We start from the raw sequence: 69,558 nt of genomic DNA, 5'->3' as shown, positions 1-69,558 counted from the left end.
GTATGCAGTAATCAAGGGGAGATTCCGGTAATTACCGAAAACTCCACAAACAACAAATAATCGTCGGTAGAAAACACAAAAACAGAACAAAGGAGGCAGAAAAAACATGAGTTACACACGAAGAAAATCATAAAACTCAAAAACACCGAAACGCAAAGGTAAACACTGGCGAAACACTGACTACACGCAGCAACGGTGACACGTCCGTACGCGTCGGCAGCTAGAGCCAGAATACCGACTGAGCTAGCCCGCTACCTCGGTGAATACCTGCCGGATAGCACGTCACACAGTACTCGTTTGGGTTGGGTGGTCCCATACAGAATCTCTCCATGCTGCCTCATGTTTTCCTAACGTCACACTCGTCACGTACTTCACTTTTATGTCATAATCATTTCTGAGAGGTAAAGAAATTGCATGACAGCATGCAGAGCTAGTGGCGTCAAAATTAACACACATACTTTATGTGAGTCAAAAGCCGAACGAGTTACTTTCCGACGTTGTTTTAGATGTGCAAGTGCCAGTCAAAACTCGCGGTGTCGGCACTCTGCCGACCATTTCGCTAGTTAACACCGGTCTTGTTGTGTGTGTTTCAAGCTCAAGAGCATTTCGAAGCAAAAAATGGTCAACAGCAACATTCAGACGGTTTCGTACTGCTCAATTGCTACATTAAAACGGTATGTTTCTTTTTCAGAACTGGAAAAAAACGAGAGTGACAGCATTCGAACCTGTAATCTTCAGATCCGAAGTCCGACGCCTTATCCATTATGCAACATGGTCACTGACGACCCACTACATCATGTATACGACTCATCTCGAAACGCTCACAACCCTGAGGATTTGTGTTTTCGTTTTACACAGCCGCTGCCCCTTGCTCTTTCCCACCCATTCGTTACATTCAACCTCTTACGAGACCGACCAAATATAGACTGAGAAACAAGACCACACACTTTGTGCATTCGGAATCGAAGGCAGGGCGTCCCTCGCCGCATTTGCTACGATGGCCATTTGCTAGTTCTGCAGAAGCGGCGGCGGCGGCGACGACGACAACGACGACGACGACGACGACCGCGAGAGGCTCTGAGATATGTGAGAAATACATCTATAAAATGTAATTCAGACTGCCTCGTCCCACTTTATGCTGTACCGCTTTGGCAAAAGCTTTATCTGCGCCATTCGCCTTAATCACATCTGAGGGTAATTCTTAAAAAAAACGCCTGTCGCTAATTGTTCGTCATCACAGATACTGTTTGCTATACGGCCACGACGCGCAACTGATTTCCAAAATTCATCTTTCTCCTGTGTGGATGGAACGTCCGATGCCTGGTTTATTAGAGCAGTGCTCTACCACTGAGCTAAAGAGGCGCGGCCTAGCGGTACTCTTGGGTACTTCGTCCTTACGGTCGTCTGCATCATCAGACTTCAGCTGACAACACTTCATATTACCGGCTAATATTTGCAGCTATGGCGACCCATTACTGCTTGGCTACACATCTGACACGTAACCGATGTGCTCTCCAAACAACAACACTTGCATTTCAGAACATGTCTTCCACACATGTCTACAAAATCACCTTCACATTCAAATACAGTTTCCTTGTGACTGACAGAGACGCAGGCAAAGTTTAAAGTTGCTATTTCCATTACATCTCCTTAATCAGAAAAACGGTAATTTACATCTGCAGCGGAACAAAATTCCGTTCCGCCCAGCGTGTGGCTCGAACCCACGACCCTAGGATTAAGATTCTGACGCTCTACCGACTGAGCTAGCCGACTACCTCGGTGAATACCTGCCGGATAGCACGTCACACAGTACTCGTTTGGGTTGGGTGGTCCCATACAGAATCTCTCCATGCTGCCTAATGTTTTCCTAACGTCACACTCGTCACGTACTTCACTTTTATGTCATAATCATTTCTGAGAGGTAAAGAAATTGCATGACAGCATGCAGAGCTAGTGGCGTCAAAATTAACACACATACTTTATGTGACTCAAAAGCCGAACGAGTTACTTTCTGACGTTGTTTTAGATGTGCAAGTGCCAGTCAAAACTCGCGGTGTCGGCACTCTGCCGACCATTTCGCTAGTTAACACCGGTCTTGTTGTGTGTATTTCAAGCTCAAGAGCATTTCCAAGCAAAAAATGGTCAACAGCAACATTCAGACGGTTTCGTACTGCTCAATTGCTACATTAAAACGGTATGTTTCTTTTTCAGAACTGGAAAAAAACGAGCGTGACAACATTCGAACCTGTAATCATCAGATCCGAAGTCCGACGCCTTATCCATTAGGCCACGTGGTCACTGACGACCAACTATATCATGTATACGACACATCTCGAAACGCTCACACCCCTGAGGATTTGTGTTTTCGTTTTACACAGCCGCTGCCCCTTGCTCTTTCCCACCCATTCGTTACATTCAACCTCTTACGAGACCGACCAAATATAGACTGAGAAACAAGACCACACACTTTGTGCATTCCGAATCGAAGGCAGGGCGTCCCTCGCCGCATTTGCTACGATGGCCATTTGCTAGTTCTGCAGAAGCGGCGGCGGCGACGACGACGACGACGACGACGACGACGACGACGACGACGACGACGACCGCGAGAGGCTCTGAGATATGTGAGAAATACATCTATAAAATGTAATTCAGACTGCCTCGTCCCACTTTATGCTGTACCGTTTTTTTTTTTTTTTTCCTTTATTGTCATTTTATACCTACAAAGGTAGGCCGGCAGCGGCCTAATATGCCGCTCTTCGGCCACAAGAAACATACAAGAGATAAAAACAGGAAGACATAATCTCAAAACACAGACATGGAGGACAAAAATCAGAAGACAACAGAGAATAAAAAGAATTGAAGTCGTTCACCGACGCAGCACTGTTTCAGTTTTAAAAAAGACGGGCAGCACAGCACGGAACAGAGAACACTAGCACAGGTGAACGGTGGAGCAGAAAACGAAGAAACACTCGAGGCACAGACGGGACGAAAGACACGGACACTGTGGAGATGGGCTTCGGCGCTTGCAGGGGCACTGTCCACACCGAAAAGCTGGGGGCCTGCCAAGGGAAAAAACAGGGGGAGGGAAGGAGGGAGGGGGAGATAGGATGCCAGGGAGGAGGAGGGGAGAAAACGAAAAGAGGGGGGTGGAAGCCCTGGGAGAGGGGGAGGGGAGGTAAGGATGGAAGGAGGGAGAGAGGGAGGGAGAGAAGGGAGAGAGGTTGCCCACAGGAAAATGAGAGGAGAGGGGAAGGCAAGGCTCAAAGTTGGTAGGAGGGGTAGATGGAACGGAGGAGGGCATCATCCGGGAGGGGGAGTCGGCGGAAGCCACCTTGGGAGAGGGTATGGAGAGTGTGAAGATGGAGAGCAGGTGGGATACAGGAGTACTGGCGCGGCAGTGGGTTGGGGTGGGAGAGGATGGAAGAGACAAGCGGGTGGGGAGGATCAAGCTTGCGGGAGGTGTAGAGGATCCGTATCCGTTGGAGGAAGAGGAGGAGGTGTGGGAAGGGGATGAGGTCATAGAGGAGCCGCGTGGGGGAAGGGAGGCGGATGCGATAGGCGAGGCGGAGTGCATGCCGTTCAAGGATTTGAAGGGATTTGTAAAATGTAGGCGGGGCAGAGATCCAGGCGGGATGGGCATAACAGAGGATAGGGCGGATGAGAGATTTATAGGTGTGGAGGACGGTGGAGGGGTCCAGACCCCATGTGCGGCCAGAAAGGAGCTTCAGGAGGTGGAGTCGGGAGCGTGCCTTGGCTTGGATTGTCCGGAGATGAGGGGTCCAGGAGAGGCGACGGTCAAGGGTGACGCCAAGGTACTTGAGGGTGGGTGTGAGGTTAATAGGACGGCCATAAATGGTAAGATAGAAATCAAGGAGACGGAAGGAAGGGGTGGTTTTGCCTACGATGATTGCCTGGGTCTTGGAAGGATTGACCTTGAGCAACCACTGGTTACACCAAGAGGTGAACCGGTCATGATGGGATTGGAGAAGGTGTTGGGAGCGTTGCAGGGTGGGGGCAAGGGCAAGGAAGGCGGTGTCATCGGCGTATTGGAGAAGGTGAAGGGGGGTGCAGGTGGAGGCAAGTCCGCCGTATAAAGAAGGTAAAGAAGAGGGGAAAGGACGGAACCTTGGGGCACACCGGCAGAGGGGTAGAAGGTGTAGGAATCAGTGTTGTGGATAGTGACATAGGAAGGGCGGTGGGAAATGAAGGAGGCGATCAGACGGACGTAGTTAATAGGAAGAGCAAAGGTTTGGAGCTTGAAGAGGAGACCAGAATGCCACACACGGTCATAGGCGCGTTCAAGGTCAAGGGAGAGGAATATGGCGGAGCGACGGGAGTTGAGTTGTTCGGAGAGGGGGTGAGTGAGGTGAAGGAGAAGGTCATCGGCAGAGAAGGATGATCGAAAGCCACATTGGGTGGAGGGAAGGAAGCGGTGCCGGTGGAGATGCTGGTGGATGCGGCGGGTTAGAATGGATTCCAGGACCTTGCTGAAGACCGAGGTAAGACTTATAGGACGGTAGGAGGAGACAGCGGAAGGTGGTTTATCGGGTTTGAGGAACATCAGGATCCGGGAGGTTTTCCACAGGTCGGAGTAGAAGCCGGTGGACAAGACCACATTGTACAGCCTGGCCAGGGTGGAGAGGAAGGGGGCGGGAGCTTCACGGAGGTGACGGTAAGTAACACGGTCGTGACCAGGAGCAGTGTTGCGTTTGGTGCGGAGTATATCGATGATGTCTTGAGTAGCTATAGGGTTATTGAGTTCAGTGTGTGTAATGTTGTCCAAGTACTGGAAGCCAGGAGCTAGTGGAGGGATAGAGGTGTCAGTTCGATCGCGGACATCGGGGAAGAGGGAATAATCGAACTGGGGATCGTCAGGGATGGTAAAGACATCGGTGAGGTAGGAGGCAAAATGGTTGGCCTTACTAAGTTTGTATGCTGTACCGCTTTGGCAAATGCTTTCTCTGCGCCATTCGCCTTAATCACATCTGAGAGTAATTCTTAAAAAAAACGCCTGTCGCTAATTGTTCGTCATCACAGATACTGTTTGCTATACGGCCACGACGCGCAACTGATTTCCAAAATTCATCTTTCTCCTGTGTGGATGGAACGTCCGATGCCTGGTTTATTAGAGCAGTGCTCTACCACTGAGCTAAAGAGGCGCGGCCTAGCGGTACTCTTAGGTACTTCGTCCTTACGGTCGTCTGCATCATCAGACTTCAGCTGACAACACTTCATATTACCGGCTAATATTTGCAGCTATGGCGACCCATTACTGCTTGGCTACACATCTGACACGTAACCGATGTGCTCTCCAAACAACAACACTTGCATTTCAGAACATGTCTTCCACACATGTCTACAAAATCACCTTCACATTCAAATACAGTTTCCTTGTGACTGACAGAGACGCAGGCAAAATTTAAAGTTGCTATTTCCATTACATCTCCTTAATCAGAAAAACGGTAATTTACATCTGCAGCGGAACAAAATTCCGTTCCGCCCAGCGTGTGGCTCGAACACACGACCCTAGGATTAAGAGTCTGACGCTCTACCGACTGAGCTAGCCGGCTACCTCGGTGAATACCTGCGGATAGCACGTCACACAGTACTCGTTTGGGTTGGGTGGTCCCATACAGAATCTCTCCATGCTGCCTAATGTTTTCTAACGTCACACTCGTCACGTACTTCACTTTTATGTCATAATCATTTCTGAGAGGTAAAGAAATTGCATGACAGCATGCAGAGCTAGTGGCGTCAAAATTAACACACATACTTTATGTGACTCAAAAGCCGAACGAGTTACTTTCCGACGTTGTTTTAGATGTGCAAGTGCCAGTCAAAACTCGCGGTGTCGGCACTCTGCCGACCATTTCGCTAGTTAACACCGGTCTTGTTGTGTGTGTTTCAAGCTCAAGAGCATTTCGAAGCAAAAAATGGTCAACAGCAACATTCAGACGGTTTCGTACTGCTCAATTGCTACATTAAAACGGTATGTTTCTTTTTCAGAACTGGAAAAAAACGAGCGTGACAGCATTCGAACCTATAATCTTCAGATCCGAAGTCCGAGATTTATCCATTAGGCCACACGGTCACTGACGATCAACTATAACATGTATACGACTCATCTCGAAACGCTCACACCCCTGAGGATTTGTGTTTTCGTTCTACACAGCCGCTGCCCCTTGCTCTTTCCCACCCATTCGTTACATTCAACCTCTTTCGAGCCCGACCAAATATAGACTCAGAAACGAGACCACACACTTTGTGCATTCGGAATCGAAGGCAGGGCGTCCCTCGCCGCATTTGCTACGATGGCCATTTGCTACTTCTGCAGAAGCGGCGACGGCGACGACGACGGCGACGACCTCGAGAGGCGCTGAGATATGTGAGAAATACATCTATAAAATGTAATTCAGACTACCTCTTCCCACTTTATGCTGTACCGCTTTGGCAAATTCTTTATCAGCGCCATTCGCCTTAATCACATCTGAGAGTAATTCTTAAAAAAACGCCGGTCGCTAATTGTTCGTCATCACAGATACTGTTTGCTATACGGCCACGACGCGCAACTGATTTCCGAAATTCTTCACTCTCCTGTGAGGATGGAATTTACGACACCTGGTTTATTACAGCAGTAGTCTACCACTGAGCTACAGAGGCGCGGCCTAGCGGTACTCTTGGGTACCTCGTCCTTATGGTCGTCTGCATCATCAGACTTCAGCTGACAACACTTCATATTACAGGCTAATATTTGCAGCTATGGCGACCCATTGCTGCTTGGCTAACCATCTGGCACGTAACCGATGTGCTCTCCAAACAACAACACTTGCATTTCAGAACATGTCTTTCACACGTGTCTACAAAATCACCTTCACCTTCAAATACAGTTTCCTTGCGACTGACAGAGACGTAGGCAAAGTTTAAAGTTGCTGTTTCCATTACATCTCGTTAATCAGAAAAACGGTAATTTACATCTGCAGCGGAACAAAATTCCGTTCCGCCCAGCTTGTGGCTCGAACCCACGACCCTGGGATTAAAAGTCTGACGCTCTACCGACTGAGATAGCCGGCTACCTCGGTGAATACCTGCCGGATAGCACGTCACATTTTACTCGTTTGGGTTGGGTGGTCCCATACAGAATCTCTCCATGCTCCCTAATGTTTTTCTAACGTCACACTTGTCACGTACTTCTCTTTTATGTCATAATCATTTCTGAGAGGTAAAGAAATTGCATGACAACATGCAGAGCTAGTGGCGTCAAAGTTAGCACACATACTTCATGTGACTCAAAAGCCGAACGAGTTACTTTCCGACGTTGTTTTAGATGTGCAAGTGCCAGTCAAAACTCGCGGTGTCGGCACTCTGCCGACCATTTCGCTAGTTAACACCGGTCTTGTTGAGTGTGTTTCAAGCTCAAGAGCATCTCCAAGCAAAAAATGGTCAACAGCAACATTCAGACGGTTTCGTATTGCTTAATTGCTACATTAAAACGGTATGTTTCTTTTTCAGAACTGGAAAAACACGAGCGTCACAGCATTCGAACCTGTAATCTTCAGATCCAAAGTCCGAGGCTTATCCATTAGGCCACACGGTCACTGACGACCAACTATAACATGTATACGACTCATCTCGAAACGCTCACACCCCGGAGGATTTGTGTTTTCGTTCTACACAGCCGCTGCCCCTTGATCTTTCCCACCCATTCGTTACATTCAACTTCTTACGAGAGCGACCAAATATAGTCTGAGAAACAAGACCACACACTTTGTGCATTCGGAATCGAAGGCAGGACGTCCCTCGCCGCATTTGCTACGATGGCCATTTGCTACTTCTGCAGAAGCGGCTGCGGCGGCGACGACGACCGCGAGAGGCTCTGAGATATGTGAGAAATACATCTATAAAATGTAATTCAGACTGCCTCGTCCCAGTTTATGCTGTACCGCTTTGGCAAATTCTTTATCTGCGCCATTCGCCTTAATCACATCTGAGAGTAATTCTTAAAAAAACGCCGGTCGCTAATTGTTCGTCATCACAGATACTGTTTGCTATACGGCCACGACGCGCAACTGATTTCCAAAATTCATCATTCTCCTGTGAGGATGGAACTTACGACACCTGGTTTATTAGAGCAGTACTCTACCACTGAGCAAAAGAGGCGCGGCCTAGCGGTACTCTTGGGTACTTCGTCCTTATGGTCGTCTCTATCAACAGACTTCAGCTGACAACACTTCATATTACCGGCTAATATTTGCAGCTATGGCGACCCATTGCTGCTTGGCTACACATCTGACACGTAACCGATGTGCTCTCCAAACAACAACACTTGCATTTCAGAACATGTCTTTCACACATGTCTACAAAATCACCTTCACCTTCAATTACAGTTTCCTTGCGACTGACAGAGACGTAGGCAAAGTTTAAAGTTGCTATTTCCATTACATCTCGTTAATCAGAAAAACGGTAATTTACATGTGCAGTGGAACAAAATTCCGTTCCGCCCAGCGTGTGGCTCGAACCCACGACCCTGAGATTAAGAGTCTGACGCTCTACCGACTGAGATAGCCGGCTACGTCGGTGTATACATGCCGGGTAGCATGTCACACAGTACTCGTTTGGGTCGGGTGGTCCCATACAGAATCTCTCCATGCTCCCTAATGTTTTTCTAACGTCACACTCGTCACGTACTTCACTTTTATGTCATAATAATTTCTGAGAGGTAAAGAAATTGCATGACAACATGCAGAGCTAGTGGCGTCAAAGTTAACACACATACTTCATGTGACTCAAAAGCCGAACGAGTTACTTTCCGACGTTGTTTTAGATGTGCAAGTGCCAGTCAAAACTCGCGGTGTCGGCACTCTGCCGACCATTTCGCTAGTTACCACCGGTCTTGTTGTGTGTGTTTCAAGCTCAAGAGCATCTCCAAGCAAAAAATGGTCTACAGCAACATTCAGACGGTTTCGTACTGCTTAATTGCTACATTAAAACGGTATGTTTCTTTCTCAGAACTGGAAAAACACGACCGTGACAGCATTCGAACCTGCAATCTTCAGATCCGAAGTCCGAGGCTTATCCATTAGGCCACACGGTCACTGACGACCAACTATAACATGTATACGACTCATCTCGAAACGCTCACACCCCGGAGGATTTGTGTTTTCGTTCTACACAGCCGCTGCCCCTTGCTCTTTCCCACCCAATCGTTACATTCAACCTCTTACGAGACCGACCAAATATAGACTGAGAAACAAGACCACACACTTTGTGCATTCGGAATCGAAGGCAGGGCGTTCCTCGCCGCATTTGCTACGATGGCCATTTGCTACTTCTGCAGAAGCGGCGGCGGCGACGACGACGACGACGACGACGTCGACGACGACGACGACGACCGCGAGAGGCTCTGAGATATGTGAGAAATACATCTATAAAATGTAATTCAGACTGCCTCGTCCTACTTTATGCTGTACCGCTTTGGCAAATTCTTTATCTGCGCCATTCGCCTTAATCATATCTGAGAGTAATTCTTAAAAAAACGCCGGTCGCTAATTGTTCGTCATCACAGATACTGTTTGCTATACGGCCACGTCGCGCAACTGATTTCCAAAATTCATCATTCTTCTGTGAGGATGGAACTTACGACACCTGATTTATTAGAGCAGTACTCTACCACTGAGCTAAAGAGGCGCGGCCTAGCGGTACTCTTGGGTACTTCGTCCTTATGGTCGTCTGCATCATCAGACTTCAGCTGACAACACTTCATATTACTGGCTAATATTTGCAGCTATTGCGACCCATAGCTGCTTGGCTACACATCTGACACGTAACCGATGTGCTCTCCAAACAACAACACTTGCATTTCAGAACATGTCTTTCACACGTGTCTACAAAATCACCTTCACCTTCAAATACAGTTTCCTTGCGACTGACAGAGACGTAGGCAAAGTTTAAAGTTGCTATTTCCATTACATCTCGTTAATCAGAAAAACGGTAATTTACATCTGCAGCGGAACAAAATTCCGTTCCGCCCAGCGTGTGGCTCGAACCCACGACCCTGGGATTAAGAGTCTGACGCTCTACCGACTGAGCTAGCCAGCTTCCTCGTTGTATGCATGTCGGGTAGCACGTCACACAGTACTCGTTTGGGTTGGGTGGTCCCATACAGAATCTCTCAATGCTCCCTAATGTTTTTCTAACGTCACACTCGTCACGTACTTCTCTTTTATGTCATAATAATTTCTGAGAGGTAAAGAAATTGCATGACAACATGCGGAGCTAGTGGCATCAAAGTTAACACACATACTTCATGTGACTCAAAAGCCGAACGAGTTACTTTCCGACGTTGTTTTAGATGTGCAAGTGCCAGTCAAAACTCGCGGTGTCGGCACTCTGCCGACCATTTCGCTAGTTACCACCGGTCTTGTTGTGTGTGTTTCAAGCTCAAGAGCATTTCCAAGCAAAAAATGGTCAACAGCAACATTCAGACGGTTTCATACTTCTTAATTGCTACATTAAAACGGTATGTTTCTTTTTCAGAACTGGAAAAACACGAGCGTGACAGCACTCGAACCTGTAATCTTCAGATCCGAAGTCCGAGGCTTATCCATTAGGCCACACGGTCACTGACGACCAACTATAACATGTATACGACTTATCTCGAAACGCTCACACCCCGGAGGATTTGTGTTTTCGTTCTACACAGCCGCTGCCCCTTGCTCTTTCCCACCCATTCGTTACATTCAACTTCTTACGAGACCGACCAAATATAGACTGAGAAACAAGACCACACACTTTGTGCATTTGGAATCGAAGGCAGGGCGTCCCTCGCCGCATTTGCTACGATGGCCATTTGCTACTTCCGCAGAAGCGGCGGCGGCGACGACGACGACGTCGACGACGACGACGACGACCGCGAGAGGCTCTGAGATATGTGAGAAATACATCTATAAAATGTAATTCAGACTGCCTCGTCCCACTTTATGCTGTACCGCTTTGGGAAATTCTTTATCTGCGCCATTCGCCTTAATCACATCTGAGAGTAATTCTTAAAAAAACGCCGGTCGATAATTTTTCGTCATCACAGATACTGTTTGCTATACGGCCACGACGTGCAACTGATTTCCAAAATTCATCATTCTCCTGTGAGAATGGAACTTACGACACCTGGTTTATTAGAGCAGTACTCTACCACTGAGCTAAAGAGGCGCGGCCTAGTGGTAATCTTGGGTACTTCGTCCTTATGGTCGTCTGCATCATCAGACTTCAGCTGACAACACTTCATATTACCGGATAATATTTGCAGCTATGGCGACCCATTGCTGCTTGGCTACACATCTGACACGTAACCGATGTGCTCTCCAAACAACAACACTTGCATTTCAGAACATGTCTTTCACACGTGTCTACAAAATCACCTTCACCTTCAAATACAGTTTCCTTGCGACTGACAGAGTCGTAGGCAAAGTTTAAAGTTGCTATTTCCATTACATCTCGCTAATCAGAAAAACGGTAATTTACATCTGCAGCGGAACAAAATTCCGTTCCGCCCAGCGTGTGGCTCGAACCCACGACCCTGGGATTAAAAGTCTGACGCTCTACCGACTGAGATAGCCGGCTAAATCGGTGTATACATGCCGGGTAGCACGTCACACAGTACTCGTTTGGGTTGGGTGGTCCCATACAGAATCTCTCCATGCTGCCTAATGTTTTCCTAACGTCACACTCGTCACCTACTTCACTTTTATTTCATAATCATTTCTGAGAGGTAAAGGAATTGCATGACAACATGCAGAGCTAGTGGCGTCAAAATTAACACACATACTTGATGTGATTCAAAAGCCGAACGAGTTACTTTCCGACGTTGTTTTAGATGTGCAAGTGCCAGTCAAAACTCGCGGTGTCGGCACTCTGCCGACCATTTTGCTAGTTAACACCGGTCTTGTAGTGTTTGTTTCAAGCTCAAGAGCATCTCCAAGCAAAGAATGGTCAACAGCAACATTCAGGCGGTTTCGTACTGCTTAATTGCTACATTAAAACGGTATGTCTCCTTTTCAGAACTGGAAAAACAAGAGCGTGACGGCATTCGAAACTGTAATCTTCAGATCCGAAGTCCGAGGCTTATCCATTAGGCCACACGGTCACTGACGACCAACTATAACATGTATACGACTCATCTCGAAACGCTCACACCCCGGAGGATTTGTGTTTTCGTTCTACACAGCCGCTGCCCCTTGCTCTTTCCCACCCATTCGTTACATTCATCCTCTTACGAGACCGACCAAATATAGACTGAGAAACAAGACCACACACTTTGTGCATTCGGAATCGAAGGCAGGGCGTCCCTCGCCGCATTTGCTACGATGGCCATTTGCTACTTCTGCAGAAGCGGCGGCGGCGACGACGACGACGCCGACGACGACGACGACCGCGAGAGGCTCTGAGATATGTGAGAAATACATCTATAAAATGTAATTCAGACTGCCTCGTCCCACTTTATGCTGTACCGCTTTGGCAAATGCTTTATCTGCGCCATTCGCCTTAATCATATCTGAGAGTAATTCTTAAAAAAACGCCGGTCGCTAATTGTTCGTCATCACAGATACTGTTTGCTATACGGCCACGACGCGCAACTGATTTCCAAAATTCATCATTCTCCTGTGAGGATGGAACTTACGACACCTGGTTTATTAGAGCAGTACTCTACCACTGAGCTAAAGAGGCGCGGCCTAGCGGTACTCTTGGGTACTTCGTCCTTATGGTCGTCTGCATCATCAGACATCAGCTGACAACACTTCATATTACCGGCTAATATTTGCAGCTATGGCGACCCATTACTGCTTGGCTACACATCTGACACGTAACCGATGTGCTCTCCAAACAACAACACTTGCATTTCAGAACATGTCTTTCACACGTGTCTACAAAATCACCTTCACCTTTAAATACAGTTTCCTTGCGACTGACAGAGACGTAGGCAAAGTTTATAGTTGCTATTTCCATTACATCTCGTTAATCAGAAAAACGGTAATTTACAGCTGCAGCGGAACCAAATTCCGTTCCGCCCAGCATGTGGCTCGAACCCACGACCCTGGGATTAAGAGTCTGACGCTCTACCGACTGAGCTAGCCGGCTACCTCGTTGTACACATGCCGGGTAGCACGTCACACAGTACTCGTTTGGGTTGGGTGGTTCCATACAGAATCACTCCATGCTCCCTAATGTTTTTCTAACGTCACACTCGTCACATACTTCACTTTTATGTCATAATCATTTCTGAGAGGTTAAGAAATTGCATGACAACATGCAGAGCTAGTGGCGTCAAAGTTAACACACATACTTCATGTGACTCAAAATCCGAACGAGTTACTTTCCGACGTTGTTTTAGATGTGCAAGTGCCAGTCAAAACTCGCGGTGTCGGCACTCTGCCGACTATTTTGCTAGTTAACACCGGTCTTGTTGTGTGTGTTTCAAGCTCAAGAGCATCTCCAAGCAAAAAATGGTCAACAGCAACATTCAGACGGTTTCGTACTGCTTAATTGCTACATTAAAACGGTATGTTTCTTTTTCAGAACTGGAAAAACACGAGCGTGACAGCACTCGAACCTGTAATCTTCAGTTCCGAAGTCCGAGGCTTATCCATTAGGCCACACGGTCACTGACGACAAACTATAACATGTATACGACTCATCTCGAAACGCTCACACCCCGGAGGATTTGTGTTTTCGTTCTACACAGCCGCTGCCCCTTGCTCTTTCCCACCCATTCGTTACATTCAACCTCTTACGAGACCGACCAAATATAGACTGAGAAACAAGACCACACACTTTGTGCATTCGGAATCGAAGGCAGGGCGTCCCTCGCCGCATTTGCTACGATGGCCATTTGCTACTTCTGCAGAAGCGGCGGCGGCGACGACGACGACGACGTCGACGACGACGACGACCGCGAGAGGCTCTGAGATATGTGAGAAATACATCTATAAAATGTAATTCAGACTCCCTCGTCCCACTTTATGCTGTACCGCTTTGGCAAATGCTTTATCTGCGCCATTCGCCTTAATCACATCTGAGAGTAATTCTTAAAAAAACGCCGGTCGCTAATTGTTCGTCATCACAGATACTGTTTGCTTTACGGCCACGACGCGCAACTGATTTCCAAAATTCATCATTCTCCTGTGAGGATGGAACTTACGACACCTGGTTTATTAGAGCAGTACTCTACCACTGAGCTAAAGAGGCGCGGCATAGCGGTATTGTTGGGTACTTCATCCTTATGATCGTCTGCATCATCAGACTTCAGCTGACAACACTTCATATTACCGGCTAATATTTGCAGCTATGGCGACCCATTGCTGCTTGGCTACTCATATGACACGTAACCGATGTGCTCTCCAAACAACAATACTTACATTTCAGAACATGTCTTTCACACGTGTCTACAAAATCACCTTCACCTTCAAATACAGTTTCCTTGCGACTGACAGAGACGTAGGCAAAGTTTAAAGTTGCTATTTCTATTACATCTCGTTAATCAGAAAAACGGCAATTTACATCTGCAGTGGAACAAAATTCCGTTCCGCCCAGCGTGTGGCTCGAACCCACGACCCTGGGATTAAGAGTCTGACGCTCTACCGACTGAGGTAGCCGGCTACCTCGTTGGATACATGCCAGGTAGCACGTCACACAGTACTCGTTTGGGTTGGGTGGTCCCATACAGAATCTCTCCATGCTCCCTAATGTTTTTCTAACGTCACACTCGTCACGTACTTCACTTTTATGTCATAATCATTTCTGAGAGGTAAAGAAATTGCATGACAACATGCAGAGCTAGTGGCGTCAAAGTTAACACACATACTTCATGTGACTCAAAAGCCGAACGAGTTACTTTCCGACGTTGTTTTAGATGTGCAAGTGCCAGTCAAAACTCGCGGTGTCGGCACTCTGCCGACCATTTCGCTAGTTACTACCGGTCTTGTTGTGTGTGTTTCAAGCTCAAGAGCATCTCCAAGCAAAAAATGGTCAACAGCAACATTCAGACGGTTTGGTACTTCTTAATTGCTACATTTAAACGGTATGTTTCTTTTTCAGAACTGGAAAAACAGGAGCGTGAGAGCATTCGAACCTGTAATCTTCAGTTCCGAAGTCCGAGGCTTATCCAATAGGCCACACGGTCACTGGCGACCAACTATAACATGTATACGACTCATCTCGAAACGCTCACACCCCTGAGGATTTGTGTTTTCTTTCTACACAGCCGCTGCCCCTTGCTCTTTCCCACCCATTCGTTACATTCAACCTCTTACGAGACCGACCAAATATAGACTGAGAAACAAGACCACACACTTTGTGCATTCGGAATCGAAGGCAGGGCGTCCCTCGCCGCATTTGCTACGATGGCCATTTGCAACTTCTGCAGAAGCGGCGACGACGACGACGACGACGACGACGACGACGACGACGACGACGGCCGCGAGAGTCTCTGAGATATGTGAGAAATACATGTATAAAATGTAATTCAGACTGCCTCGTCCCACTTTATGCTGTACCGCTTTGGCAAATGTTTTATCTGCGCCATTCGCCTTAATCACATCTGAGAGTAATTCTTAAAAAAACGCCGGTCGCTAATTGTTCGTCATCACAGATACTGTTTGCTATACGGCCACGACGCGCAACTGATTTCCAAAATTCATCATTCTCCTGTGAGGATGGAACTTACGACACCTGGTTTATTACAGCAGTACTCTACCACTGAGCTAAAGAGGCGCAGCCTAGCGGTACCCTTGGGTACTTCGTCCTTATAATCGTCTGCATCATCAGACTTCAGCTGACAACACTTCATATTACCGGCTAATATTTGCAGCTATGGCGACCCGTTGCTGCTTGGCTACACATCTGACACGTAACCGATGTGCTCTCCAAACAACAACACTTGCATTTCAGAACATGTCTTTCACACGTGTCTACAAAATCACCTTCACCTTCAAATACAGTTTCCTTGCGACTGACAGTGACGTAGGCAAAGTTTAAAGTTGCTATTTCCATTACATCTCCTTAATCAGAAAAACGGTAATTTACATCAGCAGCGGAACAAAATTCCGTTCCGCCCAGCGTGTGGCTCGAACCCACGGCCCTGGGATTAAGAGTCTGACTCTCTACCGACGAAGCTAGCCGGCTACCTCGTTGTATACATGCCGGGAAGCACGTCACACAGTACTTGTTTGGGTTGGGTGGTCCCATACAGAATCTCTCCATGCTCCCTAATGTTTTTCTATCGTCACACTCGTCACGTACTTCACTTTTATGTCATAATCATTTCTGAGAGGTAAAGAAATTGCATGACAACATGCAGAGCTAGTGGCGTCAAAGTTAACACACATACTTCATGTGACTCAAAAGCCGAACGAGTTACTTTCCGACGTTGTTTTAGATGTGCAAGTGCCAGTCAAAACTCGCGCTGTCGGCACTCTGCCGACCATTTCGCTAGTTAACACCGGTCTTGTTGTGTGTGTTTCAAGCTCAAGAGCATCTCCAAGCAAAAAATGGTCAACAGCAACATTCAGACGGTTTCGTACTGCTTAATTGCTACATTAAAACGGTATGTTTCTTTTTCAGAACTGGAAAAACACGAGCGTGACAGCATTCGAACCTGTAATCTTCAGATCCGAAGTCCGAGGCTTATACATTAGGCCACATGGTCACTGACGACCAACTATAACATGTATACGACTCACATCGAAACGCTCACACCACTGAGGATTTGTGTTTTCGTTCTACACAGCCGCTGCCCCTTGCTCTTTCCCACCCATTCGTTACATTCAACCTCTTACGAGACCGACCAAATATAGACTGAGAAACAAGACCACACACTTTGTGCATTCGGAATCGAAGGCAGGGCGTCCCTCGCCGCATTTGCTACGATGGCCATTTGCTACTTCTGCAGAAGCGGCGGCGGCGACGACGACGACGACGACGACCGCGAGAGGCTCTGAGATATGTGAGAAATACATCTATAAAATGTAATTCAGACTGATTCGTCCCACTTTATGCTGTACCGCTTTGGCAAATGCTTTATCTGCGCCATTCGCCTTAATCACATCTGAGAGTAATTCTTAAAAAAAAAACGCCTGTCGCTAATTGTTCGTCATCACAGATACTGTTTGCTATACGGCCACGACGCGCAACTGATTTCCAAAATTCATCTTTCTCCTGTGAGGATTGAACTTACGACACCTGGTTTATTACAGCAGTACTCTACCACTGAGCTAAAGAGGCGCGGCCTAGCGGTACCCTTGGGTACTTCGTCCTTACGGTCGTCTGCATCATCAGACTTCAGCTGACAACACTTCATATTACAGGCTAATATTTGCAGCTATGGCGACCCATTGCTGCTTGGCTACACATCTGACACGTAACCGATGTGCTCTCCAAACAACAACTCTTACATTTCAGAACATGTCTTTCACACGTGTCTACAAAATCACCTTCACCTTCAAATACAGTTTCCTTGCGACTGACAGAGACGTAGGCAAAGTTTAAAGTTGCTATTTCCATTACATCTCGTTAATCAGAAAAACGGTAATTTACATCTGCAGCGGAACAAAATTCCGTTCCACCCAGCGTGTGGCTCGAACCCACGGCCCTGGGATTAAGAGTCTGACTCTCTACCGACTGAGCTAGTTTTTTTTTTTTTTTTTTTTCTCTAATTTTTTTTTTTTTTTTTTTTTTTTTCTTTTTTTTAGATACTGGCTTTCGGCTTCGGCTTCTTCTGTGCAATAAACAAAATAGCCTTCTTTGCCAGCAGAAGATAAGTGATTGTAATATGAAACTGTAAAGGTGTACTTCTCCCCAATTGTTTTTGTTTAAGCGTCGTTTCGCTTAAATAAATGATTTTTGTTTATCTCGTTGGCTTGTCAACCAATGCCCAGTCGCTCGAATACAATTTTAAGCATATTGCCGTAGTTTTTCTTGTGGTCTTTATATTTCAGGGCGTTATAAAAAGCACACTTCAAGTACATGTAAAAATCAGTGGAATTGTCATTTCCCAGGTGATTAATTACGTAATTCACATAGTGTCCCATTAACCAATGGACCGAGTTGTTTTTTGCTGCTGGAAAATAGCAAGTCTGAGGCCTGAGGAATGTAACAGGGGGAAAATTTTCCACCGAAGATCTCGTAAGAAAAGCCAGTTGTTCCCTAATCCAATTACAGAGTTGTAGATTGCCACCGCACGTGAATCTGTGCACTAACGTGTCGATCAATTTACATTTGAGACATAGGTTCGTGTCGCTAACGCCGATTGCATGTAACCTTTCATTGGTGCTTACGGTCTCATTCACTGTTTTATACCACGCTGACTTGACGTCCGATGGTAGACCACGCATATTAATATTTTTCCATATGGCGTCCCAATCAGTGTGTGGGTATTTACTTTCCAATTTGTTTCTCCCCTCCATTTTCTTTCGATGGGACAGAATATCGCGGGCCGTGATCCGTCGTGAGTTGATGATGACACCGCCGAGATAGCTGAATTCCACAAAATATACACGAACGTACTGGAGCCGGTTATTTATTTTTTGCACATTCACCGGCGCCTGTAAACTGGCAGGCCTGACAACTTCAAATAATTTAGTTGTAATGCTATCAGCGTGGTCGCTAAGGATAGTGGCGGTCCTTTTTATAAAAAGCGCAGACGCCTTATTTCTGATGTCAACTAACCCCAAACCTCCATTCCTGGGATCTAAGGTCGCAGTTTTTGCGTCGACTCTGAATATATCCCCTCTCCAAAGATAGCTGGCAATGGTAGACATTATCTTTTTTCCAATCATTTTCGGTAGTGGGAAGATCTGTGCTATAAAGTAACTCCTGGAGAGAATGCAGTGGTTAATGAAAATCACCCTCTGAACTTGGTTCAAGTTACGGTGGAGGTTTTCTCTTGTTGTTCCAAGAAGTTGTCCCGACGTATTCCTCCAATTGATAGCTGCCATTTTTAACGGACAAGGTGTCAGTGTTATTCCTAGTGCTTTGCATTGGGTGACCATTGTGGCCCAGGCTAAGGTGGTATGTTGAAAACCCCGCAGGTTTAGGAGTTTGCTTTTGTTTGCGTTGACACCTGCTCCGGAGACTCTACAGTACTTTTTAATTAGCGTTTCCAATTTCAAAATGTCGTCGGGATTTCGCAGGACGACTCCGACATCATCGGCATAGGCGTTTATGACTGTTCGGTGACCAGATAATGTGATGCCAGTTAGAGTGGCATGAACACTGCGGAGGAAAGGTTCTAATGAAAGCACGAATAGGAACATGGAGAGGGGGCTTCCTTGAGGAACGCCGCGCCTGATCTGAATCTGCTTTGTCCTCTGGCAGTTAACTGATATACAAGCGCTGATGCCTGTTGCAACATTGCTGATCACACTTACGACTCACTCATTAAAACCTATTTTGTTCAGTGTGGCACTAAGGAATCTATGATCCACACGATCAAATGCTTTCTGGAAGTCAATAAACATGATGGCACATTTTATGGTGGTCACAGCAGTGATGGCAATTATATCTCTATATTCAGCTATGCTTTTGAAAATGCTCTTGGTAGGCACACAGGACTGGTATGGACTTACTATCTTTTTGGCCAACTGAGAGAGTCTGTTGTTTAAAATTCTGCCGATGATTTTATAATCAGAGTTTAACAGGGAGATAGGACGAAAGTTGTTGAGGTTTCTTTTTGCAGCATTTTTTGGGATTAGTACTATTGTGCTCTCTTTAAAAACAGCAGGTAAATGCTTTCCCTGAAGCACCTCGTTCGTCATTCGGGTAAACATGTCACCAATCAGTGGCCAGTATCGTTTATAAAATTCAACAGGCAAACCATCCGGTCCCGGCGATTTCCTCAGAGGAGATTTGCAGATGATTCTGTGGATATCTTCGTTAGTACACTCAACGAGAAGGTCTTCGTTTTCCTCGTCCGAGACCTGTGGAGCTATGTAACTAAGGAACTCATCGAAGGACTCTTCACATACCGGGTTGGCAGTGTATAGGTCTTCGTAATATTTGTGCACTGCATTGACGATGTCTCTCTGAGTCGTGAGTGTCTCGCCAGTTTCAGACTGAAGTCCATCAATGAAGGTGCGTCTCCTGTTTCTTTCGTGCTTCAGTAGATGGTACAAGGAAGCATGTTCATCCTCCACGACTGTCTTAGCCTTGGATTTTAATTTCAGACCCTCCATCTGCTGTCTTTTAAGACTGAGCAATTTGGCCTTAGTTTGCTTGATATCTGCCAGACGGACGTTGGAAGTGTTTGCCTGCTCATATAAATTTCGCAGCATGGTATAATAAAATTCGATGGAATTTTTCAAGTCTTTCGATCGTTGTACACTATACTGGATGAGAACTTTTCTCAGTTTAGGCTTTGCCCTGTTGCACCACCAGTCTAGTACTGAGACGTGTCTATCTGCAGAGCGGAGGCACAATGCCCACGCTTCTGTCAAACTTTCTTCTAATCCGTCGTCCTGCATCAGTGACGTATTAAGGTGCCATGAACTTCTAAAACGGCGAGTGGGTTGCGCAGTAAGGTTGATGGAAGCTAGCACGGAGCTATGATCAGAAAAGTAAACTGGAATCGTCTCTGCTTTAATGAAGGAGCTAACTAGACTTTGCGATATGTAGAGTCTGTCGATCCTGCTACGTGAGTTAGGACCTAGGAATGTAAATGCCACAAAAGTGGGATACATTATTTCCCAAGCATCTTTAAGCTGTAAAACAGTGACGAAACGCTTCAGTTCACTGCAGTTATTAAAATTCGGAACCTGGTCTTTCTTATTTATCACACAATTAAAATCACCGCCTATTATAAGATCTTTTGGGTTTTTCCGTAATAAATAAATGATTTCTTCTTTATAGAACTGCGCTCTTTCCATTCTATTGGATGTGCCAGAAGGGGCATACAGATTGATAAGGGTAGAACCAAAGACTTTTATACCTATCGCTCTGCCGGAGTCCAACCTCTCGATATCCGAGACAGGAATCCCCTCCCTGACTAAAATTGCTGTACCGACGTTGGTGTCAAGTGAGACATTTAAAATCGCCAAATATCCAGGCACTGTAAGATTAGTCAGCACTACTTCCTGTAGGAAAGCAATGTCCGTCCCTGACTCATATAAATAATCCTTGAGCGCTGTAACTTTAGTCACGGATGTAATCCTGTTAATATTGATAGTCGTAATTGTATATGCCTGGGACATTTAGTTTGCATAAAAAGTAAATAAGTGATTAAAAAGATAACAAAATATTAATAAAAAAAAAAAAAAGAAAAGAGATGTGCAGCTTCTAGAAGAGAGAAACGACTCCGCTTAAACAAACATCTAAAAGAATAGTCAGTATTTGAAGCTCGGTAAACACTTCATCTGGTTCCTCTGAAATATGACTAAGACAGTAGTACAATTAGAAATGAAACTGGTTCAACAAAATCCCTTTTTTTTTCATCTTACAGCCTCATTTTGGTGCAGGATTCCGAACATCTCGGGTTTTAGTTTTACCGGGGGGCTTTGCATCACTAATGTCACTTGAAGGTACCTCCTTAGGTCTTTCCGTGATGATTTCATACAAGACGTTCTTGGCCGTCGCTTCCTCTTGTGCTGGTTGTTGTTTGCTTTGGTTACGGGAAGCTTTGAGAGTAGGTAGCGGTTTGAGTCGGCGTCTTCGGACATCTTGGTTCAACGCGCCGTCATTCGGATTGTCTATCTTTACCACCGTTGTGACCGAAGCTGCCTCAACAGCGTCCTTTTTACGAGTGCCATTTCCTTGTTCTTCCGTCACTAGCTCCAGAGCACTGACTGAGTCGGCGGTTTGTGGGTCTGTAAGTTCTTGAGTTGGGTTCCGCTCCGTCACCTCTTGTGCTTCGGAGTGCGCCTCTTCCGTCTCGGCGACAATCGTTACTGCGTCCCCTCCGTGGACCGTTTGTACCTGTTCAGCCGCCGACAGCGGCCGGGTTGCCTCAGCGGCTGTCGTCACGTCAATACGTGTACTGTTTGTTTCCTCGAGCACATCCGCATTACACTGCTTCTGCTTGCGGGTGGAAGGCGAATTACGGGCGGACTCGCCGTCCGAGCCGTCATCGGTCGTTTCCAACGGTCGCTTCTTATTCTGGAGATCGCAATCGGGAACAGAAGGGTGTGATGTAATGACGCTCAGGGGAGGGAACTCCGTAGTAGTTATGGCGGGCACTGCAGAAGTACATGCACCACTGTCGTTAACCGAAAGAAGGGAAGTGCTATTTGGTAAGACATCGCTGAGGGTCAGTTTTTGACGCTGTGTTAGATTGTTCCTAAGAACAAAAACACGGCGCGGACAATCTTGTCGGAAATGACCTGTCTCATTGCAAATATTGCACGTGCGCTCCTGACCAGAATACACAACATGTGCTTTATGGCCTGCAACGGATATATGGGACGGAATGTTGGCTTTCACCTCCATTTCAACGGATCTAATGCCATTAAAACACTGTATCTTGTATAGCTTCGACCATCTTTCGTTATAGATAGATTTAACTTCGCCATATTTAGATAGAGCGTCCTTGATCAACTGATTATCAATTTCAATTGGAACATTCAAAATCCTGACATTGGTGTACATGATATCAGCTTTTCGTACAGAGACATTACTTTTTGAACCGTCTCGATGAACAAATTCGACGGAATTACCCCATTTTGCAAGCAACTTATCGACTGTCACTGAGTTCAGAAATTTAACAAAAACACAGTATTTTTCAGCATCTAATTGCGTGGTATGAACAGAGTCAGAATTAATACCGATTACCTCAGTCAGCCAATCGTGGATTTCCAGCGCAGTGGGTTGGACCGGCCGTGTTCCTTTCTCGAACGAGAAGACTAAAGTATTCTTCCTGACGGTGTCAGACATGGTCGTCGGTTCCGACGAAATTCCGGCAACAACCGAAATTGCGGCGAAGCACGAAACGTGGAACGGACGAAAGCACTATAAAAACACTTATCATTGACACCACTCAAAAAATAACAGCGAAAATGTACAGCTAACTTCACGTAAACACCAAACACCGGCGATAGCGCTAACGTACGCGGAGTAAACAACAAGCACGTCCGACCGCGGCGACGGCTAAAGCCAGAATGATGGCTACCTCGTTGTATACATGCCGTGTAGCACGTCACACAGTACTCGTTTGGGTTGGGTGGTCCCATACAGAATCTCTCCATGCTCCATAATGTTTTTCTAACGTCACACTCGTCACGTACTTCACTTTTATGTCATAATCATTTCTGAGAGGTAAAGAAAATTGCATGACAACATGCAGAGCTAGTGGCGTCAAAGTTAACACACATACTTCATGTGACTCAAAAGCCGAACGAGTTACTTTCCGACGTTGTTTTAGATGTGCAAGTGCCAGTCAAAACTCGCGGTGTCGGCACTCTGCCGACCATTTCGCTAGTTACTACCGGTCTTGTTGTGTGTGTTTCAAGCTCAAGAGCATCTCCAAGCAAAAAATGGTCAACAGCAACATTCAGACGGTTTGGTACTGCTTAATTGCTACATTAAAACGGTATGTTTCTTTTTCAGAACTGGAAAAACACGAGCGTCACAGCATTCGAACCTGTAACCTTCAGATCCGATGTCCGAGGCTTATCCATTAGACCACACGGTCACTGACGACCAACTATAACATGTATACGACTCACCTCGAAACGCTCACACCAATGAGGATTTGTGTTTTCGTTCCACACAGTCGCTGCCCCTTGCTCTTTCCCACCCATTCGTTACATTCAACCTCTTACGAGACCGACCAAATATAGACTGAGAAACAAGACCACACACTTTTTGCATTCGGAATCGAAGGCAGGGCGTCCCTCGCCGCATTTGCTACGATGGCCATTTGCTACTTCTGCAGAAGCGGCGGCGGCGACGACGACGACGTCGACGACGACGACGACCGCGAGAGGCTCTGAGATATGTGAGAAATACATCTATAAAATGTAATTCAGACTGCCTCGTCCCACTTCATGCTGTACCGCTTTGGCAAATTCTTTATCTGCGCCATTCGCCTTAATCACATCTGAGAGTAATTCTTAAAAAAACGCCGGTCGCTAATTGTTCGTCATCACAGATACTGTTTTCTATACGGCCACGACGCGCAACAGATTTCCAAAATTCATCATTCTCTTGTGAGGATGGAACTTACGACACCTGTATTATTAGAGCAGTACTCTACCACTGAGCTAAAGAGGCGCGGCCTAGCGGTACGCTTGGGTACTTCGTCCTTATAATCGTCTGCATCATCAGACTTCAGCTGACAACACTTCATATTACCGGCTAATATTTGCAGCTATGGCGACCCATTGCTGCTTGGCTACACATCTGACACGTAACCGATGTGCTCTCCAAACAACAACACTTACATTTCAGAACATGTCTTTCACACGTGTCTACAAAGTAACCTTCACCTTCAAATACAGTTTCCTTGCGACTGACAGAGACGTAGGCAAAGTTTAAAGTTGCTATTTCCATTACATCTCGTTAATCAGAAAAACGGTAATTTACATCTGCAGCGGAACAAAATTCCGTTCGGCCAAGCGTGTGGCTCGAACCCACGGCCCTGGGATTAAGAGTCTGGCTCTCTACCGACTAAGCTAGCCGGCTACCTCGTTGTATACATGCCGGGTAGCACGTCACACAGTACTCGTTTGGGTTGGGTGGTCCCATACAGAATCTCTCCATGCTCCCTAATGTTTTTCTAACGTCACACTCGTCACGTACTTCACTTTTATGTCATAATCATTTCTGAGAGGTAAAGAAATTGCATGACAACATGCAGAACTAGTGGCGTCAAAGTTAACACACATACTTCATGTGACTCAAAAGCTGAACGAGTTACTTTCCAACGTTGTTTTAGATGTGCAAGTGCCAGTCAAAACTCGCGGTGTCGGCACTCTGCCGACCATTTCGCTAGTTACTACCGGTCTTGTTGTGTGTGTTGCAAGCTCAAGAGCATCTCCAAGCAAAAAATGGTCAACAGCAACATTCAGACGGTTTGGTACTGCTTAATTGCTACATTAAAACGGTATGTTTCTTTTTCAGAACTGGAAAAACACGAGCGACACAGCATTCGAACCTGTAACCTTCAGATCCGAAGTCCGACCTTTATCCATTAGACCACACGGTCACTGACGACCAACTATAACATGTATACGACTCACCTCGAATCGCTCACACCACTGAGGATTTGTGTTTTCGTTCTACACAGCCGCTCTCCCTTGCTCTTTCCCACCCATTCGTTACATTCAACCTCTTACGAGACCGACCAAATATAGACTGAGAAACAAGACCACACACTTTGTGCATTCGGAATCGAAGGCAGGGCGTCCCTCGCCGCATTTGCTACGATGGCCATTTGCTAGTTCTGCAGAAGCGGCGGCGGCGGCGACGACGACGACGACGTCGACGACGACGACGACCGCGAGAGGCTCTGAGATATGTGAGAAATACATCTATAAAATGTAATTCAGACTGATTCGTCCCACTTTATGCTGTACCGCTTTGGCAAATGCTTTATCTGCGCCATTCGCCTTAATCACATCTGAGAGTAATTCTTAAAAAAACGCCGGTCGCTAATTGTTCGTCATCACAGATTCTGTTTGCTATACGGCCACGACGCGCAACTGATTTCCAAAATTCATCATTCTCTTGTGAGGATGGAACTTACGACACCTGTATTATTAGAGCAGTACTCTACCACTGAGCTAAAGAGGCGCGGCCTAGCGGTACGCTTGGGTACTTCGTCCTTATAATCGTCTGCATCATCAGACTTCAGCTGACAACACTTCATATTACCGGCTAATATTTGCAGCTATGGCGACCCATTGCTGCTTGGCTACACATCTGACACGTAACCGATGTGCTCTCCAAACAACAACACTTACATTTCAGAACATGTCTTTCACACGTGTCTACAAAGTAACCTTCACCTTCAAATACAGTTTCCTTGCGACTGACAGAGACGTAGGCAAAGTTTAAAGTTGCTATTTCCATTACATCTCGTTAATCAGAAAAACGGTAATTTACATCTGCAGCGGAACAAAATTCCGTTCCGCCAAGCGTGTGGCTCGAACCCACGGCCCTGGGATTAAGAGTCTGACTCTCTACCGACTAAGCTAGCCGGCTACCTCGTTGTATACATGCCGGGTAGCACGTCACACAGTACTCGTTTGGGTTGGGTGGTCCCATACAGAATCTCTCCATGCTCCCTAATGTTTTTCTAACGTCACACTCGTCACGTACTTCACTTTTATGTCATAATCATTTCTGAGAGGTAAAGAAATTGCATGACAACATGCAGAGCTAGTGGCGTCAAAGTTAACACACATACTTCATGTGACTCAAAAGCTGAACGAGTTACTTTCCAACGTTGTTTTAGATGTGCAAGTGCCAGTCAAAACTCGCGGTGTCGGCACTCTGCCGACCATTTCGCTAGTTACTACCGGTCTTGTTGTGTGTGTTGCAAGCTCAAGAGCATCTCCAAGCAAAAAATGGTCAACAGCAACATTCAGACGGTTTGGTACTGCTTAATTGCTACATTAAAACGGTATGTTTCTTTTTCAGAACTGGAAAAACACGAGCGTCACAGCATTCGAACCTGTAACCTTCAGATCCGAAGTCTGAGGCTTATCCATTAGACCACACGGTCACTGACGACCAACTATAACATGTATACGACTCACCTCGAAACGCTCACACCACTGAGGATTTGTGTTTTCGTTCTACACAGCCGCTCTCCCTTGCTCTTTCCCACCCATTCGTTACATTCAACCTCTTACGAGACCGACCAAATATAGACTGAGAAACAAGGCCACACACTTTGTGCATTCGGAATCGAAGGCAGGGCGTCCCTCGCCGCATTTGCTACGACGGCCATTTGCTACTTCTGCAGAAGCGGCGGCGGCGACGACGACGACGTCGACGACGACGACGACGACGACCGCGAGAGGCTCTGAGATATGTGAGAAATACATCTATAAAATGTAATTCAGACTGATTCGTCCCACTTTATGCTATAGCGCTTTGGCAAATGCTTTATCTGCGCCATTCGCCTTCATCACATCTGAGAGTAATTCTTAAAAAAAAAACGCCTGTCGCTAATTGTTCGTCATCACAGATACTGTTTGCTTTACGGCCACGACGCGCAACTGATTTCCAAAATTCATCTTTCTCCTGTGAGGATGGAACTTACGACACCTGGTTTATTACAGCAGTACTCTACCACTGAGCTAAAGAGGCGCGGCCTAGCGGTACCCTTGGGTACTTCGTCCTTACGGTCGTCTGCATCATCAGACTTCAGCTGACAACACTTCATATTACCGGCTAATATTTGCAGCTATGGCGACCCATTGCTGCTTGGCTACACATCTGACACGTAACCGATGTGCTCTCCAAACAACAACACTTACATTTCAGAACATGTCTTTCACACGTGTCTACAAAATCACCTTCACCTTCAAATACAGTTTCCTTGCGACTGACAGAGACGTAGGCAAAGTTTAAAGTTGCTATTTCCATTACATCTCGTTAATCAGATAAACGGTAATTTACATTTGCAGCGGAACAAAATTCCGTTCCGCCCAGCGTGTGGCTCGAACCCACGGCCCTGGGATTAAGAGTCTGACTCTCTACCGACTAAGCTAGCCGGCTACCTCGTTGTATACATGCCGGGTAGCACGTCACACAGTACTCGTTTGGGTTGGGTGGTCCCATACAGAATCTCTCCATGCTCCCTAATGTTTTTCTAACGTCACACTCGTCACGTACTTCACTTTTATGTCTTAATCATTTCTGAGAGGTAAAGAAATTGCATGACAACATGCAGAGCTAATGGCGTCAAAGTTAACACACATACTTCATGTGACTCAAAAGCCGAACGAGTTACTTTCCGACGTTGTTTTAGATGTGCAAGTGCCAGTCAAAACTCGCGGTGTCGGCACTCTGCCGACCATTTCGCTAGTTACCACCGGTCTTGTTGTGTGTGTTGCCAGCTCAAGAGCATCTCCAAGCAAAAAATGGTCAACAGCAACATTCAGACGGTTTGGTACTGCTTAATTGCTACATTAAAACGGTATGTTTCTTTTTCAGAACTGGAAAAACACGAGCGTCACAGCATTCGAACCTGTAACCTTCAGATCCGAAGTCCGACCCTTATCCATTAGACCACACGGTCACTGACGACCAACTATAACATGTATACGACTCACCTCGAAACGCTCACACCACTGAGGATTTGTGTTTTCGTTCTACACAGCCGCTCTCCCTTGCTCTTTCCCACCCATTCGTTACATTCAACCTCTTACGAGACCGACCAAATATAGACTGAGAAACAAGACCACACACTTTGTGCATTCGGAATCGAAGGCAGGGCGTCCCTCGCCGCATTTGCTACGATGGCCTATTGCTACTTCTGCAGAAGCGGCGGCGGCGACGACGACGACGACGTCGACGACGACGACGACCGCGAGAGGCTCTGAGATATGTGAGAAATACATCTATAAAATGTAATTCAGACTGATTCGTCCCACTTTATGCTGTACCGCTTTGGCAAATGCTTTATCTGCGCCATTCGCCTTCATCACATCTGAGAGTAATACTTAAAAAAAAACGCCTGTCGCTAATTGTTCGTCATCACAGATACTGTTTGCTATACGGCCACGACGCGCAACTGATTTCCAAAATTCATCTTTCTCCTGTGAGGATGGAACTTACGACACCTGGTTTATTACAGCAGTACTCTACCACTGAGCTAAAGAGGCGTGGCCTAGCGGTACCCTTGGGTACTTCGTCCTTACGGTCGTCTGCATCATCAGACTTCAGCTGACAACACTTCATATTACCGGCTAATATTTGCAGCTATGGCGACCCATTGCTGCTTGGCTACACATCTGACACGTAACCGATGTGCTCTCCAAACAACAACACTTACATTTCAGAACATGTCTTTCACACGTGTCTACAAAATCACCTTCACCTTCAAATACAGTTTCCTTGCGACTGACAAAGACGTAGGCAAAGTTTAAAGTTGCTATTCCCATTACATCTCGTTAATCAGAAAAACGGTAATTTACATCTGCAGCGGAACAAAATTCCGTTCCGCCCAGCGTGTGGCTCGAACCCACGGCCCTGGGATTAAGAGTCTGACTCTCTACCGACTGAGCTAGCCGGCTACCTCGTTGTATACATGCCGGGTAGCACGTCACACAGTACTCGTTAGGGTTGGGTGGTCCCATACAGAATCTCTCCATGCTCCATAATGTTTTTCTAACGTCACACTCGTCACGTACTTCACTTTTATGTCTTAATCATTTCTGAGAGGTAAAGAAATTGCATGACAACATGCAGAGCTAGTGGCGTCAAAGTTAACACACATACTTCATGTGACTCAAAAGCCGAACGAGTTACTTTCCGACGTTGTTTTAGATGTGCAAGTGCCAGTCAAAACTCGCGGTGTCGGCACTCTGCCGACCATTTCGCTAGTTACTACCGGTCTTGTTGTGTGTGTTTCAAGCTCAAGAGCATCTCCAAGCAAAAAATGGTCAACCGCAACATTCAGACGGTTTGGTACTGCTTAATTGCTACATTAAAACGGTATGTTTCTTTTTCAGAACTGGAAAAACACGAGCGTCACAGCATTCGAACCTGTAACCTTCAGATCCGAAGTCCGAGGCTTATCCATAAGACCACACGGTCACTGACGACCAACTATAACATGTATACGACTCACCTCGAAACGCTCACACCACTGAGGATTTGTGTTTTCGTTCTACACAGCCGCTCTCCCTTGCTCTTTCCCACCCATTCGTTACATTCAACCTCTTACGAGACCGACCAAATATAGACTGAGAAACAAGGCCACACACTTTGTGCATTCCGAATCGAAGGCAGGGCGTCCCTCGCCGCATTTGCTACGACGGCCATTTGCTACTTCTGCAGAAGCGGCGGCGGCAACGACGACGACGTCGACGACGACGACGACGACGACGACCGCGAGAGGCTCTGAGATATGTGAGAAATACATCTATAAAATGTAATTCAGACTGATTCGTCCCACTTTATGCTATACCGCTTTGGCAAATGCTTTATCTGCGCCATTCGCCTTAATCACATCTGAGAGTAATTCTTAAAAAAAAAACGCCTGTCGCTAATTGTTCGTCATCACAGATACTGTTTGCTATACGGCCACGACGCGCAACTGATTTCCAAAATTCATCTTTCTCCTGTGAGGATGGAACTTACGACACCTGGTTTATTACAGCAGTACTCTACCACTGAGCAAAAGAGGCGCGGCCTAGCGGTACCCTTGGGTACTTCGTCCTTACGGTCGTCTGCATCATCAGACTTCAGCTGACAACACTTCATATTACCGGCTAATATTTGCAGCTATGGCGACCCATTGCTGCTTGGCTACACATCTGACACGTAACCGATGTGCTCTCCAAACAACAACACTTACATTTCAGAACATGTCTTTCACACGTGTCTACAAAATCACCTTCACCTTCAAATACAGTTTCCTTGCGACTGACAGAGACGTAGGCAAAGTTTAAAGTTGCTATTTCCATTACATCTCGTTAATCAGAAAAACGGTAATTTACATCTGCAGCGGAACAAAATTCCGTTCCGCCAAGCGTGTGGCTCGAACCCACGGCCCTGGGATTAAGAGTCTGACTCTCTACCGACTAAGCTAGCCGGCTACCTCGTTGTATACATGCCGGGTAGCACGTCACACAGTACTCGTTTGGGTTGGGTGGTCCCATACAGAATCTCTCCATGCTCCCAAACGTTTTTCTAACGTCACACTCGTCACGTACTTCACTTTTATGTCTTAATCATTTCTGAGAGGTAAAGAAATTGCATGACAACATGCAGAGCTAATGGCGTCAAAGTTAACACACATACTTCATGTGACTCAAAAGCCGAACGAGTTACTTTCCGACGTTGTTTTAGATGTGCAAGTGCCAGTCAAAACTCGTGGTGTCGGCACTCTGCCGACCATTTCGCTAGTTAACACCGGTCTTGTTGTGTGTGTTTCAAGCTCAAGAGCATCTCCAAGCAAAAAATGGTCAACAGCAACATTCAGACGGTTTGGTACTGCTTAATTGCTACATTAAAACGGTATGTTTCTTTTTCAGAACTGGAAAAACACGAGCGTCACAGCATTCGAAACTGTAACCTTCAGATCCGATGTCCGAGGCTTATCCATTAGACCACACGGTCACTGACGACCAACTATAACATGTATACGACTCACCTCGAAACGCTCACACCACTGAGGATTTGTGTTTTCGTTCTACACAGCCGCTCTCCCTTGCTCTTTCCCTCCCATTCGTTACATTCAACCTCTTACGAGACCGACCAAATATAGACTGAGAAACAAGACCACACACTTTGTGCATTCGGAATCGAAGGCAGGGCGTCCCTCGCCGCATTTGCTACGATGGCTATTTGCTACTTCTGCAGAAGCGGCGGCGGCGACGACGACGACGTCGACGACGACGACGACGACGACGACCGCGAGAGGCTCTGAGATATGTGAGAAATACATCTATAAAATGTAATTCAGACTGATTCGTCCCACTTTATGCTGTACCGCTTTGGCAAATGCTTTATCTGCGTCATTCGCCTTCATCACATCTGAGAGTAATTCTTAAAAAAGAAACGCCTGTCGCTAATTGTTCGTCATCACAGATACTGTTTGCTATACGGCCACGACGCGCAACTGATTTCCAAAATTCATCTTTCTCCTGTGTGGATGGAACGTCCGATGCCTGGTTTATTAGAGCAGTGCTCTACCACTGACCTAAAGAGGCGCGGCCTAGCGGTACTCTTGGGTACTTCGTCCTTACGGTCGTCTGCATCATCAGACTTCAGCTGACAACACTTCATACTACCGGCTAATATTTGCAGCTATGGCGACCCATTACTGCTTGGCTACACATCTGACACGTAACCGATGTGCTCTCCAAACAACAACACTTACATTTCAGAACATGTCTTCCACACATGTCTACAAAATCACCTTCACATTCAAATACAGTTTCCTTGTGACTGACAGAGACGTAGGCAAAGTTTAAAGTTGCTATTTCCATTACATCTCGTTAATCAGAAAAACGGTAATTTACATCTGCAGCGGAACAAAATTCCGATCCGCCCAGTGTGTGGCTCGACCCCACGACCCTAGGATTAAGAGCCTGACGCTCTACCGACTTTTTTTTTTTTTTTTTTTTTCCTAACGTCACACTCGTCACGTACTTCACTTTTATGTCATAATCATTTCTGAGAGGTAAAGAAATTGCATGACAACATGCAGAGCTAGTGGCGTCAAAATTAACACACATACTTTATGTGACTCAAAAGCCGAACGAGTTACTTTCCGACGTTGTTTTAGATTTGCAAGTGATAGTCAAAACTCGCTGTGTCGGCACTCTGCCGACCATTTCGCTAGTTAACACCGGTCTTGTTGTGTGTGTTTCAAGCTCAAGAGCATCTCCAAGCAAAAAATGGTCAACAGCAACATTCAGACGGTTTCGTACTGCTCAATTGCTACATTAATACGTTACGTTTCTTTTTCAGAACTGGAAAAACACAAGTGTGACAGCATTCGAACCTGCAATCTTCAGATCCGAAGTCCGACGCCTTATCCATTTTTTTTTTTTTTTTTTTTTTTTTTTTTTGAGACAAGGGTAATCCCTTTATCGTGGAGAAACTAATGTACCCCTTCTTTGGGCTTATTGATAATGTGAAAAAAGAATGAAGTCTTCAGTAGGTAGAAACAGAAGTTATGTTCAGTTTGTTTCCTTCTTCATCGCTGTTTTTTGTTGTCACACTTAAAGCAAATAGGCTTCCTTGACAAAGAAACGTCAGAGGGCATTCCGAAACTGCCTCTTCTCTCTAAAAATGCTTAAAAAAAACATATTCGGTGAGAAGCAACTATTTATAATGGCTTCTTGAAAAATAAATTAATAAACGTTGAACTCAAAGAACGGCAATTCCGGTAAAAACTAAAATAATTTTTTTTTTTTTTTTTTTTTTTCCCACGATTGTAAAGTAAGTTAGTAGTGGTGAACACTCTCTTACGTTTGTCTTCTGTGTCCGCAGATATTTCTTGTTAATTCTTTTACATCAAGGTCTTGATTAAAAAATTTGCGTATGTTTCTTTATATTTACTAGTCCTCAGTAACATGTGATGCTCAGTTAGCAGATAGATCCAAAAATCCTCTTGGCTTTTCTCTTCCTTCGTGAAGAGGTAATGTACCGTTGCCGCTTTCAGCCAATTGACTGCGTTGCGTTTCGTTTTAGGAAAGGGTACATCATCCGGTGTCAAAAAGTCCGCAGGCGTTATAGCGTTAGGTGACGTTCGAAGGATGAGTGCCAGCTTTCGTCGGACATTCAGCCAGATATCTTTAACCTTGTCACACACGAAACGATGTTCTTCGTTATCAATTAAACTACACGTTGCACACAAAGGCGAATCCGCTAAGTGGATCGTATGAAGTTTCGAGTTTGTTGCAACTTTCCTATTTACAACAAAGTACCATGTTGCTTTTAGATGAGTAGCTAAGTTACGGTTATGAATATTTCCCCATATCACTTTCCAGTTAGAACATGGATAGTTTTGTTCTATTTTGTTGTTATTCTTTTCTCCCATCAATTTGCCATATATTTCTTTTACGTTTGTCATGTCTTTTTCCGGAATTCTTGAATGTAGGTAGCTATATTCTATTAAAAACCATAGTAAATGGTAAAGTCCGCTCGGTATGTGCTGCACATTAATGGGCGGAGAGAGGTCATCTGGAGCTATTTCAGATAGCAAGTGCGCGGCGATACAGCTGCCGGATTGTCTCCATTGTTGAAACGTATTGGAGATGTACAGAGCCTGCGACTTTTTAGTAACATTCGTTAAGTTTAAGCCGCCATTATTAGTGGCGAGCGTCAGAGTGTCATACTGGATTTTAAATATGTGGCCACGGCTCACAAAATAGCCTATTGCTGACATAATTTGTTTGGCGATGCCGGCGGGTATTGGCAGTATCTGGGCGACATAATTGACTTTGGAAGTAATAGAGACGTTCGCTAAAGACACTCTCTGAATTTCATTTCATTGTCGAATACTATGTGTCCGTACACTAGCTCGTATGGTAGTTAGTACTTGTCTATAGTTGGCCGCAATAGTTTGACGTATATTTTTTCGGAAATCAATGCCGAGACACTTCAAGGCTGTTAGCTCACGTAACTGACCGTGTGTGCGCATGCCAATGCCACGTCCGATATTGAATATGCCGGACTTGGTTTTGTTTAACCTCGCGGCTGACGCTCGTTCGTATTTTTCTATTACGTGCATTGCCGTCTCGACTTCCGCTACATTCATAACGAGAAACCCAACATCGTCCGCATAGGCTTTACATATTATTTTGTTTCCTCGTATTTGCAATCCTTGTAACCGCTGAGTCAAGGTAGCGAGCAAAGGTTCGATGGCCATGGCAAAAAGTGCCATGGACAACGGACAACCTTGCCTGACGGAACATGCGATCTCGACTGGCCGGCTAGGCTGTCCATTTATGATGATTCTGGAGGAGTTATTCGTTACCAAACGTCGTATGAGGTCAACGAATCTCGGCGGAAAACCCATTGCGCCTATCGTTTTCAGGAGGTAGGAGTGGCTGATCCTGTCGAAGGCTTTATCGAAATCTAACGACACGATGGCACATTTTAGTCGACATACTTCTGCTATTGAAATTATGTCGCGGTAGTCGGACAGCGTCTGCTGAATTTTCCTACCCTTGCCCACGCTAGACTGATATGGGCCGGTGACGCTGGCCATTACATTTTTAAGTCTGTGGGCTAAGAGCCGCGAAAAAATTTTATAGTCACTGTTCAGCAGAGTGATTGGTCTCAAATTTCCAATTTTCTTGCCAGCCGATTTTTTTGCGATTAACACTATCATACCTTCGCGAAAATCTTTCGGTATCTCCTTATTGAGGTTCAGAAGTTCATTACAGATGCATGTTATTCTATGTTTTATATGTTCCCAGAAGACTTGATAAAATTCTGCTGGTATGCCGTCAGATCCAGGGGATTTATTTTTTGCACTTTGATAGACAGCATAGTGTACATCGTCTTCGGTCGCCTCCGCTATTAGAGCTTCCGCGTACGCGTTACCAACGCGTCCTTGCAGGTGGGTCAGTAAATCGTCCTGTGCTTTTTCGTCTACCTCTTTATGTGAAAACAAGTTGTCGAAATGGGTTAGTATTTCTGCTTTTATGTCGTTGTGCATTGTCAAGGTGGTTCCATTATCAGTTTTAAGCTCCGTCAGTATTTTGCGTAATCCTCGTTTAGTTTCACGAATCACATGATATACCGAAGTGGCTTCTTTTTGCGCCACAGTCTCTGCTCTTGACCTTATTTGGTATCCTTCAAGCTGTTGTCGCCTTAATGTCAGTATTTTTGCCTGGATTTTTTTAATTCTCCCATGGTTCCCAATAGCTGTAGCACCTTGCAGGTAGAGTTCTCGGAGACAATGAAAGTAAAATTCTATCGTTCTTTTCCGCCAAAAGCTCTTCTCCCGGGAGTAGTTGATGAAACATCTCCGGATCTGAGGTTTGGCGCATTTGAGCCACCAATCCAAAGTCGAGTGGTAAGAGACGAGTTTGGTCTCGCAGGCTCTCCAAATGGTGAGAAAGGCTTCTCGACAGGCAGGATCTTTTAAGTGTGAAACATTAAGTTTCCATGGCCCTTTATATCGACAGGTTCCTTGTCGTTCCAAATTTAATGTGCATATATATGCAGCGTGGTCCGAAAAAACGGTTGGCCAAACTTCAGACTGCAGGATGCGTTGTTTCAGATTGGGCGAGACATATATTCGATCCAACCGGCTCGCTGAATGATTAGTGAGGTGGGTAAAGCCGGGTGCCGCGCCGTGCGTTTGCTCCCACGAATCAGTTAAACGGAGGTCGGTGACGATACGTTCCAGGTCCGGCGACTTGTTGTAGTTCGGAGTTTGGTCTTTGGCATGTATGACACTGTTAAAGTCGCCTCCAAGGATGGTATGGGTGCAGTGTACACCAAACAAAGGAACAATTCCCTCCTTAAAAAACTGTGCTCGTTGGCACCGATTGGTAGAACCAGATGGGGCATAGACATTAATAATCCTGGTGTTATAAAGCGTGCCGGCAATGCCTCTGCCGTTAGGCAGTTTTGTTACGTCTGTAATGACGACGCCCTCTTTGAAAAGAAATGCGGTACCCAAATCACATCCAATTCCAGGATTGACTATAGCATTATACCCCTGTATGAAGTCAAGTTCGATGTTTGTTACTTCTTGTAAAAACAAAATGTCCACATCAGCTGCATACAGGAAATCTTTTAAATTTTGTAAATTAACTGGGCTACAAATTTTATTGATGTTCAGCGTAGCGATCTTATAGGCCTGCAACGGAACTACGTCAGCCAAGACGGGAGTGTAATTAGGAAAAACTCTGGCAACATATCATTTCGAAAAAACATTAAGAAATCTGACACGAGAGACATGTGGACACAAGTCAGTAAAACCGTTCAGACTAGAAATATTCATGACTTGGGAAGGGATCAGTCGGCTTCTCCGTGTCTGGGACAGTATCCGTCGCGGCGATGACATTCAAGACGACGTCATCTCGTGGTGTGGCCATCGTGGTGACTGTAACGGTTCCTGTGGTGTCCATAATTTCGTCCTCCTTTGTAGTGTCGTCGACATCGTCTGCCCACGGATTCGACAGCCCTGTCATCGGTTCGTCATTAAGTGGTGCACTATATTCAGGTGTTTGCTGGTGATTTTTATCTTCGGTTCGGGTAATTGCTACGTCATCGGAGGGCAAACTGGCAGAACCTGAGGTACTATCCAAGGACACAGGGTCTTCGTTAGATGACTGCTGATTGCACTGCAAGTTCTCAGATGCAGATTGACGTATTTTGCCCCCTATTTGCTTCGCCTGTTCACGCAGTTGTGGTGCAGTCTGCTCTGCACCTTGACGCGCGATCCTCCGTTTTTTAGATTTCTTGGGAGATGCGTCTCGTGGTGGACTTTGGACGGTACCTGAAGAAGCCTCAGGTTGCAAAGTAGCACTACTCGAAGTGATTGACGCCTGGTCTGATTTCAGTGCACTTGACGGGCTGTGGTCAGTGCCTAAGGCAGCTGCAGGATTCGGAGGAGCACCACTAGAAACGGCTGGTGGCGAGTCCGTTTTCTGTGCACCTGATACGCTTTTGATACCTCCTAAAGAAGCTCCTGAATGCAGAGGAGCATTACCCGAAGCGACTGAGGTCGCGTCCGTATCCATTGCCTCATTGGGCGATTCCACGGCGACAAGGGCAGGAGCAGATATGTCTTCGCAGGAGGGTTGAGTGTCTACAGATGCTACACCTGAGTCGGTCGGTTGGTCGGTCGCTTGTGGGTCGGTATTCGTAGTAACTTCGGGGGGCGCAGTGGCACTTGCAAAACCGCGCGCTACGGCGACATATGTCACGGGCAGCGTTGACATAGCAGGGGGTCTGACGGCATCGCCGGCAGGCAGTTGCGCCACTCGCCTATGAACACATTCTGCACGAACGTGGCCTGGTAAATTGCAGACAGCACACGTTTTCGGTTGGTCATCGTACATCACAACAGCTCTATATCCGCAGACGTTTATAAACGACGGAATGTGCTTCTGCAATTCGACTTTTAATTGGCGCACACCATTCAAAACAGGGAATTTGTGTGCAGCAGACCACCGTTCGGCAATATTACTCAAAACTTTCCCGTATGGAGCAATAACAGCATTTATCTGGTCACTTGTAATTTCAAAGGGAAGTTCAAAGACTCGCACGGTCCGAATACCTAGACCAGCATGGGCAACGGTAACCTCCCCAACATTTCCGTCAGCATGTTTAAATTTCAGAATTCCACCACAAGATCGAACTATCCTTTCACACAATTCTGGACTGGCAAGTTTCACGAAAACCACACTGTTCATAATCGAGAAATGTATGCCGATAATATCATCAAGTCCTATTTTAACATCATCCTCTAACCACTGTTCAACATCAAATGACCTCGGTCGGACAAAGTTGCGATCAAACGTGAATTTCAAAGTATCTTTTCGTTGCGGTTGCGACATCTCTTAATTCTTTTTCATGTCTACACAAATACTATAGACAGCGACGCGTTGCAGCAAGAGCAGAGACTTACCACGCGGAGTTAACGCAGCACAGCACACACCACGGCACGTCCGACCTCCAGCGCAGCCGCTGGCTGACTGTGACTGAGCTAGCCGGCTACCTCGGTGAATACCTGCCGGATAGCACGTCACACAGTACTCGTTTGGGTTGGGTGGTCCCATACAGAATCTCTCCATGCTGCCTAATGTTTTCCTAACGTCACACTCGTCACGTACTTCACTTTTATGTCATAATCATTTCTGAGAGGTAAAGAAATTGCATGACAGCATGCAGAGCTAGTGGCGTCAAAATTAACACACATACTTTATGTGACTCAAAAGCCGAACGAGTTACTTTCCGACGTTGTTTTAGATGTGCAAGTGCCAGTCAAAACTCGCGGTGTCGGCACTCTGCCGACCATTTCGCTAGTTAACACCGGTCTTGTTGTGTGTGTTTCAAGCTCAAGAGCATTTTGAAGCAAAAAATGGTCAACAGCAACATTCAGACGGTTTCGTACTGCTCAATTGCTACATTAAAACGGTATGTTTCTTTTTCAGAACTGGAAAAAAACGAGCGTGACAACATTCGAACCTGTAATCATCAGATCCGAAGTCCGACGCCTTATCCATTAGGCCACATGGTCACTGACGACCAAATATATCATGTATACGACTCATCTCGAAACGCTCACACCCCTGAGGATTTGTGTTTTCGTTTTACACAGCCGCTGCCCCTTGCTCTTTCTCACCCATTCGTTACATTCAACCTCTTACGAGACCGACCAAATATAGACTGAGAAACAAGACCACACACTTTGTGCATTCGGAATCGAAGGCAGGGCGTCCCTCGCCGCATTTGCTACGATGGCCATTTGCTAGTTCTGCAGAAGCGGCGGCGGCGGCGACGACGACGACGACGACGACGACGACGACGACGACGACGACGACGACGACCGCGAGAGGCTCTGAGATAGGTGAGAAATACATCTATAAAATGTAATTCAGACTGCCTCGTCCCACTTATACTGTACCGCTTTGGCAAATGATTTATCTGCGCCATTCGCCTTAATCACATGTGAGAGTAAGTCTTAAAAAAAAACGCCTGTCGCTAATTGTTCGTCATCACAGATACTGTTTGCTATACGGCCACGACGCGCAACTGATTTCCAAAATTCATCTTTCTCCTGTGTGGATGGAACGTCCGATGCCTGGTTTATTAGAGCAGTGCTCTACCACTGAGCTAAAGAGGCGCGGCCTAGCGGTACTCTTGGGTACTTTGTCCTTACGGTCGTCTGCATCATCAGACTTCAGCTGACAACACTTCATATTACCGGCTAATATTTGCAGCTATGGCGACCCATTACTGCTTGGCTACACATCTGACACGTAACCGATGTGCTCTCCAAACAACAACACTTGCATTTCAGAACATGTCATCCACACATGTCTACAAAATCACCTTCACATTCAAATACAGTTTCCTTGTGACTGACAGAGACGTAGGCAAAGTTTAAAGTTGCTATTTCCATTACATCTCCTTAATCAGAAAAACGGTAATTTACATCTGCAGCGGAACAAAATTCCGTTCCGCCCAGCGTGTGGCTCGACCCCACGACCCTAGGATTAAGAGCCGGACGCTCTACCGACTGAGCTAGCCGGCTACCTCGGTAAATACTTTCCGGATAGCACGTCACACAGTACTCGTTTGGGTTGGGTGGTCCCATACAGAATCTCTCCATGCTGCCTAATGTTTTCCTAACGTCACACTCGTCACGTACTTCACTTTTATGTCATAATCATTTCTGAGAGGTAAAGAAATTGCATGACTGCATGCAGAGCTAGTGGCGTCAAAATTAACACACATACTTTATGTGACTCAAAAGCCGAACGAGTTACTTTCCGACGTTGTTTTAGATGTGCAAGTGCCAGTCAAAACTCGCGGTGTCGGCACTCTCCAAACCATTTCGCTAGTTAACACCGGTCTTGTTGTGTGTGTTTCAAGCTCAAGAGCATTTCCAAGCAAAATATGGTCAACAGCAACATTCAGACGGTTTCGTACTGCTCAATTGCTACATTAAAACGGTATGTTTCTTTTTCAGAACTGGAAAAAAACGAGCGTGACAACATTCGAACCTGTAATCATCAGATCCAAAGTCCGACGCCTTATCCATTAGGCCACATGGTAGATGACGACCAACTACATCATGTATACGACTCATCTCGAAACGCTCACACCCCTGAGGATTTGTGTTTTCGTTTTACACAGCAGCTGCCCCTTGCTCTTTCCCACCCATTCGTTACATTCAACCTCTTACGAGACCGACCAAATATAGACTGAGAAACAAGACCACACACTTTGTGCATTCGGAATCGAAGGCAGGGCGTCCCTCGCCGCATTTGCTACGATGGCCATTTGCTAGTTCTGCAGAAGCGGCGGCGGCGACGACGACGACGACGACGACGACGACCGCGAGAGGCTCTGAGATATGTGAGAAATACATCTATAAAATGTAATTCAGAGTGCCTCGTCCCACTTTATGCTGTACCGCTTTGGCAAATGCTTTATCTGCGCCATTCGCCTTAATCACATCTGAGAGTAATTCTTAAAAAAAAAACGCCTGTCGCTAATTGTTCGTCATCACAGCTACTGTCTGCTATACGGCCACGACGCGCAACTGATTTCCAAAATTCATTTTTCTCCTGTGTGGATGGAACGTCCAATGCCTGGTTTATTAGAGCAGTGCTCTACCACTGAGCTAAAGAGGCGCGGCCTAGCGGTACTCTTGGGTACTTCGTCCTTTCGGTCGTCTGCATCATCAGACTTCAGCTGACAGCACTTCATATTACCGGCTAATATTTGCAGCTATGGCGACCCATTACTGCTTGGCTACACATCTGACACGTAAGCGATGTGCTCTCCAGACAACAACACTTGCATTTCAGAACATGTCTTCCACACATGTCTACAAAATCACCTTCGCATTCAAATACAGTTTCTTTGTGACTGACAGAGACGTAGGCAAAGTTTAAAGTTGCTATTTCCATTACATCCCCTTAATCAGAAAAACGGTAATTTACATCTGCAGCGGAACAAAATTCCGTTCCGCCCAGCGTGTGGCTCGACCCCACGACCCTAGGAATAAGAGCCTGACGCTCTACCGACTGAGCTAGCCGGCTACCTCGATGAATACCTGCCGGATAGCACGTCACACAGTACTCGTTTGGGTTGGGTGGTCCCATACAGAATCTCTCCATGCTGCCTAATGTTTTCCTAACGTCACACTCGTCACGTACTTCACTTTTATGTCATAATCATTTCTGAGAGGTAAGGAAATGGCATGACAGCATGCAGAGCTAGTGGCGTCAAAATTAACACACATACTTTATGTGACTCAAAAGCCGAACGAGTTACTTTCCGACGTTGTTTTAGATGTGCAAGTGCCAGTCAAAACTCGCGGTGTCGGCACTCTGCAAACCATTTCGCTAGTTAACACCGGTCTTGTTGTGTGTGTTTCAAGCTCAAGAGCATTTCGAAGCAAAAAATGGTCAACAGCAACATTCAGACTGTTTCGTACTGTTCAATTGCTACATTAAAACGGTATGTTTCTTTTTCAGAACTGGAAAAAAACGAGCGTGACAACATTCGAACCTGTAATCATCAGATCCGAAGTCCGACGCCTTATCCATTAGGCCACATGGTCACTGACGACCAGCTATATCATGTATACGACTCATCTCGAAACGCTCACACCCATGAGGATTTGTGTTTTCGTTTTACAAAGCCGCTGCCCCTTGCTCTCTCCCACCCATTCGTTACATACAACCTCTTACGAGACCGACCAAATATAGACTGAGAAACAAGACCACACACTTTGTGCATTCGGAATCGAAGGCAGGGCGTCCCTCGCCGCATTTGCTACGATGGCCATTTGCTAGTTCTGCAGAAGCGGCGGCGACGACGACGACGACGACGACGACGACGACGACCGCGAGAGGCTCTGAGATATGTGAGAAATACATCTATAAAATGTAATTCAGAGTGCCTCGTCCCACTTTATGCTGTACCGCTTTGGCAAATGCTTTATCTGCGCCATTCGCCTTCATCACATCTGAGAGTAATTCTTAAAAAAAACGCCTGTCGCTAATTGTTCGTCATCACAGATACTGTTTGCTATACGGCCACGACGCGCAACTGATTTCCAAAATTCATCTTTCTCCTGTGTGGATGGAACGTCCGATGCCTGGTTTATTAGAGCAGTGCTCTACCACTGAGCTAAAGAGGCGCGGCCTAGCGGTACTCTTGGGTACTTTGTCCTTACGGTCGTCTGCATCATCAGACTTCAGCTGACAACACTTCATATTACCGGCTAATATTTGCAGCTATGGCGACCCATTACTGCTTGGCTACACATCTGACACGTAACCGATGTGCTCTCCAAACAACAACACTTGCATTTCAGAACATGTCTTCCACACATGTCTACAAAATCACCTTCACATTCAAATACAGTTTCCTTGTGACTGACAGAGACGTAGGCAAAGTTTAAAGTTGCTATTTCCATTACATCTCCTTAATCAGAAAAACGGTAATTTACATCTGCAGCGGAACAAAATTCCGTTCCGCCCAGCGTGTGGCTGGAACCCACGACCCTAGGATTAAGAGCCTGACGCTCTACCGACTGACCTAGCCGGCTACCTCGGTAAATACCTTCCGGATAGCACGTCACACAGTACTCGTTTGGGTTGGGTGGTCCCATACAGAATCTCTCCATGCTGCCTAATGTTTTCCTAACGTCACACTCGTCACGTACTTCACTTTTATGTCATAATCATTTCTGAGAGGTAAAGAAATTGCATGACAGCATGCAGAGCTAGTGGCGTCAAAATTAACACACATACTTTATGTGACTCAAAAGCCGAACGAGTTACTTTCCGACGTTGTTTTAGATGTGCAAGTGCCAGTCAAAACTCGTGGTGTCGGCACTCTGCCGACCATTTCGCTAGTTAACACCGGTCTTGTAGTGTGTGTTTCAAGCTCAAGAGCATTTCGAAGCAAAAAATGGTCAACAGCAACATTCAGACGGTTTCGTACTGCTCAATTGCTACATTAAAACGGTATGTTTCTTTTTCAGAACTGGAAAAAAACGAGCGTGACAACATTCGAACCTGTAATCATCAGATCCGAAGTCCGACGCCTTATCCATTAGGCCACATGGTCACTGACGACCAGCTATATCATGTATACGACTCATCTCGAAACGCTCACACCCCTGAGGATTTGTGTTTTCGTTTTACAAAGCCGCTGCCCCTTGCTCTTTGCCACCCATTCGTTACATTCAACCTCTTACGAGACCGACCAAATATAGACTGAGAAACAAAACCACACACTTTATGCATTCGGAATCGAAGGCAGGGCGTCCCTCGCCGCATTTGCTACGATGGCCATTTGCTAGTTCTGCAGAAGCGGCGGCGGCGGCGACGACGACCGCGAGAGGCTCTGAGATATGTGAGAAATACATCCATAAAATTTAATTCAGAGTGCCTCGTCCCACTTTATGCTGTACCGCTTTGGCAAATGCTTTATCTGCGCCATTCGCCTTAATCACATCTGAGAGTAATTCTTAAAAAAAACGCCTGTCGTTAATTGTTCGTCATCACAGATACTGTTTGCTATACGGCCACGACGCGCAACTGTTTTCCAAAATTCATCTTTCTCCTGTGTGGATGGAACGTCCGATGACTGGTTTGTTAGAGCAGTGCTCTACCACTGAGCTAAAGAGGCGCGGCCTAGCGGTGCCCTTGGGTACTTCGTCCTTACGGTCGTCTGCATCATCAGACTTCAGCTGACAACACTTCATATTACCGGCTAATATTTGCAGCTATGGCGACCCATTACTGCTTGGCTACACATCTGACACGTAACCGATGTGCTCTCCAAACAACAACACTTGCATTTCAGAACATGTTTTCCACACATGTCTACAAAATCACCTTCACATTCAAATACAGTTTCCTTGTGACTGACAGAGACGTAGGCAAAGCTTAAAGTTGCTATTTCCATTACATCTCCTTAATCAGAAAAACGGTAATTTACATCTGCAGCAGAACAAAATTCCGCTACGCCCAGCGTGTGGCTCGAACCCACGACCCTAGGATTAAGAGTCTGACGCTCTACCGACTGAGCTAGCCGGCTACCTCGGTGAATACCTTCCGGATAGCACGTCACACAGTACTCGTTTGGGTTGGGTGGTCCCATACAGAATCTCTCCATGCTGCCTAATGTTTTCCTAACGTCACACTCGTCACGTACTTCACTTTTATGTCATAATCATTTCTGAGAGGTAAAGAAATTGCATGACAGCATGCAGAGCTAGTAGCGTCAAAATTAACACACATACTTTATGTGACTCAAAAGCCGAACGAGTTACTTTCCGACGTTGTTTTAGATGTGCAAGTGCCAGTCAAAACTCGCGGTGTCGGCACTCTGCCGACCATTTCGCTAGTTAACATCGGTATTGTTGTGTGTGTTTCAAGCTCAAGAGCATTTCCAAGCAAAAAATGGTCAACAGCAACATTCAGACGGTTTCGTACTGCTCAATTGCTACATTAAAACGGTATGTTTCTTTTTCAGAACTGGAAAAAAACGAGCGTGACAACATTCGAACCTGTAATCATCACATCCGAAGTCCGACGCCTTATCCATTAGGCCACATGGTCACTGACGACCAACCATATCATGTATACGACTCATCTCGAAACGCTCACACCCCTGAGGATTTGTGTTTTCGTTTTACACAGCCGCTGCCCCTTGCTCTTTCCCACCCATTCGTTACATTCAACCTCTTACGAGACCGACCAAATATAGACTGAGAAACAAGACCACACACTTTGTGCATTCGGAATCGAAGGCAGGGCGTCCCTCGCCGCATTTGCTACGATGGCCATTTGCTAGTTCTGCAGAAGCGGCGGCGGCGGCGGCGACGACGACGACGACGACGACGACGACGACGACCGCGAGTGGCTCTGAGATATGTGAGAAATACATCTATAAAATGTAATTCAGACTGCCTCGTCCCACTTTATGCTGTACCGCTTTGGCAAATGCTTTATCTGCGCCATTCGCCTTAATCACATCTGAGAGTAGTTCTTAAAAAAAACGCCTGTCGCTAATTGTCCGTCATCATAGATACTGTTTGCTATACGGCCACGACGCGCAACTGATTTCCAAAATTCATCTTTCTCCTGTGTGGATGGAACGTCCGATGCCTGGTTTATTAGAGCAGTGCTCTACCACTGAGCTAAAGAGGCGCGGCCTAGCGGTACACTTGGGTACTTCGTCCTTACGGTCGTCTGCATCATCAGACTTCAGCTGACAACACTTCATATTACCTGCTAATATTTGCAGCTATGGCGACCCATTACTGCCTGGCTACACGTCTGACACGTAACCGATGTGCTCTCCAAACAACAACACTTGCATTTCAGAACATGTCTTCCACACATGTCTACAAAATCACCTTCACATTCAAATACAGTTTCCTTGTGACTGACAGAGACGTAGGCAAAGCTTAAAGTTGCTATTTCCATTACATCTCCTCAATCAGAAAAACGGTAATTTACATCTGCAGCGGAAGAAAATTCCTCTCCGCCCAGCGTGAGGCTCGAACCCACGACCCTAGGATTAAGAGTCTGACGCTCTACCGACTGACCTAGCCGGCTACCTCGGTGAATACCTGCCGCATAGCACGTCACACAGTACTCGTTTGGGTTGGGTGGTCCCATACAGAATCTCTCCATGCTGCCTAATGTTTTCCTAACGTCACACTCGTCACGTACTTCACTTTTATGTCATAATCATTTCTGAGAGGTAAAGAAATTGCATGACAGCATGCAGAGCTAGTGGCGTCAAAATTAACACACATACTTTATGTGACTCAAAAATCCGAACGAGTTACTTTCCGACGTTGTTTTAGATGTGCAAGTGCCAGTCAAAACTCGCGGTGTCGGCACTCTGCCGACCATTTCGCTAGTTAACACCGGTCTTGTTGTGTGTGTTTCAAGCTCAAGAGCATTTCCAAGCAAAAAATGGTCAACAGCAACATTCAGACGGTTTCGTACTGCTCAATTGCTACATTAAAACGGTATGTTCCTTTTTCAGAACTGGAAAAAAACGAGCGTGACAACATTCGAACCTGTAATCATCAGATCCGAAGTCCGACGCCTTATCCATTAGGCCACATGGTCACTGACGCCCAACCATATCATGTATACGACTCATCTCGAAACGCTCACACCCCTAAGGAATTGTGTTTTCGTTTTACACAGCCGCTGCCCCTTGCTTTTTCCCACCCATTCGTTAATTCAACCTCTTACGAGACCGACCAAATATAGACTGAGAAACAAGACCGCACACTTTGTGCATTCGGAATCGAAGGCAGGGCGTCCCTCGCCGCATTTGCTACGATGGCCATTTGCTAGTTCTGCATAAGCGGCGGCGGCGACGACGACGACGACGACGACGACGACGACCGCGAGAGGCTCTGAGATATGTGAGAAATACATCTATAAAATGTAATTCAGACTGCCTTGTCCCACCATATGCTGTACCGCTTTGGCAAATGCTTTATCTGCGCCATTCGCCTTAATCACATCTGAGAGTAATTCTTTAAAAAAAACGCCTGTCGCTAATTGTTCGTCATCACAGATACTGTTTGCTATACGGCCACGACGCGCAACTGATTTCCAAAATTCATCTTTCTCCTGTGTGGATGGAACGTCCGATGCCTAGTTTATTAGAGCAGTGCTCTACCACTGAGCTAAAGAGGCGCGGCCTAGCGGTACTCTTGGGTACTTCGTCCTTACGGTCGTCTGCATCATCAGACTTCAGCTGACAACACTTCATATTACCGGCTAATACTTACAGCTATGGCGACCCATTACTGCTCGGCTACACATCTGACACGTAACCGATGTGCTCTCCAAACAACAACACTTGCATTTCAGAACATGTCTTCCACACATGTCTACAAAATCACCTTCACATTCAAATACAGTTTCCTTGTGACTGACAGAGACGTAGGCAAAGTTTAAAGTTGCTATTTCCATTGCATCTCCTTAATCAGAAAAACGGTAATTTACATCTGCAGCGGAACAAAATTCCGTTCCGCCCAGCGTGTGGCTCGAACCCACAACCCTAGGATTAAGAGTCTGACGCTCTACCGACTGAGCTAGCCGGCTACCTCGGTGAACACCTTCCGGATAGCAAGTCACACAGTACTCGTTTGGGTTGGGTGGTCCCATACAGAATCTCTCCATGCTGCCTAATGTTTTCCTAACGTCACACTCGTCACGTACTTCACTTTTATGTCATAATCATTTCTGAGAGGTAAAGAAATTGCATGACAGCATGCAGAGCTAGTGGCGTCAAAATTAACACACATACTTTATGTGACTCAAAAGTCGAACGAGTTACTTTCCGACGTTGTTTTAGATGTGCAAGTGCCAGTCAAAACTCGCGGTGTCGGCACTCTGCCGACCATTTCGCTAGTTAACACCGGTCTTGTTGTGTGTGTTTCAAGCTCAAGAGCATTTCGAAGCAAAAAATGGTCAACAGCAACATTCAGACGGTTTCGTACTGCTCAATTGCTACATTAAAACGGTATGTTTCTTTTTCAGAACTGGAAAAAAAAAGAGCGTGACAACATTCGAACCTGTAATCATCAGATCCGAAGTCCGACGCCTTATCCATTAGGCCACATGGTCACTGACGACCAACCATATCATGTATACGACTCATCTCGAAACGCTCACACCCCTGAGGATTTGTGTTTTCGTTTTACACAGCCGCTGCCCCTTGCTCTTTCCCACCCATTCGTTACATTCAACCTCTTACGAGACCGACCAAATATAGACTGAGAAACAAGACCACACACTTTGTGCATTCGGAATCGAAGGCAGGGCGTCCCTCGCCGCATTTGCTACGATGGCCATTTGCTACTTCTGCAGAAGCGGCGGCGGCGACGACGACGACGACGACGACCGCGAGTGGCTCTGAGAAATGTGAGAAATACATCTATAAAATGTAATTCAGACTGCCTCGTCCCACTTTATGCTGTACCGCTTTGGCAAATGCTTTATCTGCGCCATTCGGCTTAATCACATCTGAGAGTAATTCTTAAAGCAAACGCCTGTCGCTAATTGTTCGTCATCACAGATACTGTTTGCTATACGGCCACGACGCGCAACTGATTTCCAAAATTAATCTTTCTCATGTGTGGATGGAACGTCCGATGCCTGGTTTATTAGAGCAGTACTCTACCACTGAGCTAAAGAGGCGCGGCCTAGCGGTACTCTTGGGTACTTCGTCCTTACCGTCGTCTGCATTATCAGACTTCAGCTGACAACACCTCATATTACCGGCTAATATTTGCAGCTATGGCGACCCATTACTGCTTGGCTACACATCTGACTCGTAACCGATGTGCTCTCCAAACAACAACACTTGCATTACAGAACATGTCTTCCACACATGTCTACAAAATCACCTTCACATTCAAATACAGTTTCCTTGTGACTGACAGAGACGTTGGCAAAGTTTAAAAGTTGCTATTTCCATTACATCTCCTTAATCAGAAAAACGGTAATTTACATCTGCAGCGGAACAAAATTCCGTTCCGCCCAGCCTTTGGCTCGAACCCACGACCCTAGGATTAAGAGTCTGACGCTCTACCGACTGAGCTAGCCGGCTACCTCGGTGAATACCTGCCGGATAGCACGTCACACAGTACTCGTTTGGGTTAGGTGGTCCCATACAGAATCTCTCCATGCTGCCTAATGTTTTCCTAACGTCACACTCGTCACGTACTTCACTTTTATGTCATAATCATTTCTGAGAGGTAAAGAAATTGCATGACAGCATGCAGAGCTAGTGGCGTCAAAATTAACACACATACTTTATGTGACTCAAAAGCCGAACGAGTTACTTTCCGACGTTGTTTTAGATGTGCAAGTGCCAGTCAAAACTCGCGGTGTCGGCACTCTGCCGACCATTTCACTAGTTAACACCGGTCTTGTTGTGTGTGTTTCAAGCTCAAGAGCACTTCCAAGCAAAAAATGGTCAACAGCAACATTCAGACGGTTTCGTACTGCTCAATTGCTACATTAAAACGGTATGTTTCTTTTTCAGAACTGGAAAAAAACGAGCGTGACAACATTCGAACCTGTAATCATCAGATCCGAAGTCCGACGCCTTATCCATTAGGCCACATGGTCACTGACGACCAACTATATCATGTATACGACTCATCTCGAAACGCTCACACCCCTGAGGATTTGTGTTTTCGTTTTACAAAGCCGCTGCCCCTTGCTCTTTCCCACCCATTCGTTACATTCAACCTCTTACAAGACCGACAAAATATAGACTGAGAAACAAGACCACACACTTTGTGCATTCGGAATCGAAGGCAGGGCGTCCCTCGCCGCATTTGCTATGATGGCCATTTGCTAGTTCTGCAGAAGCGGCGGCGGCGACGACGAAGACGACGACGACGACGACGACCGCGAGAGGCTCTGAGATATGTGAGAAATACATCTATAAAATGTAATTCAGACTGCCTCGTCCCACTTTATGCTGTACCGCTTTGGCAAATGCTTTATCTGCGCCATTCGGCTTAATCACATCTGAGAGTAATTCTTAAAAAAAAAACGCCTGTCGCTAATTGTTCGTCATCACAGATACTGTTTGCTATACGGCCACGACGCGCAACTGCTTTCCAAAATTAATCTTTCTCATGTGTGGATGGAACGTCCGATGCCTGGTTTATTAGAGCAGTACTCTACCACTGAGCTAAAGAGGCGCGGCCTAGCGGTACTCTTGGGTACTTCGTCCTTACGGTCGTCTGCATTATCAGACTTCAGCTGACAACACCTCATATTACCGGCTAATATTTGCAGCTATGGCGACCCATTACTGCTTGGCTACACATCTGACTCGTAACCGATGTGCTCTCCAAACAACAACACTTGCATTACAGAACATGTCTTCCACACATGTCTACAAAATCACCTTCACATTCAAATACAGTTTCCTTGTGACTGACAGAGACGTAGGCAAAGTTTAAAAGTTGCTATTTCCATTACATCTCCTTAATCAGAAAAACGGTAATTTACATCTGCAGCGGAACAAAATTCCGCTCCGCCCAGCCTTTGGCTCGAACCCACGACCCTAGGATTAAGAGTCTGACGCTCTACCGACTGAGCTAGCCGGCTACCTCGGTGAATACCTGCCGGATAGCACGTCACACAGTACTCGTTTGGGTTAGGTGGTCCCATACAGAATCTCTCCATGCTGCCTAATGTTTTCCTAACGTCACACTCGTCACGTACTTCACTTTTATGTCATAATCATTTCTGAGAGGTAAAGAAATTGCATGACAGCATGCAGAGCTAGTGGCGTCAAAATTAACACACATACTTTATGTGACTCAAAAGCCGAACGAGTTACTTTCCGACGTTGTTTTAGATGTGCAAGTGCCAGTCAAAACTCGCGGTGTCGGCACTCTGCCGACCATTTCACTAGTTAACACCGGTCTTGTTGTGTGTGTTTCAAGCTCAAGAGCACTTCCAAGCAAAAAATGGTCAACAGCAACATTCAGACGGTTTCGTACTGCTCAATTGCTACATTAAAACGGTATGTTTCTTTTTCAGAACTGGAAAAAAACGAGCGTGACAACATTCGAACCTGTAATCATCAGATCCGAAGTCCGACGCCTTATCCATTAGGCCACATGGTCACTGACGACCAACTATATCATGTATACGACTCATCTCGAAACGCTCACACCCCTGAGGATTTGTGTTTTCGTTTTACAAAGCCGCTGCCCCTTGCTCTTTCCCACCCATTCGTTACATTCAACCTCTTACAAGACCGACAAAATATAGACTGAGAAACAAGACCACACACTTTGTGCATTCGGAATCGAAGGCAGGGCGTCCCTCACCGCATTTGCTATGATGGCCATTTGCTAGTTCTGCAGAAGCGGCGGCGGCGACGACGAAGACGACGACGACGACGACGACGACCGCGAGAGGCTCTGAGATATGTGAGAAATACATCTATAAAATGTAATTCAGACTGCCTCGTCCCACTTTATGCTGTACCGCTTTGGCAAATGCTTTATCTGCGCCATTCGCCTTAATCACATCTGAGAGTAATTCTTAAAAAAAAACGCCTGTCGCTAATTGTTCGTCATCACAGATACTGTTTGCTATACGGCCACGACGCGCAACTGATTTCCAAAATTCATCTTTCTCATGTGTGGATGGAACGTCCGATGCCTGGTTTATTAGAGCAGTGCTCTACCACAGAGCTAAAGAGGCGCGGCCTAGCGGTACTCTTGGGTACTTCGTCCTTACGGTCGTCTGCATCATCAGACTTCAGCTGACTACACTTCATATTACCGGCTAATATTTGCAGCTATGGCGACCCATTACTGCTTGGCTACACATCTGACACGTAACCGATGTGCTCTCCAAACAACAACACTTGCATTTCAGAACATGTCTTCCACACATGTCTACAAAATCACCTTCACATTCAAATACAGTTTCCTTGTGACTGACAGAGATGTAGGCAAAGTTTAAAGTTGCTATTTCCATTACATCTCCTTAATCAGAAAAACGGTAATTTACATCTGCAGCGGAACAAAATTCCGTTCCGCCCAGCGTGTGGCTCGAACCCACGACCCTAGGATTAAGAGTCTGGCGCTCTACCGACTGACCTAGCCGGCTACCTCGGTGAATACCTGCCGGATAGCACGTCACACAGTACTCGTTTGGGTTGGGTGGTCCCATACAGAATCTCTCCATGCTGCCTAATGTTATCCTAACGTCACACTCGTCACGTACTTCACTTTTATGTCATAATCATTTCTGAGAGGTAAAGAAATTGCATGACAGCATGCAGAGCTAGTGGCGTCAAAATTAACACACATACTTTATGTGACTCAAAAGCCGAACGAGTTACTTTCCGACGTTGTTTTAGATGTGCAAGTGCCAGTCAAAACTCGCGGTGTCGGCACTCTGCCGACCATTTCGCTAGTTAACACCGGTATTGTTGTGTGTGTTTCAAGCTCAAGAGCATTTCCAAGCAAAAAATGGTCAACAGCAACATTCAGACGGTTTCGTACTGCTCAATTGCTACATTAAAACGGTATGTTTCTTTTTCAGAACTGGAAAAAACGAGCGTGACAACATTCGAACCCGTAATAATCAGATCGGAAGTCCGACGCCTTATCCATTAGGCCACATGGTCACTTACGACCAACTATATCATGTATACGACTCATCTCGAAACGCTCACACCCCCTGAGGATTGGTGTTTTCGTTTTACACAGCCGCTGCCCCTTGCTCTTTCCCACCCATTCGTTACATTCAATCTCTTACGAGACCGACCAAATATAGACTGAGAAACAAGACCACACACTTTGTGCATTCGGAATCGAAGGCAGGGCGTCCCTCGCCGCATTTGCTACGATGGCCATTTGCTAGTTCTGCAGAAGCGGCGGCGGCGACGTCGACGACGACGACGACCGCGATAGGCTCTGAGATATGTGAGAAATACATCTATAAAATGTAATTCAGACTGCCTCGTCCCACTTTATGCTGTACCGCTTTGGCAAATGCTTTATCTGCGCCATTCGCCTTAATCACATCTGAGAGTAATTCTTAAAAAAAACGCCTGTCGCTAATTGTTCGTCATCACAGATACTGTTTGCTATACGGCCACGACGCGCAACTGATTTCCAAAATTCATCTGTCTCCTGTGCGGATGGAACGTCCGATGCCTGGTTTATTAGAGCAGTGCTCTACCACTGAGCTAAAGAGGCGTGGACTAGCGGTACTCTTGGGTACTTCGTCCTTACGGTCGTCTGCATCATCAGACTTCAGCTGATAACACTTCATATTACCGGCTAATATTTGCAGCTATGGCGACCCATTACTGCTTGGCTACACATCTGACACGTAACCGATGTGCTCTCCAAACAACAACACTTGCATTTCAGAACATGTCTTCCACACATGTCTACAAAATCACCTTCACATTCAAATACATTTTCCTTGTGACTGACAGAGACGTAGGCAAAGTTTAAAGTTGCTATTTCCATTACATCTCCTTAATCAGAAAAACGGTAATTTACATCTGCAGCGGAACAAAACTCCGTTCCGCCCAGCGTGTGGCTCGAACCCACGACCATAGGACTAGGAGTGTGACGCTCTACCGACTGAGCTAGCCGGCTACCTCGGTGAATACCTGCCGGATAGCACGTCACACAGTACTCGTTTGGGTTCGGTGGTCCCATACAGAATCTCTCCATGCTGCCTAATGTTTTCCTAACGTCACACTCGTCACGTACTTCACTTTTATGTCATAATCATTTCTGAGAGGTAAAGAAATTGCATGACAGCATGCAGAGCTAGTGGCGTCAAAATTAACACACATACTTTATGTGAGTCAAAAGCCGAACGAGTTACTTTCCGACGTTGTTTTAGATGTGCAAGTGCCAGTCAAAACTCGCGGTGTCGGCACTCTGAGGACCATTTCGCTAGTTAACACCGGTCTTGTTGTGTGTGTTTCAAGATCAAGAGCATTTCCAAGCAAAAAATTGTCAACAGCAACATTCAGACGGTTTCGTACTGCTCAATTGCTACATTAAAATGGTATGTTTCTTTTTCAGAACTGGAAAAAAACGAGCGTGACAACATTCGAACCTGTAATCATCAGATCCGAAGTCCGACGCCTTATCCATTAGGCCACATGGTCACTGACGACCAACTATATCATGTATACGACTCATCTCGAAACGCTCACACCCCTAAGGATTTGTGTTTTCGTTTTACAAAGCCGCTGCCCCTTGCTCTTTCCCACCCATTCGTTACATTCAACCTCTTACGAGACCGACCAAATATAGACTGAGAAACAAGACCACACACTTTGTGCATTCGGAATCGAAGGCAGGGCGTCCCTCGCCGCATTTGCTACGATGGCCATTTGCTACTTCTGCAGAAGCGGCGGCGGCGACGTCGACGACCGCGAGAGGCTCTGAGATATGTGAGAAATACATCTATAAAACGTAATTCAGACTGCCTCGTCCCACTTTATGCTGTACCGCTTTGGCAAATGCTTTATCTGCGCCATTCGCCTTAATCACATCTGAGAGTAATTCTTAAAAAAAACGCCTGTCGCTAATTGTTCGTCATCACAGATACTGTTTGCTATACGGCCACGACGCGCAACTGATTTCCAAAATTCATCTTTCTCCTGTGTGGATGGAACGTCCGATGCCTGGTTTATTAGAGCAGTGCTCTACCACTGAGCTAAAGAAGCGCGGCCTAGCGGTACTCTTGGGTACTTCGTCCTTACGGTCGTCTGCATCATCAGACTTCAGCTGACAACACTTCATATTACCGGCTAATATTTGCAGCTATGGCGACCCATTACTGCTTGGCTACACATCTGACACGTAACCGATGTGCTCTCCAAACAACATCACTTGCATTTCAGAACATGTCTTCCACACATGTCTACAAAATCACCTTCACATTCAAATACAGTTTCCTTGTGACTGACAGAGACGTAGGCAAAGTTTAAAGTTGCTATTTCCATTACATCTCCTTAATCAGAAAAATGGTAATTTACATCTGCAGCGGAAAAAAATTCCGCTCCGCCCAGCCTTTGGCTCGAACCCACGACCCTAGGATTAAGAGTCTGACGCTCTACTGACTGAGCTAGCCGGCTACCTCGGTGAATACCTGCCGGATAGCACGTCACACAGTACTCCTTTGGGTTGGGTGGTCCCATACAGAATCTCTCCATGCTGCCTAATGTTTTCCTAACGTCACACTCGTCACGTACTTCACTTTTATGTCATAATCATTTCTGAGAGGTAAAGAAATTGCATGACAGCATACAGAGCTAGTGGCGTCAACATTAACACACATACTTTATGTGACTCAAAAGCCGAACGAGTTACTTTCCGACGTTGTTTTAGATGTGCAAGTGCCAGTCAAAACTCGCGGCGTCGGAACTCTGCCGACCATTTCGCTAGTTAACACCGGTCTTGTTGTGGGTGTTTCAAGCTCAAGAGCATTTCCAAGCAAAAAATGGTCAACATCAACATTCAGACGGTTTCGTACTGCTCAGTTGCTACATTAAAACGGTATGTTTCTTTTTCAGAACTGGAAAAAAACGAGCGTGACAACATTCGAACGTGTAATCATCAGATCCGAAGTCCGACGCCTTATCCATTAGGCCACATGGTCACTGACGACCAACTATATCATGTATACGACTCATCTCGAAACGCTCACACCCCCTGAGGATTTGTGTTTTCGTTTTACAAAGCGGCTGCTCCTTGCTCTTTCCCACCCATTCGTTACATTCAACCTCTTACGAGACCGACCAAATATAGACTGAGAAACAAGACCACACACTTTGTGCATTCGGAATCGAAGGCAGGGCGTCCCTCGCCGCATTTCCTACGATGGCCATTTGCTACTTCTGCAGAAGCGGCGGCGGCGACGTCGACGACGACGACGACCGCGATAGGCTCTGAGATATGTGAGAAATACATCTATAAAATGTAATTCAGACTGCCTCGTCCCACTTTATGCTGTACCGCTTTGGCAAATGCTTTATCTGCGCCATTCGCCTTAATCACATCTGAGAGTAATTCTTAAAAAAAACGCCTGTCGCTAATTGTTCGTCATCACAGATACTGTTTGCTATACGGCCACGACGCGCAACTGATTTCCAAAATTCATCTGTCTCCTGTGCGGATGGAACGTCCGATGCCTGGTTTATTAGAGCAGTGCTCTACCACTGAGCTAAAGAGGCGCGTCCTAGCGGTACTCTTGGGTACTTCGTCCTTACGGTCGTCTGCATCATCAGACTTCAGCTGACAACACTTCATATTACCGGCTAATATTTGCAGCTATAGCGACCCATTACTGCTTGGCTACACATCTGACACGTAACCGATGTGCTCTCCAAACAACAACACTTGCATTTCAGAACATGTCTTCCACACATGTCTACAAAATCACCTTCACATTCAAATACAGTTTCCTTGTGCCTGACTGAGACGTAGGCAAAGTTTAAAGTTGCTATTTCCATTACATCTCCTTAATCAGAAAAACGGTAATTTACATCTGCAGCGGAACAAAATTTCGTTCCGCCCAGCGTGTGGCTCGAACCCACGACCCTAGGATTAAGAGTCTGACACTGTACCGACTGAGCTAGCCGGCTACCTCGGTGAATACCTGCCGGATAGCACGTCACACAGTACTCGTTTGGGTTGGGTGGTCCCATACAGAATCTCTCCATGCTGCCTAATGATTTCCTAACGTCACACTCGTCACGTACTTCACTTTTATGTCATAATCATTTCTGAGAGGTAAAGAAATTGCATGACAGCATGAAGAGCTAGTGGCGTCAAAATTAACACACATACTTTATGTGACTCAAAAGCCGAACGAGTTACTTTCCGACGTTGTTTTAGATGTGCAAGTGCCAGTCAAAACTCGCGGTGTCGGCACTCTGAAGACCATTTCGCTAGTTAACACCGGTCTTGTTGTGTGTGTTTCAAGCTCAAGAGTATTTCCAAGCAAAAAATGGTCAACAGCAACATTCAGACGGTTTCGTACTGCTCAGTTGCTACATTAAAACGGTATGTTTCTTTTTCAGAACTGGAAAAAAACGAGCGTGACAACATTCGAACCTGTAATCATCAGCTACGAAGTCCGACGCCTTATCCATTAGGCCACATGGTCACTGACGACCAACTATATCATGTATACGACTCATCTCGAAACGCTCACACCCCTGAGGATTTGTGTTTTCGTTTTACAAAGCCGCTGCCCCTTGCTCTTTCCCACCCATTCGTTACATTCAACCTCTTACGAGACCGACCAAATATAGACTGAGAAACAAGACCACACACTTTGTGCATTCGGAATCGAAGGCAGGGCGTCCCTCGCCGCATTTGCTACGATGGCCATTTGCTACTTCTGCAGAAGCGGCGGCGGCGACGACGAAGACGTCGACGACGACGACCGCGAGAGGCTCTGAGATATGTGAGAAATACATCTATAAAATGTAATTCAGACTGCCTCGTCCCACTTTATGCTGTACCGCTTTGGCAAATGCTTTATCTGCGCCATTCGCCTTAATCACATCTGAGAGTAATTCTTAAAAAAAACGCCTGTCGCTAATTGTTCGTCATCACAGATACTGTTTGCTATACGGCCACGACGCGCAACTGATTTCCAAAATTCATCTTTCTCCTGTGTGGATGGAACGTCCGATGCCTGGTTTATTAGAGCAGTGCTCTACCACTGAGCTAAAGAGGCGCGGCCTAGCGGTACTCTTGGGTACTTCGTCCTTACGGTCGTCTGCATCATCAGACTTCAGCTGACAACACTTCATATTACCGGCTAATATTTGCAGCTATGGCGACCCATTACTGCTTGGCTACACATCTGACACGTAACCGATGTGCTCTCCAAACAACAACACTTGCATTTCAGAACATGTCTTCCACACATGTCTACAAAATCACCTTCACATTCAAATACAGTTTCCTTGTGACTGACAGAGACGTAGGCAAAGTTTAAAGTTGCTATTTCCATTACATCTCCTTAATCAGAAAAACGGTAATTTACATCTGCAGCGGAACAAAATTCCGTTCCGCCCAGTGTGTGGCTCGAACCCACGACCCTAGCATTAAGAGTCTGACACTCTACCGACTGAGCTAGCCGGCTACCGCGGTGAATACCTGCCGGATAGCACGTCACACAGTACTCGTTTGGGTTGGGTGGTCCCATACAGAATCTCTCCATGCTGCCTAATGTTTTCCTAACGTCACACTCGTCACGTACTTCACTTTTATGTCATAATCATTTCTGAGAGGTAAAGAAATTGCATGACAGCATGCAGAGCTAGTGGCGTCAAAATTAACACACATACTTTATGTGACTCAAAAGCCGAACGAGTTACTTTCCGACGTTGTTTTAGATGTGCAAGTGCCAGTCAAAACTCGCGGTGTCGGCACTCTGCCGACCATTTCGCTAGTTAACACCGGTCTTGTTGTGTGTGTTTCAAGCTCAAGAGCATTTCCAAGCAAAAAATGGTCAACAGCAACATTCAGACGGTTTCATACTGCTCAATTGCTACATTAAAACGGTATGTTTCTTTTTCAGAACTAGAAAAAAACGAGCGTGACAACATCCGAACCTGTAATCATCAGATCCGAAGTCCGACGCCTTATCCATTAGGCCACATGGTCACTGACGTCGAACTATATCATGTATACGACTCATCTCGAAACGCTCACACCCCTGAGGATTTGTGTTTTCGTTTTACAAAGCCGCTGCCCCTTGTTCTTTCCCACCCATTCGTTACATTCAACCTCTTACGAGACCGACCAAATATAGACTGAGAAACAAGACCACACACTTTGTGCATTCGGAATCGAAGGCAGGGCGTCCCTCGCCGCATTTGCTACGATGGCCATTTGCTAGTTCTGCAAAAGCGGCGGCGGCGACGACGACGACGACGACGACGACGACGACCGCGAGAGGCTCTGAGATATGTGAGAAATACATCTATAAAATGTAATTCAGACTGCCTCGTCCCACTTTATGCTGTACCGCTTTGGCAAATGCTTTATCTGCGCCATTCGCCTTAATCACATCTGAGAGTAATTCAAAAAAAAAACGCCTGTCGCTAATTGTTCGTCATCACAGATACTGTTTGCTATACGGCCACGACGCGCAACTCATTTCCAAAATTCATCTTTCCCCTGTGTGGATGGAACGTCCGATGCCTGGTTTATTAGAGCAGTGCTCTAACACTGAGCTAAAGAGGCGCGTCCTAGCGCTACTCTTGGGTACTTCGTCCTTACGGTCGTCTGCATCATCAGACTTCAGCTGACAACACTTCATATTACCGGCTAATATTTGCAGCTATGGCGACCCATTACTGCTTGGCTACACATCTGACACGTAACCGATGTGCTCTCCAAACAACAACACTTGCATTTCAGAACATGTCTTCCACACATGTCTACAAAATCACCTTCACATTCAAATACAGTTTCCTTGTGACTGACAGAGACGTAGGCAAAGTTTAAAGTTGCTATTTCCATTACATCTCCTTAATCAGAAAAACGGTAATTTACATCTGCAGCGGAACAAAATTCCGTTCCGCCCAGCGTGTGGCTCGAACCCACGACCCTAGGACTAAGAGTGTGACGCTCTACCGACTGAGCTAGCCGGCTACCTCGGTGAATACCTGGCGGATAGCACGTCACACAGTACTCGTTTGGGTTGGGTGGTCCCATACAGAATCTCTCCATGCTGCCTAATGTTTTCCTAACGTCACACTCGTCACGTACTTCACTTTTATGTCATAATCATTTCTGAGAGGTAAAGAAATTGCATGACAGCATGCAGAGCTAGTGGCGTCAAAAATAACACACATACTTTATGTGACTCAAAAGCCGAACGAGTTACTTTCCGACGTTGTTTTAGATGTGCAAGTGCCAGTCAAAACTCGCGGTGTCGGCACTCTGCCGACCATTTCGCTAGTTAACACCGGTATTGTTGTGTGTGTTTCAAGCTCAAGAGCATTTCCAAGCAAAAAATGGTCAACAGCAACATTCAGACGGTTTCGTACTGCTCAATTGCTACATTGAAACGGTATGTTTCTTTTTCAGAACTGGAAAAAAACGAGCGTGACAACATTCGAACGTGTAATCATCAGATCCGAAGTCCGACGCCTTATCCATTAGGCCACATGGTCACTGACGACCAACTATATCATCTATATGACTCATCTCAAAACGCTCACACCCCTGAGGATTTGTGTTTTCGTTTTACACAGCCGCTGCCCCTTGCTCTTTCCCACCCATTCGTTACATTCAACCTCTTACGAGACCGACCAAATATAGACTGAGAAACAAGACCACACACTTTGTGCATTCGGAATCGAAGGCAGGGCGTCCCTCGCCGCATTTGCTACGATGGCCATTTGCTACTTCTGCAGAAGCGGCGGCGGCGACGTCGACGACGACGACGACGACGACGACGACGACGACCGCGAGAGGCTCTGAGATATGTGAGAAATACATCTCTAAAATGTAATTCAGACTGCCTCGTCCCACTTTATGCTGTACCGCTTTGGCAAATGCTTTATCTGCGCCATTCGCCTTAATCACATCTGAGAGTAATTCTTAAAAAAAACGCCTGTCGCTAATTGTTCGTCATCACAGATACTGTTTGCTATACGGCCACGACGCGCAACTGATTTCCAAAATTCATCTGTCTCCTGTGTGGATGGAACGTCCGATGCCTGGTTTATTAGAGCAGTGCTCAACCACTGAGCTAAAGAGGCGCGGCCTAGCGGTACTCTTGGGTACTTCGTCCTTACGGTCGTCTGCATCATCAGACTTCAGCTGACAACACTTCATATTACCGGCTAATATTTGCAGCTATGGCGACCCATTACTGCTTGGCTACACATCTGACACGTAACCGATGTGCTCTCCAAACAACAACACTTGCATTTCAGAACATGTCTTCCACACATGTCTACAAAATCACCTTCACATTCAAATACAGTTTCCTTGTGACTGACAGAGACGTAGGCAAAGTTTAAAGTTGCTATTTCCATTACATCTCCTTAATCAGAAAAACGGTAATTTACATCTGCAGCGGAACAAAATTCCGTTCCGCCCAGTATGTGGCTCGAACCCACGACCTTAGCATTAAGAGTCTGACACTCTACCGACTGAGCTTGCCGGCTACCTCGGTGAATACCTGCCGGATAGCACGTCACACAGTACTCGTTTGGGTTGGGTGGTCCCATACAGAATCTCTCCATGCTGCCTAATGTTTTCCTAACGTCACACTCGTCACGTATTTCACTTTTATGTCATAATCATTTCTGAGAGGTAAAGAAATTGCATGACAGCATGCAGAGCTAGTGGCGTCAAAATTAACACACATACTTTATGTGACTCAAAAGCCGAACGAGTTACTTTCCGACGTTGTTTTAGATGTGCAAGTGCCAGTCAAAACTCGCTGTGTCGGCACTCTGCCGACCATTTCGCTAGTTAACACCGGTCTTGTTGTGTGTGTTTCAAGCTCAAGAGCATTTCCAAGCAAAAAATGGTCAACAGCAACATTCAGACGGTTTCATACTGCTCAATTGCTACATTGAAACGGTATGTTTCTTTTTCAGAACTGGAAAAAAACGAGCGTGACAACATTCGAACCTGTAATCATCAGATCCGAAGTCCGACGCCTTATCCATTAGGCCACATGGTCACTGACGACCAACTATATCATGTATACGACTCATCTCAAAACGCTCACACCCCTGAGGATTTGTGTTTTCGTTTTACAGAGCCGCTGCCCCTTGCTCTTTCCCACCCATTCGTTACATTCAACCTCTTACAAGACCGACCAAATATAGACTGAGAAACAAGACCACACACTTTGTGCATTCGGAATCGAAGGCACGGCGTCCCTCGCCGCATTTGCTACGATGGCCATTTGCTACTTCTGCAGAAGCGGCGGCGACGACGACGACGACGACGACCGCGAGAGGCTCTGAGATATGTGAGAAATACGTCTATAAAATGTAATTCAGACTGCCTCGTCCCACTTTATGCTGTACCGCTTTGGCAAATGCTTTATTTGCGCCATTCGCCTTAATCACATCTGAGAGTAATTCTTAAAAAAAACGCCTGTCGCTAATTGTTCGTCATCACAGATACTGTTTGCTATACGGCCACGACGCGCAACTGATTTCCAAAATTCATCTTTCTCCTGTGTGGATGGAACGTCCGATGCCTGGTTTATTAGAGCAGTGCTCTACCACTGAGCTAAAGAGGCGCGGCCTAGCGGTACTCTTGGGTACTTCGTCCTTACGGTCGTCTGCATCATCAGACTTCAGCTGACAACACTTCATATTACCGGCTAATATTTGCAGCTATGGCGACCCATTACTGCTTGGCTACACATCTGACACGTAACCGATGTGCTCTCCAAACAACAACACTTGCATTTCAGAACATGTCTTCCACACATGTCTACAAAATCACCTTCACATTCAAATACAGTTTCCTTGTGACTGACAGAGACGTAGGCAAAGTTTAAAGTTGCTATTTCCATTACATCTCCTTAATCAGAAAAACGGTAATTTACATCTGCAGCGGAAAAAAATTTCGTTCCGCCCAGCGTGTGGCTCGACCCCACGACCCTAGGATTAAGAGTCTGACACTCTACCGACTGAGCTAGCCGGCTACCTCGGTGAATACCTGCCGGATAGCACGTCACACAGTACTCGTTTGGGTTGGGTGGTCCCATACAGAATCTCTCCATGCTGCCTAATGTTTTCCTAACGTCACTCTCGTCACGTACTTCACTTTTATGCCATAATCATTTCTGAGAGGTAAAGAAATTGCATGAGAGCATGCAGAGCTAGTGGCGTCAAAATTAACACACATACTTTATGTGACTCAAAAGCCGAACGAGTTACTTTCCGACGTTGTTTTAGATGTGCAAGTGCCAGTCAAAACTCGCAGTGTCGGCACTCTGCCGACCATTTCGCTAGTTAACACCGGTCTTGTTGTGTGTGTTTCAAGCTCTAGAGCATTTCCAAGCAAAAAATGGTCAACAGCAACATTCAGACGGTTTCGTACTGCTCAATTGCTACACTAAAACGGTATGTTTCTTTTTCAGAACTGGAAAAAAACGAGCGTGACAACATTCGAACCTGTAATCATCAGCTCCGAAGTCCGACGCCTTATACATTAGGCCACATGGTCACTGACGACCAACTATATCATGAATACGACTCATCTCGAAACGCTCACACCCCTGAGGATTTGTGTTTTCGTTTTACAAAGCCGCTGCCCCTTGCTCTTTCCCACCCATTCGTTACATTCAACCTCTTACGAGACCGACCAAATATAGACTGAGAAACAAGACCACACACTTTGTGAATTCGGAATCGAAGGCAGGGCGTCCCTCGCCGCATTTGCTACGATGGCCATTTGCTAGTTCTGCAAAAGCGGCGGCGGCGACCACGACGATGACGACGACCGCGAGAGGCTCTGAGATATGTGAGAAATACATCTATAAAATGTAATTCAGACTGCCTCGTCCCACTTTATGCTGTACTGCTTTGGCAAATGCTTTATCTGCGCCATTCGCCTTAATCACATCTGAGAGTAATTCTTAAAAAAAACGTCTGTCGCTAATTGTTCGTCATCACAGATACTGTTTGCTATACGGCCACGACGCGCAACTGATTTCCAAAATTCATCTTTCTCCTGTGTGGATGGAACGTCCGATGCCTGGTTTATTAGAGCAGTGCTCTACCACTGAGCTAAAGAAGCGCGGCCTAGCGGTACTCTTGGGTACTTCGTCCTTACGGTCGTCTGCATCATCAGACTTCAGCTGACAACACTTCATATTACCGGCTAATATTTGCAGCTATGGCGACCCATTACTGCTTGGCTACACATCTGACACGTAACCGATGTGCTCTCCAAACAACAACACTTGCATTTCAGAACATGTCTTCCACACATGTCTACAAAATCACCTTCACATTCAAATACAGTTTCCTTGTGACTGACAGAGACGTAGGCAAAGTTTAAAGTTGCTATTTCCATTACATCTCCTTAATCAGAAAAACGGTAATTTACATCTGCAGCGGAACAAAATTCCGTTTCGCCCAGGGTGTGGCTCGAACCCACGACCCTAGGATTAAGAGTCTGACGCTCTACCGACTGAGCTAGCCGGCTACCTCGGTGAATAACTGCCGGATAGCACGTCACACAGTACTCGTTTGTGTTGGGTGGTACCATACAGAATCTCTCCATGCTGCCTAATGTTTTCCTAACGTCACACTCGTCACGTACTCACTTTTATGTCATAATCATTTCTGAGAGGTAAAGAAATTGCATGACAGCATGCAGAGCTAGTGGCGTCAAAATTAACACACATACTTTATGTGACTCAAAAGCCGAACGAGTTACTTTCCGACGTTGTTTTAGATGTGCAAGTGCCAGTCAAAACTCGCGGTGTCAGCACTCTGAGGACCATTTCGCTAGTTAACACCGGTCTTGTTGTGTGTGTTTCAAGCTCAAAAGCATTTCCAAGCAAAAAATGGTCAACAGCACATTCAGACGGTTTCGTACTGCTCAATTGCTACATTAAAACGGTATGTTTCTTTTTCAGAACTGGAAAAAAACGAGCGTGACAACATTCGAACCTGTAATCATCAGCTCCAAAGTCCGACGCCTTATCCATTTTTTTTTTCTTTTTTATGTTTTTTTTTCTTTTTTTTTTTTTTTCGAGGGGAACGCCGCATTTACGACTAACACTCTCTGTTTGTAGCTCACACTACCGAAGAAACAGTTTGGTGCCGTAGGTGCGCTTGTGTTTAATGCAAATTTTTGATTTCACTTAGAAGAACACGGCCAGTATCGTGCTGTTGCACATTACAAAGGATCTCAATGATATGCATGGTGCTCCAGAGAAGCGACAAAATCTGTGTCAGGAGTGGGATTCGAACCCACACCCTCATTCGAGGACCAGAAGGCTCTAGCTGCTACTGCAGCCAAGGTTGTTCCTTGAGTCTGGCGCCTTAGACCGCTTTTTTTTTTTTTTTTTTTTTTTTTTACCGAGACTCGAACTCGTATCGCTGGATTCAAAGTCCAGAATGCTAACCATTACACCATTTTTTTTTTTTTTTTTATATATAAGCAGCATGAGGCAGGCGGAGGCAAAGCGGGCAGGGGTCAAAATCTCGAGGCCTGGCCGCGATGTGTCCACCCAGTCCTGTTGCTGAGGCGTGTCTTTATCATAGTTTTCAATAAGAAATTTTACATCTTGTGTATACGTAGATATATGCTGTTTTGCCTTCGAAATCCTGAACCAAAAGATGCTTCATTTGAAACAAAAAATTTATGTCATGCCGAGGCAATAGAGATTGAAGGTTATAGCTTTTGTGCTTTTTTTTTTTTTTTTTTTTTTTTTTTTTTTTTTTTTTTTCTCATCCACTGCTTCTCGGCAACCTAGCATACTTCTTTGTAATATATAATAAAGTTGTAGGAAGTAGTGGACCCTGAACCTGTATATTATTTTTTAAATTTCTGTTTAGTTTTTTTATTGTTATTATTATTATTTTTGTTTGTTTGTTATTTTTTTTATTGTAAAAGAAAAATCTTCATGGAATGTGAAGAAGGAATTTTATGTTAAGGCACTAATTCCATAGCCTCCTTTCCTTCTTGAGATTAATAATAATAATAAAAAAGTATGTTCCCTTCCATGGAAACAAATGAGACTTCCTTCTCAGTCATAAAATGAATGTATAAGAAAACAATTTATCTTTAACCCTGCGATACTGGCTTTCGGCTTCGGCTTCTTCTGTGCAATAAACAAAATAGCCTTCTTTGCCAGCAGAGGATAAGTGATTGTAATATGAAACTGTAAAATTGTACTTCTCCCCAATTGTTTTTGTTTAAGCGTCGTTTCGCTTAAATAAACGATTTTTGTTTATCTCGTTGGCTTGTCAACCAATGCCCAGTCGCTCGAATACAATTTTAAGCATATTGCCGTAGTTTTTCTTGTGGTCTTTATATTTCAGGGCGTTATAAAAAGCACACTTCAAGTACATGTAAAAATCAGTGGAATTGTCATTTCCCAGGTGATTAATTACGTAATTCACATAGTGTCCCATTAACCAATGGACCGAGTTGTTTTTTGCTGCTGGAAAATAGCAAGTCTGAGGCCTGAGGAATGTAACAGGGGGAAAATTTTCCACCGAAGATCTCGTAAGAAAAGCCAGTTGTTCCCTAATCCAATTACAGAGTTGTAGATTGCCACCGCACGTGAATCTGTGCACTAACGTGTCGATCAATTTACATTTGAGACATAGGTTCGTGTCGCTAACGCCGATTGCATGTAACCTTTCATTGGTGCTTACGGTCTCATTCACTGTTTTATACCACGCTGACTTGACGTCCGATGGTAGACCACGCATATTAATATTTTTCCATATGGCGTCCCAATCAGTGTGTGGGTATTTACTTTCCAATTTGTTTCTCCCCTCCATTTTCTTTCGATGGCACAGAATATCGCGGGCCGTGATCCGTCGTGAGTTGATGATGACACCGCCGAGATAGCTGAATTCCACAAAATATACACGAACGTACTGGAGCCGGTTATTTATTTTTTGCACATTCACCGGCGCCTGTAAACTGGCAGGCCTGACAACTTCAAATAATTTAGTTGTAATGCTATCAGCGTGGTCGCTAAGGATAGTGGCGGTCCTTTTTATAAAAAGCGCAGACGCCTTATTTCTGATGTCAACTAACCCCAAACCTCCATTCCTGGGATCTAAGGTCGCAGTTTTTGCGTCGACTCTGAATATATCCCCTCTCCAAAGATAGCTGGCAATGGTAGACATTATCTTTTTTCCAATCATTTTCGGTAGTGGGAAGATCTGTGCTATAAAGTAACTCCTGGAGAGAATGCAGTGGTTAATGAAAATCACCCTCTGAACTTGGTTCATGTTACGGTGGAGGTTTTCCCTTGTTGTTCCAAGAAGTTGTCCCGACGTATTTCTCCAATTGATAGCTGCCATTTTTAACGGACAAGGTGTCAGTGTTATTCCTAGTGCTTTGCATTGGGTGACCATTGTGGCCCAGGCTAAGGTGGTATGTTGAAAACCCCGCAGGTTTAGGAGTTTGCTTTTGTTTGCGTTGACACCTGCTCCGGAGACTCTACAGTACTTTTTAATTAGCGTTTCCAATTTCAAAATGTCGTCGGGATTTCGCAGGACGACTCCGACATCATCGGCATAGGCGTTTATGACCGTTCGGTGACCAGATAATGTGATGCCAGTTAGAGTGGCATGAACACTGCGGAGGAAAGGTTCTAATGAAAGCACGAATAGGAACATGGAAAGGGGGCTTCCTTGAGGAACGCCGCGCCTGATCTGAATCTGCTTTGTCCTCTGGCAGTTAACTGATATACAAGCGCTGATGCCTGTTGCAACATTTCTGATCACACTTACGACTCGCTCATTAAAACCTATTTTGTTCAGTGTGGCACTAAGGAATCTATGATCCACACGATCAAATGCTTTCTGGAAGTCAATAAACATGATAGCACATTTTATGGTGGTCACAGCAGTGATTGCAATTATATCTCTATATTCAGCTATGCTTTTGAAAATGCTCTTGGTAGGCACACAGGACTGGTATGGACTTACTATCTTTTTGGCCAACTGTGAGAGTCTGTTGTTTAAAATTCTGCCGATGATTTTATAATCGGAGTTTAACAGGGAGATAGGACGAAAGTTGTTGAGGTTTCTTTTTGCAGCATTTTTTGGGATTAGTACTATTGTGCTCTCTTTAAAAACAGCAGGTAAATGCTTTCCTTGAAGCACCTCGTTCGTCATTCGGGTAAACATGTCACCAATCAGTGGCCAGTATCGTTTATAAAATTCAACAGGCAAACCATCCGGTCCCGGCGATTTCCTCAGAGGAGATTTGCAGATGATTCTGTGGATATCTTCGTTAGTACACTCAACGAGAAGGTCTTCGTTTTCCTCGTCCGAGACCTGTGGAGCTATGTAACTAAGGAACTCATCGAAGGACTCTTCACATACCGGGTTGGCAGTGTATAGATCTTCGTAATATTTGTGCACTGCATTGACGATGTCTCTCTGAGTCGTGAGTGTCTCGCCAGTTTCAGACTGAAGTCCATCAATGAAGGTGCGTCTCCTGTTGCTTTCGTGCTTCAGTAGATGGTACAAGGAAGCATGTTCATCCTCCACGACTGTCTTAGCCTTGGATTTTAATTTCAGACCCTCCATCTGCCGTCTTTTAAGACTGAGCAATTTGGCCTTAGTTTGCTTGATATCTGCCAGACGGACGTTGGAAGTGTTTGCCTGCTCATATAAATTTCGCAGCATGGTATAATAAAATTCTATGGAATTTTTCAAGTCTTTCGATCGTTGTACACTATACTGGATGAGAACTTTTCTCAGTTTAGGCTTTGCCCTGTTGCACCACCAGTCTAGTACTGAGACGTGTCTATCTGCAGAGCGGAGGCACAATGCCCACGCTTCTGTCAAACTTTCTTCTAATCCGTCGTCCTGCATCAGTGACGTATTAAGGTGCCATGAACTTCTAAAACGGCGAGTGGGTTGTGCAGTAAGGTTGATGGAAGCTAGCACGGAGCTATGATCAGAAAAGTAAACTGGAATCGTCTCTGCTTTAATGAAGGAGCTAACTAGACTTTGCGATATGTAGAGTCTGTCGATCCTGCTACGTGAGTGAGGACCTAGGAATGTAAATGCCACAAATGTGGGATACATTATTTCCCAAGCATCTTTAAGCTGTAAAACAGTGACGAAACGCTTCAGTTCATTGCAGGTATTAAAATTCGGAACCTGGTCTTTCTTATTTATCACACAATTAAAATCACCGCCTATTATAAGATCTTTTGGGTTTTTCCGTAATAAATAAATGATTTCTTCTTTATAGAACTGTGCTCTTTCCATTCTATTGGATGTGCCAGAAGGGGCATACAGATTGATAAGGGTAGAACCAAAGACTTTTATACCTATCGCTCTGCCGGAGTCCAACCTCTCGATATCCGAGACAGGAATCCCCTCCCTGACTAAAATTGCTGTACCGACGTTGGTGTCAAGTGAGACATTTAAAATCGCCAAATATCCAGGCACTGTAAGATTAGTCAGCACTACTTCCTGTAGGAAAGCAATGTCCGTCCCTGACTCATATAAATAATCCTTGAGCGCTGTAACTTTAGTCACGGATGTAATCCTGTTAATATTGATAGTCGTAATTGTATATGCCTGGGACATTTAGTTTGCATAAAAAGTAAATAAGTGATTAAAAAGATAACAAAATATTAATAAAAAAAAAAGAAAAGAGATGTGCAGCTTCTAGAAGAGAGAAACGACTCCGCTTAAACAAACATCTAAAAGAATAGTCAGTATTTGAAGCTCGGTAAACACTTCATCTGGTTCCTCTGAAATATGACTAAGACAGTAGTACAATTAGAAATGAAACTGGTTCAACAAAATCCTTTTTTTTTTTCATCTTACAGCCTCATTTTGGTGCAGGATTCCGAACATCTCGGGTTTTAGTTTTACCGAGGGGCTTTGCATCACTAATGTCACTTGAAGGTACCTCCTTAGGTCTTTCCGTGATGATTTCATACAAGACGT

At 45.6% G+C, this 69,558-nt stretch overlaps 3 non-coding genes across 3 annotated transcripts; all 3 read right to left on the bottom strand.

Moving 5' to 3' along the window:
• Positions 1-5,497: 5,497 nt before the first annotated feature.
• Positions 5,498-5,570, bottom strand: Trnak-cuu (transfer RNA lysine (anticodon CUU)). Its single transcript has one exon. It is a non-coding gene; the product is annotated as a tRNA-Lys (tRNA).
• A 38,772-nt stretch (positions 5,571-44,342) lies between these two features.
• On the bottom strand, positions 44,343-44,415 carry Trnak-cuu (transfer RNA lysine (anticodon CUU)). The gene has a single exon. It is a non-coding gene; the product is annotated as a tRNA-Lys (tRNA).
• Positions 44,416-47,386: 2,971 nt separating this feature from the next.
• Positions 47,387-47,459, bottom strand: Trnak-cuu (transfer RNA lysine (anticodon CUU)). Its single transcript has one exon. It is a non-coding gene; the product is annotated as a tRNA-Lys (tRNA).
• Between the last annotated feature and the right edge of the window lie 22,099 nt (positions 47,460-69,558).

Source organism: Schistocerca gregaria, chromosome 7 (genome assembly GCF_023897955.1).
Source record: "Schistocerca gregaria isolate iqSchGreg1 chromosome 7, iqSchGreg1.2, whole genome shotgun sequence".
In the NCBI taxonomy this organism is placed as follows: Eukaryota; Metazoa; Arthropoda; class Insecta; order Orthoptera; family Acrididae; genus Schistocerca; species Schistocerca gregaria.
This window is presented reverse-complemented; position numbering and strand designations above follow the sequence as displayed.